The sequence below is a fragment of the Hevea brasiliensis genome, chromosome 13, assembly GCF_030052815.1.
Source record: "Hevea brasiliensis isolate MT/VB/25A 57/8 chromosome 13, ASM3005281v1, whole genome shotgun sequence".
NCBI lineage: Eukaryota > Viridiplantae > Streptophyta > Magnoliopsida > Malpighiales > Euphorbiaceae > Hevea > Hevea brasiliensis.
In genome coordinates, this window is record NC_079505.1 from 35,511,071 (window position 1) to 35,583,159 (window position 72,089).

Below are 72,089 nucleotides of genomic sequence, written 5' to 3' on the forward strand. Positions count from 1 at the left end.
GACCGAAGTGTGTGAGGACATCGTGTGAGTGTTCAGTGTGTGAAGGGACACCTTTACCTCTTCCCAATTCCGGGGGATTTTATTCTTTCCATTTTTTCCTTTTTCCTTTTTTTTTTCAAATGAAGAGCAATCGTAGGGGATAAAACAAGCAAAACAAGCAAAACAAGGTAACGCTTAGTAGGAATAAACAAAAATTAACACGTAAACTATCGCCGGGTGAGCCCACCTAACTATAATTTGATTGGAAAATTAAATCTACTTTTTAGACCTCTAGACCGGGGTTAAATTCGGATATCATTTCCCCAGTGGAGTCGCCAAGCTGTCGCAAGGGGTTTTGCGGTCGCCTGAACGAACCCTCACCGCAGTGGGAAAGAGTGAGGAGTCGCCACCTTAGTTTTGGGGGAAACTAAAGAAAACCATTTGTGAAGATAAATTGAAATAAAACCACTTCAAAATAGAGATCCTAGGCTCGGGGTCCGTAAACGGGTGGGGAAGGTGTTAGGCACCCCAACTCGTCCCTTGATAAGGGTAAGTAGATTTAATTTTGCATTAGTTAGGAGGGCTTGAATGGATATGTTAATCCTTTTGACTAAAGGAACATTTGATTTTTCACTAAATTTGGATCGCCTAGATACATAAGTAAATGAGACAACCTTAGTGAGTTACTGTTGTATGTTAATTTTATTTGAAAGCAATATTTTATTAAAATTTAATTTAAGAATCGGATAAGAACTCTTCTCCGAACTCTTTAATATTTGTTAAAATTCTAAGTTGAGACCGGATAAGAACTCTCCTCCGATCTCTTTTAAATCATTAAAAATTTTGAATTGAGACCGGATAAGAACTCTCCTCCGATCTCTATTTAATGCTTATTAAAATTTTGAGTTGAGACCGGATAAGAACTCTCCTCCGATCTTTATTAAGTATTTATTTAAAATTTTGATTTGAGACCGGATAAGAACTCTCCTCCGATCTCTATTTAATTAAAGTTTTGAGTTGAGAATCGGATAAGAACTCTCTTCCGATCTCTTTTAAATTAACAGGAACCTGAATGGGATCTTTCCGATCTCCCGAATTTTAATTTCAGCTACATGTCATAAGGTCCTAAAGCTAAGGATTCTGGCGTTCTAAGGTGCTGGGGATAAGGCTTCTTTTAACTGATTGATATTTTGTGACTAAATAAGAGAAGCTGGACTAAATTTTGCCGACCTCCCCTAAGGTCACTTTACCAGTACCTATTAATGTCCGATCTATTCTGTTTCATTTACTTTGGTTTTATTCCAGTTTATGGCATCTTGTCGAATTGCCGCTACGCCACCTAATGTTGTAGCTATTTTCCTGACGTGTTATTCAGGCTCTCTCTCTTAAAAGAGACCCTTAAGTTGCAGTTACCTACATTTTACCCAACCACTTACACGCCACTAGGAGCTAGAAAACTTGCATTCAGAAATGACGAAGATTAATAAAATGACGAACTGATCACTAAAGAGATAACTCGAGAGTAACATTCTTTGGAGTTCTTTTGCACAGAATGAACTTGGAGAAAATCGCATATGTAAGAAGAACAAAGAAAGTGTGAAAAGTAAACGTAAACACTTAATAAAACAGCAGTATGAGCTCTTACTTGTAAGGAGCCAAATTTATTGAAATAACTACGAGGTGACAAATAGTGATAAGACAGCGGACTGATGAGCCTGAGGGCTGATGTTCGTCGTGAACTGAAGGATGCTTAGCCAAAATGCAATCAGATTAAGATAAAAACCGAGTGGAATGAAGTTGAGCTTGGATAATGGGAATGAAAACAGAGATGATAAAGGGCTGAAAGTGAGAGTGTGACCAGATAATGAACAAACTGAAAATGTAGAGTTCCAGTATTCAGAATCCTTTTCAAGAAAAAAAAAAAAAAAACTTCAGAAAACTAGTTTCAAAAGTCTTTCTAATCAACACTTCTAAGTAGCAGAATAACAAACTGAATGAAGTTTCACAGTTCTTCCGCTATAATAACTACCTCTCTTTTTTGCCCGTCCCTTGAACAGTTTTTCATGCAGGTATTTATAGGAATCGGGTGCTCCCCGTGAAGGGTCAGGATTTATTTTGAGGGAGATGGAGGGTCAAGATTTTGAAGGACATGATCGGATGCTTGAGAATTAAAGAGAACCAGAATGAACGGCTGAGATTATTCTTCAGAATATTTGTCCTTTTCTTCTTTCAATCTGATGGTCTCAAATCCTCTTGTCCGGAGTGATCTGAGGGCTAAGAGCGAAAGGCGCTGGTCTTGTCGTCTCCTCTCTTGATCCAAGGGCTCCGGGTTCGTCCTAACAAGTGAAATCAACGGTGGAGATTGGGATGTACAGGATCACATGTAATACCGCACCTATCAAGATTGCGGGCGATTCTTAGGCGTGCGGTGGAGATCTCGTCGCCACGCTTTAACTACCTCCTCCGATTCCGACGACGGTTATTTGGGATTTGTCTTATTCTTTTTGCCTTCCGATCCCTCCCCCTTTTCGATCTTCTTGACATGTTCCTATTCCGATCTCTCATGCTGATCTCCCATCTTCCGATCTCTATTCTTCAGATCCCTTAATCAGCCCTGGTCCGGTCGAAGCATTAATTCCTCTCGATTCCCAAGGCCCTCTTCGCTTTCTCGCTAGCAATAAATGCCCGATTTTCCCCTATATATACCCCTGACAGAAGGAACCCCCCTCATTCAATTTTCCTTTCTTGCTTTTTCTTTCTTGTTTTAACTGTTCCGGCAGTAATTCTAGCTACGACTGTGGCTTTTGATCCTTTTCCGATGGACTTCTTTACCCACCGATTGAAAATTTATGATCCCGGTGATCGAATAATTGTGAAAACCTTAACTGATGATGGTGAGAGAACTGAATCGATTGATCGATCTAGGTTGCGGATTTCGATAGTGCCGATCTCGAGTCGCTCAGCTGGAATAATCAGCGAACCGATTTTGGCTGAGTAGATTGCTAATGTTCGGCCGATCCCTGGCGATCGGTCTTCCGAGCTTAGTCGGCTTCTCACCACATTGGGTGTTCCGACAGCGGTTTCCCTCCACATTGGGTGTTCCGACAGCGGGTTGAGCTCCGGCCGCGACACCTCGTGGATCACCATAATGTTGGCTATTGACATAGGCCTCTTTAGATAGGATGTTCCGCTGATCTTTAGAGGTCGGCCTTTTGATGTAATCAGATGTAATCCGATCTTGAGATCCCCAAATGATGTAATCTGTATTCCGATCTCTTGAGATCGCCCAAATGATGTAATCCGATCTTTTGGAAATAAAGATTTTATTTTGTCAATTATTATCTTATTAATTATTTTTCGAGCTCTAATATGATTATCCGATCTGATTCTTTACCTGAATGACACTTATCCGATCTGTAATTCGAAACACCTGGATCTATCGCTCTATAATTAACCGATCTCTTTATGGAATCTTGGGAATATTCGTGAGACGTGTCGTAACAAGTGCGAGTCCCGCTAACCGATGCGTTGCACTGAACCTCGTGAGCATTAAATGCTCTGACGAGTATAAATAGGGGTGGGGATTAGCCATTTGCTCCTGTATGTCATTTTCAATCTCTCGCCACAACCTCAAAGTTCTCTCATTTACTCAAGTTCTTCCGACGCCATCGCACTCCTAAGGGCTTTGATCTTCTTTTTAGTTTAAGTTCTTTATTTCCTTTGAAAATGAGCGGTGCCGAGGGTCAGAGAGCGGCGAGCCCTCCTTCCATTCAGTTCTCGTGGTCGTCTGACGAAGAAGAGGTGGTCGGGCCAAGCGCGCAACCAGAACCTCCTAGGGTCTCCGTTCCAGCTCGGGGGCGGATCGCACCATCAAGGCATGCACCTTCTTCAGGGAGGGAGAATCTTCCCCTGGACGAGCTGCCATCGATCTTGCAAGAATCCGATCTGCAATTGTTTGGCCAGGAGTACAATATTCGTCCTGATTCGTATGAACTTATCCGGTGTCACAGCTATCACCGAGCTGATTACTTCTTTGAATAGAATGACTTAGTTATGGTATATGAGGAACAGTTAAAGGCCGGTCTGCGGTTCCCTTTGGACGATTTCTTCAAGGAGGTCTTAAAATTTCACCGAGTATGCATTGCTCAAGTCCACCCCAACTCGTGGCGGATCTTAGTAGCCTTCCGAGGCCTATGCCGAGCTAAGGGGATCAGACCTACGGCTAAGGTGTTCGCCGAACTGCACAGGCTAACTCGCCGAAAGGACGATGAGCACTGGTTCTTTCAGGCGAAGCCTCATTGTGGGCTCTTTACCGATCTGCCCTCCAGCTTTAAAAATTGGAAGAACCGCTTCTTCATTCTGAGGAGCAAAAATCTGACCTGCTTTGAGGACTTCCCCCGTAGCTGGTGGCACCAAGGGCCCTTGATTCCGAAGCGTATTACCTTGAACCAGGAGGAAAGCCTCATAGTGATGGAACCGAAGAATCAGGCTGCCACTCAAAAGTTCTCCTGTTTAAATGCGGTGACTGCCGAGCTGCACCATTGGACCATACAGCTGATCACCGGCCAAGATCGCGAACTTCCGCTCTCTGACCTCGACATTGGTATTTTCTACATCTCAGATCTCAGGACCTTAGCGATCTCACTGACCTTTTCTTTGTGCAGGTATGGCGGGTGGTGAGGGTTCCAAGAAGCAGAAGAAGGAGAGAGAGATTTCCCGGAAAATAAAGGAGATGAAGCGTTCGGCCCTACTTCAAACACCCGGCCATGAACCTGGAGAGACACGAGGGGACTCGCCTCGACCTTTAGGACCGCCGATCACTGAAGCTATCCGATCTCCTCCTTAACAGGAAGAGCCGCCTCCACCTCCTTCAGTTGCTCCAAGCATAGAAGGGGGTCGTTCTCGACCTCCTACGAGGCCCTCTTCTCGTGGCGCCCAAGTACCGATTACCTCCCTAGAGAACAACCGGACCGTTCGGGAGAACCCCGATTTTGCCAAAGTTTTGGGGTCTTCTATCTGCCTTTGGGAGGATCGAGACAGACTGTCTCCGGACAACCTTGACGATATCCTGACTCGATCCATGAGCCTGAATGTGGAGTGTCTGGTGAACCAGCACATAGTTCGGGAAAAGGCTCATCGCCTGGGTAAGGAGATCGAGAAGAAGAATCAGGAAGTGGCTTCTCTCCGATCCCAACTCCTATCCACTCAGGATTACATATCTCAAGTTGAGGGGCAGGCGAAGTTCTATGAAGACAAGCTAGCCGAACACTCATGTTCGCCGAAAAGGATCGTGCTCTCGGGGAAGTCCAGGCGCTTCGGGCCAACGAAGCTTCTCAAGTCGCTCAACTTATAGAGGAGCTTAAGGCGAAAGACGAAGAAATGGTGACAGGAATAGCAGGTGCTTATGTGAATGCTCACCAGGACCTCTTAGCCGAACTCCAGAAGCATTACCCAGAGGAGGACTTCTCTTGGATGGCCGACCTTGCTCCCGGGGGTGAGGGTGAGGACAGTGAGGAGGAGGGAGAGGGTGAGCGAAATGTAGATCAGGCTGGGGGTGATCTCCCAGCCGAATAACTTGTACAAATTCTGAAATGAAATGAAATGAAATGACTCTTTTGTTCAATGAATGGTTGTGATCGGAACATTTCTAAATTATTAAACACTTGATTGTTTGAGTATCTTGAAAGAACTTGAAAGTGATTATTAACCTAAGTGTGAGAGATCGGAAGACATAGTGAGCATAAGATCAGTAGAGAATCAACATTAATCGGGACCTGATTAAAGTTGGAAATTTGGTGAACCCACTTAAAATCAAGATCATCATTATTTCGGATTGGAATCTTAATTATTCCTGAACTTAAAATGAGAGATCGGCAATAAGACTAGTGACATAAAGATTTAGTATTGACTCAATTTTGTTTGACAGGAGAGATCAGGAATGTAATCGACCGGTCAGGAAATTTGACAATTAGCTTGAGAGATCGGTGAGCGACTTGGCAAGGCCTTAGATGATACGAGGGCTTAGCATTGATTCAATTTTCTGTGAAGAGAGATCGGTAATATGGCAAAGAGAGGTCGGAAATGTAGTTGGCTGGCAAAGGAAAATTTAGTGTCGGATCGGTTTCAAGGTTTATTGATTCGGGATCGCCAAAATATGGTGTCGATTTAACTCCCTAAGGTCACTTTACCAGAACCTATTAATGTCCGATCTATTCTGTTTCGTTTACTTTGGTTTTATTCCACTTTATGGCATCTTGCCGAATTGCCGTTTACGTCAGCCTAATATTGTGGCTATTTTCCTGACGTGTTATTCAGGCTCTCTCTCTTAAAAGAGACCCTTAAGTTGCAGTTACCTACGTTTTACCCAACCACTTACATGCTACTAGGAGCTAGAAAACTTGTATTCAGAAATGACGAAGATTAATAAAATGATGGACTGATCACTAAAGAGATAACTCGAGAGTAACATTCTTTGGGGTTCTTTTGCACAAAATGAACTTGGAGAAAATCGCATATGTAAGAAGAACAAAGAAAGTGCGAAAAGTAAACGTAAACACTTAATAAAATAGCAGAAGATGAGCTCTTACCAGTAGGAGCCAAATTTATTGAAATAACTACGGGTGGCAAATAGTGATAAGACAATGGACTGATCGCCCGAGGGTGATGTTAAATCGTGAATCAAGGGTGCTTAGACAAAATGCAATCAGATTAAGATAAAAACCGAGTGGAATGAAGTTGAGCTTGGAAAATGAAAACAGTGATGATAACTGGCTGAAAGTGAGAGTGTGACCAGATAATGAACAAACTGAAAATGTAGATTACAAGATTACATAATCCTTTTCAAGAAAAAAAACTTCAGAAAACTAGTTTCAAAAGTCTGTCTAATCAACACTTCTAAGTAGCAGAATAACAAACTGAATGAAGATTCACAGTTCTTCCGCTATAATAACTACCTCTCTTTTTTTGCCCGTCCCTTGAACAGTTTTTCATGCAGGTATTTATAGGAATCGGGTGCTCCCCGTGAAGGGTCAGGATTTATTTTGAGGGAGATGGAGGGTTAAGATTTTGAAGGACATGATCGGATGCTTGAGAATTAAAGAGAAACAGAATGAACGGCTGAGATTATTCTTCAGAATATTTGTCCTTTTCTTCTTTCAATTTGACGGTCTCAAATCCTCTTGTCCGGAGCGTCCCGAGGCTAAGAGCGAAAGGCGCTGGTCTTGTCGTCTCCTCTCTTGATCCAAGGGCTCTGGGTTCTTCCTTACAAGTGAAATCAACGGTGGAGATTGGGATGTACAGGACTGTCATGACATACCCTGGCACCTGTCAGCATTGCGGGCGATTCTTAGGCGTGCTGTGGAGATCTCGTCTGCCACGTTTAACTACCTCGGCTTTGACTCTGACGACGGTTATTTGGGATTTGTCTTATTCTTTTTGCCTTCCGATCCCTCCCATGCTCCTATTCTGATCTCTCATGCTGATCCCTCATGTTCCGATCTCTATAATTCCAATCCCTAGAGATCGCCCCAAATGAGGTAATCCGATCTTTTGGAAATAAAAGTCAATTCTCATCTTGTTATTATTGCATTGATTATTTTCCGATCTCTGATGTGTTTATCCGATCTGGTTCCTAACTGAACAACCCTTAACTGATCCACAATTCGAAACATTTATCTTAATATGCCGATCTCTAATTAACCGTTCTCTTTATGGAATTTGAGAGACGTGTCAGAACAGCTGGCGAATCCCGTTAATCGATGCATTGCCTGGGGCATCGTGAGCATTAAATGCTCGAACGAGTATAAATAGGGGCAAAGGGTTAGCCCTATGCTCCTCGTATGTCATTTGATCTCTTGCTCACAACTTCAAAGTTCTCTCGTTTTATCAAGTTCTTCCGACTCCGTTCAAGCTCCGATAAGGGTTTTAATCCTTCATTTAGCTTTAAGTTCTTTGTTTTTCTTAAAAATGAGCGGCGCCAAAGGTCAGAGAGTGGCAAGCCCACCTTCTGTCCATGTTTCATGGTCGTCTGATGAAGAAGAGGTGGTCGGGCCGAGCGCACAACCAGAACCTCTTAGGGTCTCCGCTTTCGGGGCGGATCGCACCATCAAGGCAGGCACCTTCTTCGGGGAGGGAGAATCTTCCTATGGACGAGCTGCCGTCGATCTTGCAAGAATTCGATCTGCAGTCGTTTAGCCAGGAGTACAACATAGAGCCCGATTCATATGAACTTATCCGGTGTCACGGCGATCACCGAGCCGATCACTCCTTTGAAGAGAATGACATGGTGATGGTATACGAGGAACAGTTAAAGGCCGGTCTTCGATTCCCTCTGGACGACTTCTTCAAGGAGGTCCTAAAATTCCACCGAGTGTGCATCGCCCAAATTCACCCTAACTCGTGGCGGATCTTGGTAGCCTTCCGAGGCCTGTGCCGAGCTAAGGGAATCAGACCTACGGCTAAGGTGTTCGCTGAACTGCACAGGCTAACTCGCCGAAAGGACGACGAGCATTGGTTCTTTCAGGCGAAGCCTCATTGCGGGCTCTTCACCGATCTGCCCTCCTCCCTTAAGAATTGGAAGAACCGCTTCTTCATTCTGAGGAGCAAAAATCCGACCTGCTTCGAGGACTTCCCCCGTAGCTAGTGGCACCAGGGGCCTTTGATTCCGAAGCGTATTACCCTGAACAAGGAGGAGAGCCTAATAATGATGGAGCTGAAGAATCAAGCTGCCACTTAAAAGTACTCCTGTTTAGATGCGGTGACTGCCGAGCTGCATCATTGGACGATGGAGTTGATCACGGGCGAAAAGCGTGGGCTTCAGCTCTCTGATCTTGGCATCGGTATTTTCTATTTCTCAGATCTTTGGACCTTAGCGATCTCACTGACCTCTTTTTTGTGTAGGTATGGTGGGTGGTGAAGGTTCCAGGAAGCGGAAGAAGGAGAGAGAGATTTCCCGGAAAATAAAGGAGATGAAGCGTTCGGCACTACTTCAAACACCCGGCCATGAACCTGGGGAGACGCAAGGAGATCTGCCCCGACCTTCGGGGCCGCCGATCACTGAAGCTATCCGATCTCCTCCTCAACAGGAAGAGCCGCCTCCACCTCCTCCAGTTGCTCCAAGCACAGAAGGGGGTCGTTCTCGACCTCCTACGAGGCCCCTTTCTCGTGGCGCCCAAGTACTGATTGCTTCCCTAGAGAACAACCGGACCGTTCGGGAGAACCCTGATTTTGCCAAAGTTTTGGGGTCTTCCATCTGCCTTCGGGAGGATTGGGACAGACTGTCTCCGGACAATCTTGACTACATCCTAACCCGCTCCATGAGTCTGAATGTAGAGTGCCTGGTGAACCAGCACATAGTTCGGGAAAAGGCTTACCGCCTGGGTAAGGAGGCCGAGAAAAAGAGTCAAGAAGTCGAAAGGAAGAGTCAAGAAGTGGCATCCCTCCGATCCCAACTCTCATCCGCTTAAGATTACATATCTCAAATTGAGGGGCGGATGAAGTACTATGAGGATAAGACTACCAGACTCGTGTTCGCCGAAAGGATCGTGCTCTTAGAGAGGTCCAGGCACTCCGGGCCGACGAAGCTGCTCAGGTCGCTCACCTCACTGAGGAGCTTAAGGCAAAAGATGAAGAGATGGTGACAGGAATAGCCGGTGCCTATGTGAACGCTCACAAGGATCTCTTGGCCGAGCTCCAGAAGCGTTACCCAGAGGAGGACTTCTCTTGGATGGCCGACCTGGCTCCCGAAGGCGAGGGTGAGGATAGTGAGGAGGAGGGTGAGGGAGGAGACGGACAAAATGTAGATCAGACTGGGGGTGATCCTCCAGCTGAATGACTTGTACAATTTTTTGAAATGAAATGAAATGCCTCTTTTGTTCAATGGATGATTGTGATCGGAAAATCTCTAAATTGTTTAACACTTGATTGTCTGAGTATATCGAAGTAACTGAAAGAGATTATTAACCTAAGTGTGAGAGATCGGAAAACATAATGAGCATGAGATCGATAGGGAATCAACGTTAATTTTGATTAAAATTGGAAATTTAGTGAACCCACTTAAAATCAAGATCATCATGACATCGGATTGGAGTCTTAATTATTCCTAAACTTAAAATGAGAGATCGGCAATAAGACCAGTGACATAAAGATCTAGTATTGATTCAATTTTGTTTGACAGGAGAGATCGGGAATGTAATCGACCGGTCAGGAAATTTGACAATTGGCTTGAGAGATCGGTAAGCGACTTGGCAAGGCCTTAGATGATACGAGGGCTTAGCATTGATTCAATTTTCTGTGAAGGGAGATCGGTAATGTGGCAAAGAGAGGTCGGAAATGTAGTTGGCTGGTAAAGGAAAATTTAGTGCTGGGGATCGATTTCAAGGTTTATTGATTCTGGGGATCGGCCAAAATATGGTGTCGACATAGTTTAAGCTTCTAAGGCATTCTGCCAAAGAATACATTTCTAGGGTTTTTGCTTTTCTTCATCTTCCATGCTTTTCATTTCTGTTTCTAATACTTGCTGCTGAAATCTTCATCTAGGGTTTTAGAGAAATTTCTTTAAATCTGTCTTTGATTCCAGTTTTATCTTAAGGTTTAATCTATATTCCAGCTTATACCATCTTTGTGCTAGCTAAGTTTTTTAAACTCTTGCATAATATCAAGCATGTTGAGCCTACTGCAGTAATTTTGATTTATGAGAGATTGATGAATTGATGACTGAAATTGGGAATTAACATGATTAGTAACTAATAGCAATGCAATTTTGATGATATATCTACTACCCTATTGGAGTTTGTGGTGTTTCTGATGGAATTGTGATTTCTTACCATTATTGAATTGGGGGAAATTATAGAAATGTGGGGTTAAAGTTTGAATTTGATTTTGAAATTTCACCAGAATCATTTGGGTATAATTATTGTGCTTCATACCAAATTTGGGGTGAAAATACCACTGTTGCTTATTGAACCAAATTTTGCAGAGAAACTGGACTATTTTTAGTTCACATAACAAACCAACCCAGAAAACTCTAAAAATTTACAGGCCTTTTATACCCCATTTCACTAGTTCCTGTGTCAATTTTGGGAGTTGTTTGACATTGTTTGCCTAGTAAACCAAAATTTTACGGCAGACTTGTTCAAATTTAGTTCATATAAGAAATCAATCCAGAAAACTCTGAAGATTTATAGGCTATTTATACCCCATTTCAGTAGTTCCCTTGTCAATTTTGGGGGTCGTTTGATACTGTTCTTTTATCGAACTAAAATTTTGCGACAGACCTAATTAAATTTAGTTTACATAGTAAACCCCCTCAGAAACTCTTGAAATTTTACCAATAGTTAGTCAGTATTGGGTTTCCAGTGTGCACCAAATTTCAGATCAAAATATAGTCGTTTGTGTGGTGAACAAAAATTAGAGCATTTTTTTGGTAAATTGTGTGAGCTGCTAATATCTGTGCTGCATTGATTATGAAATTTGATATTTGAGCTTAATATCATTTCATTAGTTTGTCTTCATTCCAGTTTACTAACTCTTTATTCGGTGTCTATCTCTTATTTTGACCCTAGTGTCACGTCTTATTCCTTGTCGTTCTTGATCATTTTGTTTAAAATTTGTGAGTTTTTGAATTGCCATTGGTATCTTAGTTCCAAAGGAACCAAGCAAGAAGAAGTGAGTGGCAAAAGGCTTGAGGGTGTGAGTGCATTAGAGGGTAAAAGCCATCTATTTGTGTGAAACACCTAGAGAAGGTTAGCCATTTCCTACTAACTTGATTTCTTACAGCTCAAAATCATGTAAAATGAAACTGGTAGTAGTGGGGAGAGAGTCCTAGTTGCTGAAGCTATCTATAGGGACGTCGTGGCTGCACAATTTGAGAGGCTGACCTTGGGCATGAATACATTGAGGGATGACATGAATAGGATTTTGGAAGAGATGAGAAGGGATAGGGAAGAGAGAGCAAAGGGTAGAGATGATGCTAGGGACAGAAGGAAAGAAGTGAGAAATATAGGGGAACCAAGAGTGGAGAACCTTGAGGGTGAAGTGCATGTTGAGGAAGAGTTTAAGGAAGAGATAGAAGAAGAATTTGAGGTTGGGAACTACAACAATGGTGGTAGGGGTTATAGACCACCTAGGGGCAGGGGAGCTAGAGGTAGAGAGGAGGTAGGTTGCCTAGATTTGGGGAGTATAGATATGGTGATTATGGATATGGAGGCCCAGAAGAGAGGGTAGACACTAATGTGTGTATTATTAAGATGAAAATTCCTCCCTTTCATGGGAAGGAGAATCCAGATGCTTACATGGAATGGGAAAGGCAAGTTGAGCTAATTTTTTAGTGTCATAACTATACTGAAGAAAAGAAGGTGAAGCTTGTATCCGTAGAGCTTAAGGAGTATGCTATAGTGTGGTAGGACCAATTGATGGTTAGGAGAAGGACTTTAGGTCTTAGACCTATTGCTTCTTGGGAGGCTATGAAAGAAGCAATGAGGGAGAGATTTGTTCCCCAACACTACTTTAGGGAACTCCACCAAAGGTTGCAAAGGATGACACAAGGTGGGAAGAGTGTAGAGGAGTACTATAAGGCAATGGAGATAGCCTTAGCAAGGGCACAATTAGATGAACCTCCAGAGGCTACTATGGCACGTCTCCTCACTGGTCTTAACATGGAGATTGCACATGTTGTTGAGTAGCACTCTTACACTAATTTAACTGAGTTGGTGCACATAGCCATTAAAGTATAAAAACAATTGAAGATAAAGAGAGCTTTGAAGTATGGTAGTGGTGTCCATTCAGCTCTAAAGGCCCCTTGGAAACCAAATGTAGATAAGACTTCTAAGGGTGAGAAAGAAATTCCTAAGTTTAGAAAAGAAGAGTAGAAGGGGAAAGAAAAGATAGAAAGTTAAGATAAGGAGATGGGGGGTACTGCCACTACTAGGACTAGAGATGTGAAGTGTTTTAAGTGTTTGGGATATGGGCATTATGATTCCCAATGTTCTAACATGAGAGTCATGGTGATTAGGGAAGATGGGGAGGTAGAGTGAGGAAGAAAATGAATCGGAACCTTTGATGTTAGTTGAGGGGAATGAAAATGAAGAGGATGTGAACGTTGAAGAGCCATCCGATGGGTATGACTTTGCATTGGTTACCATGAGGACCTTGAGTGCTCAACCTATTACGGATGGTGATGAGTTGCAAAGGGAAAACATCTTTCATACTAGGTGTGTGGTGAAGGAGAAATTATGTAGCATGATTATAGATGGGGGTAGTTGTTGCAATGTGGCTAGTTCTTTACTTGTGGAGAAATTAGGATTGCCTACCCTTAAGCATCCTAAACCTTATGGGTTACAATGGCTAAATGATTACAACAAAGTGAAGGTAACTAAGTAAGTAGTGGTACCTTTCACTATAGGGAGCTACCATAATGAGGTCTTATGTGATGTAGTGCCCATGATAGCTACACATGTCTTGCTAGGTAGGCCATGGCAGTATGCTAGGTATGTGATTCATGATGGGAGGAAGAATCACTACAATTTGAAGAAAGATAGCCGCACACATGCCTTGGTGCCCTTGTCACCATCACAAGCACATGAAGACCAAATGAGAATATTGAGGGCTGTTGAGGAGAGAAAAGAGAGTTGGAGAGAAAAATTAAGAGAGGCCGAGCACAAGAGTGAAGAAAGTAAAGAAAAGAGTGATGGGAAAGAGAAAAAGAAAGAAGTGAAAGAAAAGAAAGTGAGTGTAATGGAAAAGAGAGAGGGCTCGAGATAAAAGGAGAGAAGAGAGAAAAAGATGAGCTTGTATGTTGGGGGAAGGGAATTGAGAGGAGCTTTGAGGGGTGGGATGCCATTGTGCATTCTCATGTATAGGGAGAATTATTTAAATGTTTCTGACCTTGACCCCAATCTTCCTTCTTCTGTTGTGTCTCTTTTGCAGGAATACCAAGATGTGTTTCCGGATGAGACACCTTCAGATTTACCACCTATTAGGGGTATTGAACACAAACTATATTTCATTCCTGGTGCTCAAATTCCTAATAGACCAGCCTATAGGAGTAGTCCAGCTGAGACTAAGGAGCTTCAAAGATAAGTATATGAGCTTTTGGCTAAGGGACATGTCCATGAGAGCATGAGTCCTTGTGCGGTTCCTTTTTTGCTTGTGCCAAAGAAGGATGGAACATATAGGATGTGCGTGGATTGTAGAGCTGTGAATAAAATAACTGTAAAGTATCGCCACCCTATTCCTAGATTGGATGATTTGTTGGATGAATCGCATGGTACTTTCTTTTTTAGTAAGATTGATTTAAAGAGCAGTTATCATCAAATTAGAATGAGAGTTGGTGATGAATGGAAAACTGCCTTCAAAACAAAACATGGCTTATATGAGTGGCTAGTGATGCCTTTTGGTCTCTCTAATGCCCTTAGTACTTTCATGAGGCTTATGAATCATGTTATGAGAGCTTTTATTAGACAGTTTATTATTGTCTACTTTGATGATATTCTTGTCTATAGCAAAAACATTGATGATCATTTGCATCATTTGAAACTTGTGTTTGATGTGTTGAGAAAAAAAAAATTATATGCAAATGTGAAAAAGTGTTCTTTTTACTTAGAAAGAATTGTGTTTTTGGGATTTGTTGTGAGTAGTAAAGGTGTTGAAGTAGATGATGAAAAGGTTAAGGCAATCAGAGATTGGCCAACACCTAAAAATGCATCTGAAGTTAGGAGCTTTCATGGATTAACAAGTTTTTATAGGAGATTTGTACCTAACTTTAGTACATTGGTTGCTCCATTAAATGAACTTGTCAAAAAGAATGTGACATTTGTTTGGGGGTAAAGAACATGAACATGCATTTGCCATGCTTAAAGAGAAATTGTGTTCTGCACCTTTATTAATTTTGCCTAATTTTGATAAGACATTTGAGATTGAATGTGATGCATCAGGTGTAGGGATTGGAGTTGTTCTCATGCAAGAGAAATGTCCAATTGCTTACTTTAGTGAAAAGTTGCATGGTGCCACATTGAATTATTCTACATATGACAAAGAATTGTATGCATTAGTTAGGGCATTAGAGACATGGCAACATTATCTATGGCCTAAGGAATTTGTCATACATTCTGATCATGAGTCTTTGAAGTATACAAAAGCCAACATAAGTTGAGTAGGAGACATTTTAAATGGGTAGAATTTATAGAGTCTTTTCGTTATGTTGTGAAATATAAGTAGGGCAAAGAGATTGTGGTAGCTGATGCACTCTCCTGCAGGTATAATCTTCTTACTACTCTTGATTCTAAATTATTAGGATTTGAGTATGTTAAAGAATTATATGAGCATGATGATGACATTACTGCCATACTCCATGCATGTGAGAAATCTGCATTCCAAAAGTACTTTAGGCATGATGGATATTTGTTTAAAAAAAATAGATTGTGTGTGCCTAAAAGTTCTTTGAGGGAATTGCTCGTAAATGAGAGTCATAGTGGAGGCCTTATGGGGCATTTTGGTGCTGCCAAAACACTAGATGTCCTTAGGGAGCATTTTTTTAGGCCCCACATGAGAAAAGATGTTGAGAGACTATATGCTATATGTGAGACTTGCAAGAGAGCAAAGTCTATGGTGATGCCTTATGGGCTATACACACCTCTTCTTGTGCCTAAGCATCCTTGGGTTGATTTGTCCATGGACTTTGTCTTGGGATTGCCTAGGTCACAAAGGGGTCATGATTCAATTTTTGTTATTGTGGATAGGTTTTCAAAAATGGCTCATTTTATCCCATGTCACAAAAATGATGATGCTACATATGTTGCTAATCTATTCTTTAAGGAGGTTGTTAGGTTACATGGTATACCTAGAACCATTGTGAGTGATAGGGATATCAAGTTCTTGAGTCATTTTTGGAAGGTTCTTTGGGGAAAATTGGGAATTAAGTTACTTTTCTCTACTACTTGCCATCCCCAAACTGATGGCCAAACGGAAGTAGTGAATAGGACCTTAGTCACACTTTTGAGAGGCTTAGTGAAACAAAATTTAAAGTCTTGGGAGGAATGCATACCATACATAGAATTTGCATATAATAGGGTTGTGCATTCATCTAGTGGATACTCTCCTTTTGAGATTGTTTATGGTTTTAATCCACTTACTCCCTTGGATTTGTTACCATTGCCTATTGATCATGTTGCTTCATTAGATGGTGAGAGAAAGGCTTAAATGGTTAAAAAGATGCATGAACAAGCTAGGTTGCATCTAGAAAAAAAAAAAAAAGAGCAATATGCATTGTTAGTAGTATGCCCTAGAGCATATCATTTAGCATGTATCTTTTACATATTTTTATTAATAAAAGGCATTTTCACTTTTTGGTTTACATAATATATTTATGTGTAATAGAAAATGTCCATTGATATTTTGTTAGAAATATTATTCTTAAGTTGTTAAGAATATGAGTGACAATATTTCTAGCACAAAGTATCATAAATAGGTTCACAATCGAGGATACTTCATAATAAGGACATGACTTATCCAGAAAGATTGTATTCATGTTTGTTACCAAGTTATTTATATGAGATATAAATAAGATGGAATGGTGAGTCTCATGCCATATAACAAACATGATAGGCACTTATAAATGATAAGTAGGCCGAACCAGTGACACTAATGACAAGCACATGGAGTTTACTCTTGTCAATGTTTTCTCATAAATCATATCAGTGCATATAATCTTTAGACCTGAGATAGCACAGTTATCTTGTATATAGGTAGTTTGAGTTTGATACTGCTTTCATACTTGTACTATGTATGGGTATATGGGCATGTGTTGGCTCCTACTAGTTATATATGGAGGTAGGTGTTGATCAAGATGGAATCTATTTCTCTAAGTAAATAGAGATAAAATCCTATGTTCATTTAATTGTTTTTGATGTTTCAAGTTCCTGGCCAGGACAGATAGATTTATTCATAAAAGAGTTTCTGATGAGAAAATCTTTTTAATCAAGAACTGAAATTAAAAGAGAACATATTCATAGCAAATGGAGTTTGACATAAACCATGACTCGAGCTTGAGTTGGGATTTTGTAACAAGAGATTCTAGTGCATGGTAACATATGATTATAGGTTCATTTAAGGTAAACCTTATTACTAATTGGGTGGCCATGGCATGCTATGCTAGGTGTTAACCATGGTCTATGAGGTTCATAAAATGATTTAGAGAAATCATTTATTGTAAGAAAGAGTTCTGATGATATTAAGAGTTGATATCATGTCTCATTGCCAATTAGTGATGAGCCTAGTAAGTCACACACATACACAAGTTATCACCTATTTAAATATGATTTAATTAATTAATTAAAGAGTTTAATTGATTAATTAAATAGGTTTGGTTTGCAATTAAATTGCAAAGTCCCTAGCATGACTTGAAACCAAATCTAGTTTATTGGATGTATAGTATAAGTTAAATTTATATTTAAAGTGTTTAAATATGAATTTAATTAATGATAAATTAATTAATAGAGATTAATTAATTAATTTATATTTGATATAAATTGATTAGAAGAAGAAAAATAATTATTTTGGGTTGAGAACTCAAAATTAAGACACAGGGGCATTTTGGTCATTTCACAGTGTGACACATGGCACCATGAGATGGTGACACGTGGGATTACACATAAGCTTGCCAAATGTTTTTTTAATCATGTAAGATGATTAAAATCAAGATTAAATATAGGTTTGACACTTGGCACAATGTGATTGGGTCACTTAAACCTAGAGCTAATCAAAGGGTGACATGTGGCAAGGGTTTAATGTGTTAACCTAGCTATTTAAGTGTTGTTATGAAAAGAAAAGCAACCAGCAGCCACTCCTCTCCTTTGTCACGCCACTTTGAGGCTTTTCATCTATTCTTCTTCATCTCTCATCAATTCAAAGGGATTAGCCATCAATCTCTTGAATTAAGAACATTAGAAATTGTTTCTAGTGTCCTGTTTATATCTCTAATCTCTTAAAAGGCAGAACTTGAATTTCTAATTAACAGAAAAAGCTTTAGAAGCTGTTCAAGAGCTACCATAGGTGTTATTGGTGTGGACAAGCTAGAGGGACAACATCTGGTGTCCTGAAGAGGAATCTCAAAGGCGCAGACACGCTGCAGTGCATCAAGAGGTTAGTGTAATCGTTCTTGATTTAATCTAGGGTTCTAAAATTAATCTGATTAATTTTAAAATCTTAAATGGCAAATACAGATCCAAAAACATATTAAAAGAGTTTTAATATGTTGTTTATCATTGAAATCAAATAGATAAAAATAAATCTTGCATGATGCATGTGACCCTAGGTGAAAATTTTTGAATTCAATGGTATAAACTTGTGTTTTTCACGCTTCCGTTTCTTCAATTGGTATCAGAGCCACTATATTTGCCATTTAGATTGTTGATTATATAATTTAATTGTGTGTTTGATCATGAGATCAAAAGATTATTGCTGGTTGCAAAGCAAGGTGGCGGCATACTTGAAAAAAGACCATCAATGGTGCGCATGGTTTGGCTACCATGGGTGGTTCAAGGTTTGGCTTTTAATTCTGCAATTGTTGTATGATCTAAGGCCTATTCGTTGACTAATTAAAGTGTTTAATTAGTACTTTTAATCACACAATTAAATTATGATTCAAACCAGAATTTTAAAAATTGTTTGAATGTGATTCAAATCTGAATTTTAAAAGTTATTTGAATGTGATTCAAATCTGAATATTTAAAGTTGTTTGAATCATATTTAAATCTGATTTTTTAAATTCGATTGAATAAAATTCAGATATGATTTTTTTAAAAAAATGTTTGAATGTGATTCAAATATGATTTTTTAAAAAATGTTTGAATGTGATTCAAATCTGAATTTTTAAAGTTGTTTGAATGTGATTCAAATCTGAATTTTTAAATTTGTTTGAATGAGATTCAAATCTGAATTTTTAAATTTATTTGAATCATATTCAAATCTAGATTCTTAAGTTGAATATGAGATATTCAATTTAATCTAAGTATGTATGTTTTATTTAATTGTTAAATAGTGATATGCATGATGGATGATCATGGATTATAAAAGACCAATGTGATTGGATTTATTTCTTTTATGTTTCTTTGGGATTGTAAATTAATTAATTTATTTTAATTTATTTTGGGCATGTATTATTAAGTTGGTAATAATTTTTGGGTTGTAATTTCATTTATTTAAGTTCTTGTAAATTCGCCATGGTATGCCAAGGATTACTATGTAATATTGGATTGCAAGAAGTTCAAGGAGGTCAAGAGCATTGGTGGGACCAGTGGGAGGAATTCAAGATCAAGTGTTGATTATGTACTCCTTCAGCAACTCTTGTAAAATGAATGAATGAATGAAATACACCTAGGAATGCCCTGATTCAATTCTTGGTGGCTCAGAATTGAATCCCTTAGAAAGTCCATGATCATACCACATTTATTGCTTATCCATGAATACATGAGATGTATGGGAATGTATGCTATTATATGATATATGCATGCTAATTGGATAATGTGCAAAGTGAGACCTTAATAGTAATTAGAATGACCATAAAATCTTCCAAACAAATGATTAAGTTGGAAATGCTATAATTAAAGTAATTATAACATAGGCCCTCCATTGGGGCAATTATTTTAAGAAATTTTAAATAGTTGCATGAGATGTAATTAATTTAAGAGATTTTCTTAAGAATAATTGTTAAGCATGAGATGTTGTAAATATGTAAATGGTTTAGTGGCCAATATTGGATGTACCTGAGGACATTAAAATTATTTGCATAATTACTGACTCAATGGGATCAACTTAACTAATGCAAGATAAGTCAATAATGGATGTACCTGAGATTTTGAGCATTAGGGGCAAGGTAAAGGATTGAACCTCACATGAGATGTGATGGGCAAGGAGTTGCTCACTTATAGTTTATTGTAATTCTAATAATGGATGTACCTGAGGATGATCAATAGAATTATAAGAATTCAATCACCCACTAGAAATCTATCCAACTAGGATTTCCGTTTTCTACTTTGGAAGTGTAGGATTCGCTAAGTTAGTGGGAGGAGCAATTTGATTAAAAGACCATAATTATTTTGGTTAATTACATGATACATTTACTAATTAATCTGGTTATTTTCTGCAGTTAATTTTCTGATAAAAATGAGCACAAAACAACCACCACCATCTAATATCCTTGCAAGCATACTTGATCCCAATAGGTTGACAGGACCTAATCTGTCTGATTGGCTAAGAAATTTGAAACTTGTCCTGAACCTTGAACATATAGGATATGTTCTAGATTCAAATGTTCCTGGTCCCTTACCTCCAGAGGCCACACAAGAGAAACATGAAACTTTGGACAAATGGAAGGAGCATGATATGAGAGCTAAGTGTTACATGCTTGCTTCCATGAGTAATGAGTTACAGAAGCAACATGAGAACATGCAGAGTGCGAGTGAGATCCTCCTTCACCTACAAGAGTTATATGGTGAGCACAGCAGGAATGCTAGGTATGAGATATCTAGACAGCTATTCCGTATGAGGATGTCTGAGGGACAGAATGTTGGGGATCATGTCCACAAGATGATTTGGCTGATTGAGCAGTTGGAACATCTTGACTTCAACATGGATTTCCAACTATATACGGATTTGATCCTTCAGTCCCTTCCTGAGTCTTTTGGGAATTTTGTGACAAATTTCCATATGACTAAATAGGAATGCACCTTAGCTGGTTTACTCAACATGCTGGTTATTGCCTAAAAGAATATGCCAGGCAATAAAGGAAAAGAGGTAGCTTTGGTTGCATCTTCTTCTGCTGGAAAGTCCAACAAGAAGAAGGGCAATAAGAAAAAGAAACCTCAGATTCCTGGTCCTTCCAAGAAAATAGCTAAACAGAAAAGGAAGACTAAAGCTGATGGAGGCAAAGGAAAGTGTTTCCACTGCCAAAAGGATGGGCATTGGAAAAGGAACTGCCCAGAGTATCTTGCTTCTCTGAAGGACAAGAAGGATACACCTTCGGAAGGTATGTCCATATCTTATTATTTAGATTCTGATGATACTCATAGTTCATCTACAGCTTGGGTTTTAGATACCGGTGCCAGTTCTCATATTTCTAATGATATGCAAGAACTAGCAAACAGTAGCAGCTTGCGTTCTCAATATATTAGAGTCCGGATTGGCAATGGTTCAACTGTTGAAGCTTTAGCCATAGGATCTAAATCTTTTTACATGTTTGGACATGTTTTGTGTTTGGATAATATTTTATATGTACCTAATGCTTTTAAGAACATCATTTCTATATCTAATTTGACTAGAAATGGCTATGAATTTCAGTTCACAGATGATGTTTGCAATATTTATTTTGGAAATAAATATGTTGGTTCGGGTTATATGAATGATGGTCTTTATTATTTGGATAATAATGACAACACAAATTGAATCCAAGTGATCTAAAAGAATGCAATGCCATGGTGAAAACCAACTCAAGTTCAAAATATATTTGGCACTTAAGGTTATGTCATATTGCAGAAGATAGGATTGCAAAACTGGAGAAAATGGGGATTTTATCCTCATTGGGCTCTGAGCCTACTCTAACTTGTGAATCTTGCCTTCAGGGCAAAATGACTAGATCACCCTTTGTTGGAAAAGGGCTAAGAGCTGAAAATATTTTGGAGCTAATACATAGTGATGTATGTGGTCCATTTAAAGAAATGGCTAGAGGGGGCTTTCATTATTTTATTACCTTTACTGATGATAAATCAAGATTTGGGTATTTGTATTTGATGAAATACAAACATGAATCCTTTGAAAAGTTTAAGGAATTTAAATCTGAAGTAGAAAATCAAACAGGAAAGAGTATTAAAGCTCTTCGATCAGATCATGGAGGTGAATATTTGAGTACTGAATTTGACGAATACTTGAGAGAGCATGGCATTGTTTCTCAACTGACTCCTCCAGGAATGCCACAGCTGAATGGTGTATCTGAAAGGAGAAATCGTACCCTATTGGATATGGTACGTAGTATGATGAGCTATACTGATATGCCAATCTTCTTTTGGGGATTTGCATTAGAATCAGCTTTGTATATTCTGAATAGGATTCCATCAAAATCAGTTTCTTCCTCACCTTATGAGATATGGCATGGAAGAAAACCAAGTCTTAACCATGTTAAGATTTGGGGCTGTCTAGCTTATATCAAAAAGCTGAACACTGATAAATTGGAGACCAGATCAGAAAAAGGTCAACTTGTTGCATATCCAAAAGATAGTTTTGGATATTATTTTTATTTACCTACTTCACAAAAGGTTGTGATAAGTAGAGATGCCATAATTCTTGAACAACAGTTTGTTCAAGAAGGAGGCAAAGGAAGGCAAATTGAGTTAGAATTGGAGAATTCTGACCAACTAACAGATCAGATGGATATAGATTCATCTAGTCAACCTATACCCGTTGATGAAACATCTACAGCTATTCCTCGTAGAACAACCAGGGTATCTCACCCACCAGTGAGATATGGTTTTCTTCATGAAGAAGAACAAGAATTGTCTACTCATGAAGAAATAGATCATGGAGATGATCCACTTACCTATGAAGAAGCTATATCAGATATAGACTCTTCAAAATGGATTGATGCTATGAAATCCGAAATTGATTCCATGTATAAGAATCAAGTTTGGGATCTTGTTGACCCACCTGAAGGTATTGTACCTATAGGGAACAAATGGGTTTTCAAGAAGAAAATTGGTTCTGATGGAAAGGTAGAGACCTATAAGGCAAGGCTAGTAGCAAAAGGGTTTCGCCAAAGGCAAGGAATCGACTATGAGGAGACTTTCTTGCCTGTTTCCATGCTTAAATCAATTAGGATTTTATTAGCAATAGCTGCATACTATGATTATGAGATTTGGCAGATGGATGTCAAAACAGCTTTTCTCAATGGATACATTGAAGAAAACATTTTCATGGAACAACCTAGGTGTTTTGAATCCCAAGATGGTTCCAAGGTATGTAAGCTAAAGTGATCTATTTATGGGTTGAAATAAGCTTCGAGGAGTTGGAACATCCATTTTGATGAAGCCATTAAATCCTTTGGTTTTATCAAAAATGAGGATGAGCCATGTGTATATCAGAAGGTTAGTGACAGTGCTATCACTTTCCTTGTCTTATATGTGGATGACATACTGTTGATGGGTAATGACACAGGTATGTTGACGACTATAAAGGTATGGTTGTCAAATACATTCTCCATGAAAGACTTAGGGGAGGTAACCTATATTCTTGGGATTTGCATTTATAGAGATAGAGCAAAAAGAATAATTGGTTTATCCCAAAGTCTATACTTGGAAAAGGTGTTAAAGAGGTTTAACATGCTTGATTCCAAGAGAGGATTGTTACCAGTGAGACATGGTATCCATCTTTCTAAAGAGATGTCTCCAAAGACACCTGAAGAAAGAGATAAGATGGCCAGGATTCCATATGCTTCGGCTATTGGAAGTTTAATGTATGCAATGTTGTGTACTAGGTCGGATATCGCATATGCTGTTAGTTTGACTAGCAGGTATCAATCCAATCCAGGTTTGGAACACTGGATAGCTGTCCAGAATATCCTTAAGTACTTGAGAAGAACTAAGGATTTATTCTTGATTTATGGAGGTGGAGACTTGCAATTGGATGGTTATACTGATTCCGATTTCCAATCAGATATCGATGATAGAAAGTCTACCCCTGGATATGTGTTCATTTGTAATGGGGGTGCAGTCAGTTGGAAGAGTTCCAAATAGAGCACGACTGCAGATTCCACTACAGAGGCAGAGTATATTGTTGCATCAGATGCTGCAAAGGAAGCTGTTTGGATAAAGAAGTTCATTACAGAACTTATAGTAGTTCCTTTCATTGAGTCAGCAGTTCCACTACACTGACACAATAATGGAGCAGCCATACAGGCTAAGGAACCAAGGTCTCACCAGAAATCCAAACACATAGAAAGGCGCTACCACATTATCAGAGAAATAGTTGGGCGAGGCGATGTAGCCATGCAGAAAATAGCATCAGCTGAAAATCCAGCTGATCCATTCACTAAGCCTATGTCACAGACTCAGTTAGACCGACATCTTGAGAAGATAGGTCTAAGATATTGTAATGAATGGCTCTAGTGCTAGTGGGAGATTGTTAGTAGTATGCCCTAGAGCTTATCATTTAGTACGTATCTTGTACATATTTTTATTAATAAAAGGCATTTCCACTTTTTCGTTTACATAATATATTTATGTGTAATAGAAAAGGTCCATTGATATTTTGTTAGAAATATTATTCTTAAGTTGTTAAGAATATGAGTGACAATATTTCTAGCACAAAGTATCATAAATAGGTTCACAATCGAGGATACTTCATAATAAGGACATGACTTATCTAGAAAGATTGTATTCATGTTTGTTCCCAAGTTATTTATATGAGATATAAATAAGATGGAATGGTGAGTCTCATGCCATATAACAAACATGATAGGCACTTATAAATGATAAGTAGGCCGAACCAGTGACACTTATGACAAGCACATGGAGTTTACTCTTGTCAATATTTTGTCATAAATCATATCAGTGCATATAATCTTTAGACCTGAAATAGCACGGTTATCTTGTATATAGGTAGTTTGACTTTGATACTGCTTTCATACTTGTACTATGTATGGGTATATGGGCATGTGTTGGCTCCTACTAGTTATATATGGAGGTAGGTGTTGATCAAGATGGAATCTGTTTCTCTAAGTAAATAGAGATAAAATCCTATGTTCATTTAATTGTTCTTCATGTTTCAAGTTCCTGGCCAGGACAGATAGATTTATTCAGAAAAGAGTTTCTGATGAGAAAATTTTTTAATCAAGAACTGGAATTAAAAGAGAACATAATATTCATAGCAAATGGAGTTTGACATAAACCATGACTCCAGCTTGAGTTGGGATTTTGTAACAGAGAGATTCTAGTGCATGGTAACATATAATTATAGGTTCATTTAAGGTAAACCTTATTACTAATTGGGTGGCCATGGCATGCTATGCTAGGTGTTAACCATGGTCTATGAGGTTCATAAAATGATTTAGAGAAATCATTTATGGTAAGAAAGAGTTCTGATGATATTAAGAGTTGATATCATGTCTCATTGCCAATTAGTGATGAGCCTAGTAAGTCACACACATACACAAGTTATCACCTATTTAAATATGATTTAATTAAGTAACTAAAGAGTTTAATTGATTAATTAAATAGGTTTGGTTTGCAATTAAATTGCAAAGTCCCTAGCATGACTTGAAACCAAATCTAGATTATTGGATGTATAGTATAAGTTAAATTTATATTTAAAGTATTTAAATATGAATTTAATTAATGAGAAATTAATTAATAGAGATTAATTAATTAATTTATATTTGATATAAATTGATTAGAAGAAGAAAAATAATTATTTTGGGTTAAGAACTCAAAATTAACACAGAGGGGCATTTTGGTCATTTCACAGTGTGACACGTGACACCATGAGATGGTGACACATGGGATTGCACATAAGCTTGCCAAATGTTTTTTAATCATGTAAGATGATTAAAATCAAGATTAAATATAGGTTTGACACTTGGCACAATGTGATTGGGTCACTTAAACCTAGAGCTAATCAAAGGGTGACATGTGGCAAGGGTTTAATGTGTTAACCTAGCTATTTAAGTGTTGTTATGAAAAGAAAAGCAACTAGCAGCCACTCCTCTCCTTTGTCACGCCACTTTGAGGCTTTTCATCTATTCTTCTTCATCTCTCATCAATTCAAAGAGATTAGCCATCAATCTCTTGAATTAAGAACATTAGAAATTGTTTCTAGTGTCCTGTTTACATCTCTAATCTCTTAAAAGGCAGAACTTGAATTTCTAATTAATAGAAAAAGCTTTAGAAGCTGTTCAAGGGCTGCCATAGGTGTTCTTGGTGTGGACAAGCTAGAGGGACAACATCTGGTGTCCTGAAGACGAATCTCAAAGGCGCAGACACGCTGTAGTGCATCAAGAGGTTAGTGTAATCGTTCTTGATTTAATCTAGGGTTCTAAAATTAATCTGATCAATTTTAAAATCTTGAATGGAAAATACAGATCCAAAAACATATTAAAAGAGTTTTAATATGTTGTTTATCATTGAAATCAAATAGATAAAAATAAATCTTGCATGATGCATGTGACCCTAGGTGAAAATTTTTGAATTCAATGGTATAAACTTGTATTTTTCACGCTTCCGTTCCTTCATGCATCTCATGCTAATAAGGGGTGAAAGCCTATGATTTTTGAACAAGGTGACTTGGTATGGATCCATTTTAGAAAGGAAAGGTTACCTAACCAAAGGAAATCTAAGTTGCATCCTAGAAGTGATGGCCGTTTTCAAATGCTTGAAAGAATTAACAATAATGCTTATAAGATAGAATTGCCTAGTGATTATGGTGTTAGTAATACTTTTAATGTAACTTATCTTACTCCTTTCCTTGGTGCAAAAACAAATTCAAAGACAAATTCTTTTCAAGTGGGAGAGGATGATGAGGATCATCATGGAGCACCACCACCCTTCAAAGGGGCAATCACTAGGGCGAGAGCTAAACAACTTCAAAGCATGCTCATGGACCATAAAAGGGTTTTTGACTTAGAAGGGGAGCTGTATAAGGAAGGCCTAGCTTGCTTGCTCCAAGAATCTAAGTGGATCACTATGTGCCAAGTTGGAGCTTCCATTGCCACATCACTAGCCACATCACCGACCACGTCACCAGCCACTTTGGACATGCTTTATGCCACCTTGGAGTCCACTTGGTAGCCACCTAGGTGTTTGTAGGGTTCACACCATGTGGAGGGAGCTCATTGGTTCATTTGAATTAAAAAGAGCTACTTTTTAACCAAGTGGGCCCCAATATTCTGCCACAAAGAGGGACTAATTACTGCCACCTTCTGCCCTTTTGTAATTAATGTTGTTGCCATCTTTTGCCTTTATAATTAATACACTTACTATTCTTATTAGGATAGCCAACATGGCACAATTATTTGTAACTTTTGCCTTAACATTTTTAGCTTATGTTTCTGTAACCCTAGGTTTATAAGGAAGAGAATACCATCTTCTTCCTTTAGTTTTTATTTCTGCTGTACATGAGAGCCTCCCTTAGAGAGAGTTTGAGTTTTCTTTCTTGCTAGTTTCTAGAAGAACTAGAACTTAAGCAACTTGATCACTTGCCTATTTTACTTGATGATCAATGTAATCTCCCACAAGTTGGGTTATTGTGTTGACACTTGATCTGTTCCTCTTTGAAATATATATTCTGGTGCTTCTTTTTCCATAGAGGTTGCATCTTATTTTGTTGAAAGAAAACTTGTTTTGGCGTTGATGATTCTTGGGTTCCATTAGAGGTCTGCATCCTTAGGCAATGTTGATTTGGATGCCTATCACAATGATTGCAGATTCCACTATAGAGGCTAAGTATATTGCTACATTTGATGCTACAAATAAAGCTGTTTGGATAAAAAAGTTCATTACAGTCTCACCAAAAGTCCAAAAACAAGAAAGGCGTTATCATATTATCAGAGAAATAGTTTATAGAGGCGATATAGCCATACAGAAGACAGCTTTAGTTGAGAACCAAGCTGATCCATTCACTAAAGCCATGACACAAAATTAGTTAGATTGATATTTTGAGAAGATGGGTTTAAGATTTTGTAATAACCTCTAGTGCAAGTGGGAGATTGTTAGTAGTATGCCTTAGAGCATATCTTGAAATTTTTATCTTGTAAATGTTTATGCCCTTTAATGGCATATATCTTTTTGTTTTAATTTTAAATGGTTTAAATTTAATTGAAAATATATCCTTTAGTAACTTGTTAGATGTTTCATTCCTAAAGTGTTAAGAACATAAGTGACGAAATATTTTGGTACAAGTACTACAAATTATGGTTTACAGTTTTGGATACTTCAAAGGATAAGATTTATCCATATAAACTGTCATTTTATTTGCTCCTATCGATTAGTCTGAGATACTAATAATATGGAATTGTGAGTCTCGAAACATATAATGAACAAAATGGGCACCTGTTAAATAAGTAGGCCAAACCAATGACGTAAGATGATATGTATATGGAGTTTACTCTCGTCAATACATATCATCCAGAACATAATAGTGCATATAATTTCTTAACCTGAGATGACACTGTTATCTTATATATAGGTGGTGTGAGTTTGAAACTGCTTTCATGCTTATACTAAGTATGAGTATACAAGCATGTGTTGACTCTGACTAGTTATATATGGAGATAGGCATTTAGTCAAGATGGGATCCATTACCCTAAGTAAATAGGGATAAAATCCTATGTCCATTTAAATTGTTCTTGATAAGTTAAGTTCCTGACCGGGACAAATAGACTTAGTTAAAAAAATGTTTTTGATTGGAAAGTCTTATTAATCAAGAATTAGAATTAAAATGGGGACATATGATACTAAGCAATAAGAGTTTGACATAAACCATGACTCTAGTTAGAATCGAGATTTTGTAATGAAGAGATTTTAGTGCATGGTATGATCAATGTTCATGAAATAAGAATTAATTCATAACTAATTGGATAGTCATGGTACACTATACTAGGTGTCAACCATGATTTATGAGAACTAAAAGTGAAAAGGAAATTTCACTTTAAGTATGGAATAGTTCCAATGATATTAAAGAGTTAATATTATTCTCATTACCAATTAGTAATAAACCTAGGAAGTCACACACAGAAGGAACAACATGATCAAAGTAAAATTAATTTGATTAATTAATTAAATGGTTTGGTTAATTAATCAATTCATATTTTTTTTAGTTTGTAACTAGATTGCAAAGTCCCTAGCATGACTTGAATCTAAATTCATCAATGAAAGTATTCAAGTTAATATTTAAATTGTTTAAATATAAACTTGATTAATTTTCATAAGTTAATAAATTAATTTGGTTAAATTGACTTGAGCCAAAGGAGAAAAAGTGGTAGTTAATTAGTTTTTTTTTATAATACTAATTAATTAAAATTTTAATTTCCCAATTAACTTTACTTGACAAGTGGCCTAATAAGAATTAGAAAACACATTTAATTATAGAATTAGATGTGGACACTTATTAAGTTAATTATAATTAGGGAAACTAAAATATTTAAGAGTAAGAAAAGAGAAAAATGGTATTCTTCTTCTTCTTCTTCTTGGCCAAATGTCTCTTTCTCTCCCCTAAGAAAAATTTCTCCATCATCTTCCTTATGATCTTAATTCAAAAGGAATTTGAAGTTGTAGCTCTTGAATTAAAGATTGAGAAATTATTTCTCTACACTTCCATAAGGTTAAACCTAGAAAACCCTAAACTCCACCTTTGTGCAAAGCTTGGCCGAATTAAGAGGAAGCATAAAAGGGAGTTTTTGAGTTGAAAGGAAGCTTTGGTCACCTTGTTTGTCTGGACAAACTAGAGGATCAACACTTGGTGATCTACACTACTTGGATTAGGCTTTTGAATTTGATTCTACACCTTTGCGGTAAATTTCGTAATCTCTATCTTGTTAATTTTAAGGCTTTAGTTTTCTAATAGCAATTAGGTTTGTTAGCAATTGAAATATAGTTTGTCATGACCAAAATATGTGTTTTGCAATAATATAAATGGCTTATATATTGCATAAAATACTAGGTATGAAAAATTTATAAATTACTAATTTTGCACCCTTAGGTGTATTTTTCTATCATTTTAACCAAAATAACATATTTTTGGGATGAGATTCCAAAAGATTTTATTTATTTGGAATATGAGATATTTAAAATGTGATTGTTATTCAAATGTTGAATGTATATTTATGCATGATGGGTGATCATGGACTTAGAAGACCTATGTGATTGGTTTAATCCTTTTAATTTTATGGGAATGCAATAATTATTTTTATTATGTATATACAATGGTTGTATTATATTTTTGTTATAATTATTTTAGGTTGTAATTCATTTGTTTGGATTTGCATGATCATTTCTTTTGTAATTTCGCCTTAGTATGCCAAGGATATTTAATGTAATTGGCATTGGTGGAAGTTATAAGAAAAAAAGAAGGCCACATCATTGATGGAGATCGGTGGGAGTACAAGACTTCAAGAGTTAAAGATTTTCATGATTGGTTGTAATATATGGATGATAACCTTGGATGCCTTAAAATCTAATCCTTGTTGCTAGGATTAGATTCCCATAGAAAAGTCCATGATCATGCCTTTTACATTACTGTTAATGAATGTATGTATGAGATATGTGTGTTCATGAATGTATATGAGATATGCATGAAAATGGTTAATGTGTAAAGTGAGAACTTATTATAAATAAGTTGGCCAAGAAATCTTCCAATTAAATGATTACGTTAGTGATGGTGTAATTTTGTAAATCACATCATGATTCGCCATTAAGGCAATTATTTAGGAAGTTTTAAATACTTACATTGTTGGCTATGGTAACATAGGAATGAAGTATTTGGTTTAAGAGATCTTCTTAAAGTAATTGTTAAACATAAGATGTTGTATGTAAATACTTTAGTGACCAATAATAGATGTACCTGAGATCATTAAGGTTCAAATTTATAGGCTTACTAACTTAGTGGGCCTAACTTAACTAATGCAAGATAAACCAAGAATGGATGTGCCTAAGGTTTTGAGCATTAGGAGCCAAATAATTGATTAAGCCTCACATAAGTTATGAAGAGTAAAGTGTCAGTCACTTATAGATTGTTATGAATCCAAGCTTAGATGCACTTGAGAATGATTAGCAATTTATAAGAATTCAATCACCCAATAGAAATCTATTCCAACTAAGATTTTTGTTTTCTACTTTGAAAGTGTAGGATTTGCTAAATTGGTGGGAGAACCAATTTGATTAAAAGACCATGATCATTTTGGTTAAATACTTGATACAATATACTAATTGGAATCCTATTATTTGTTGCAGTTAAATTTGATAAAATGACATTAAAACCAATCAACGTTCTTATTGGTATACTTGATATCAATAAGCTCATTGGTCTTAACTTTTCATATTGGATAAAAATATCAAGATTATCTTGAATTTAAAATGTATTGCATACCTGTTGGACTCAAAAGCTTCTGGTCCCTTACCTGAAGGGGCATCTCAAGAGGAACAAAACACTTTAGCTAAATGGAAAGATGATGACATCCAAGCAAAGTGTTACATGCTTGCTTCAATGACTAATGAGTTGTAGAAGCAGCATGAGAAGATGCATACAACATCTGAAATCCTAGATCACCCATAAGAGTTGTATGGTGAACATAGTAGGAATGTTAAATATGAGATATCTAAGCAGCTATTCAGGATGAAGATGACTGAAGGGAAGGATATGGAAGCCTATGTGCATAGGATGATTAGGCTCATTGATTAGCTTGAGGCACTTGAGTTCACAATGGACTTCTCACTTCAAACAGATTTGATCTTACAATCCCTTCCTTAGTTATTTGGATTGCTTACTACAAACTTCCATATGACCAAGATTGAATGCACACTTGCTAGGTTTTTAAATTTACTAGTCATTACACAAAATAATATGCCTGGTAATAAGGGAAAGGAAGTTGCTCTAGTTGCTTCTTCCTCTGGAAAGTCCAAAAAGAAGAAAGGCAATAAAAAGAAGAAAACTACCACCCTAGGTTCTTCTGATAGAAATACCAAAAGCTAATCTAAGAAGAAGGAAAAGGCTAAAACTGTTGCTGATAACGGAAAGTGTTTCCATTGTCAGAAGTGTAGACACCATATTTTGGTCAATCTTCAAATTCATAGTTCGAATAGTTGCAATTATGTCGATCACCCTAATAGGCGTTTGACCAATCTCAATTAGTTATCTGACCCCAGGTCATTTTCTTTGAGCTAGTAACCTCCCAGATAAACAATAAACTTCAAAGTGCGCTCAAACCAAGTGTTTTCTGATATCTCCGACTCGTTTTGATTAATTTTTAGACCATCTGATTTTGTATTTTGTTTTATGATCTCCTCACATTCAAGATTCCAAATTCTGAGACGTCTTGTGATCAGTTTGTTAGTAGTATGCCCTAAAGCATATCATTTATTATGTATCTTGTACATGTTTGATTAATAAAAGGCATTTTCACTTTTCCATTTACATAATATATTTATGTGTAATAGAAAAGGTCCATTGATATTTTGTTAGAAATTCTATTCTTAAGTTGTTAATAATATGATTGACAGTATTTCTAGCACAAAGTATCATAAATAGGTTCACAATCGAGGATACTTCACAATAAGGACATGACTTATCCAGAAAGATTGTAATCATGTTTGTTCCCAAGTTATTTATATGAGAAGTAAAGAAGATGGAATGGTGAGTCTCATGCCAAATAACAAACATGATAGGCACTTATACATGATAAGTAGGTCGAACCAGTGACATTTATGACAAGCACATGGAGTTTACTATTGTCAATGCATTGTCATAAATCATATCAGTGCATATAATCTTTAGACCTGAGATAGCACAATTATCTTGTGTATAGGTGGTTTGAGTTTGATATTACTTTCATACTTGTACTGTGTATGGGTATATGGGCATGTGTTGGCTCCTACTAGTTATATATGGAGGTAGGTGTTGATCAAGATAGAATCTGTTCCTCTAAGTAAATAGGGATAAAATCCTATGTTCATTTAATTATTCTTGATGTTTCAAGTTCCTGGCCAGGACAGATAGATTTAATCATAAAACAGTTTCTAATGAGAAAATCTTTTTAATTAAGAACTGGAATTAAAAGAGAATATAATATTCATAGCAAATGGGGTTTGACATAAACTAGGACTGAATTGGGATTTTGTAACAGAGAGATTCTAGTACATGGTAACATATGATTATAGATTCATTTAAAGTAAACCTTATTACTAATTGGGTGGCCATGGCATGCTATGTTAGGTGTTAAGCATGGTTTATGAGGTGTATAAAATGATTTAGAGAAATCATTTATGGTAAAAAAGAGTTCTGATGATATTAAGAGTTGACATCATGACTCATAGCCAATTAGTGATGAGCCTAGTAAGTCACACGCATACACAAGTAATTACCAAATTAAATATGATTTAATTAATTAATAAATAGGTTTAGTTTGCAATTAGATTGTAAAGTCCCTAGCATGGCTTGAAATCAAATCTAGGTTATTGGATGTATAGTATAAGTTAAATTTATATTTAAAGTGTTTAAATATGAATTTAATTAATGAGAAATTAATTAATAAAGATTAATTAATTAAGTTATATTTGATATAAATTGATTAGAAGAAGAGAAATAATTATTTTGAGTTGAGAACTCAAAATTAAGACACAGGGGTATTTTGGTCATTTTATAGGGTAACATATGGCACCATGAGATGGTGACACATGGCACTACACATAAACTTGCCAAATGTCTTTTAATAATGTAAGATGATCAAAGTCAAGATTAAATATAGATTTGACACTTGGCACAATGTGATTGGGTTAATTAAACCTAGAACCAATCAGAAGGTGACATGCGGCAAGGGTTTTAAGTGATGACCTAGCTATATATGTAACACCCTCACTATAGCAATTATGTACATTCTACTGTTCAGGTGACCAGTGTCGGTCTGGACAGGTAGAACGTCTGGAAAAATATTTAGACTAAAGTGAGGAGTCATAAATAACTCAAATAATAATAAGAAAAATTTAGAAAAAATTTTTGAAATAAAATACAACCAAGTTAAATGAGCCGGTACCCTAGCGATGCGTAACATAGAGGGAAGTTGCGGTCTTCATAGCTAGAAGCCCTAAACTGGGGAAAAAATTCATGAAACAATTTTTGGGACTCCAGAGAAGAGTCATTGAGGTTTCTATGACATTAGAATGCCAAGAAAAGGCTTAAAATAATTTTCGATCGGTACAGATGATTTTGGCTTAATAAGATAAACAGAGGGCATTTTGGTCATTTCGTCTTTAGAGATGATTTTTGACCAACTTGTCTAGTTAAATAAATAATTATTATGACATAAAATATGAATAAATATTACTACAAATTAAATTGAAAATGAGTAGAAAAGAAAATGAGTTAAAATGGACTTATGACATCACTATGATGTCATTAAGAACTCTCCACCCAATCACATTGTGACACATACTTAAAAACATTATTAAAAGAGATAAAAATGAGAAAAATGAGAACCAATTCTGCTCATCCTCTTCCTCAACCAGCCGCACCACCATGGCCATGAAACTCCTCCATTTCTTCTTTCCTTCTAGCTTGAATTTCTCTCTATTCTTACCCCAAAACCCTTAGGTCCCTTCGCTAAAAATTACACCCACACCTTGTAAAAGTGTTTGGCAGCTAAGAAAGAGTTAGAAAGTGAAGGGAAATTTGAAGTTAGCTAAGGGAAAATTCTGCACACCAAGGCTAGTGCACTAAAACCTTTTTCCTTTCTTTCTTAACTAGTTGAAGCATGCTAAATTAAGTATAAATTTAATGAAATTAAAAGAAAATTTGGAGTATGTGGGGACTGAAATTTTTAGCATCCTTGGTGACCATAAGGTCTTGATTATTTTGATTGACTTTACTTTGTTTAGTGATGATGATTAAGGATACTAAGTGTATTAGAAGTTGAATAAAGTGTGTTGCATAAATTGAAATTGTTGGAGTTAGGGTTTGAGTTAAATTTTGTTACCTTGATGATATGGCTTGAGATTGATCTTGTTGAGGCTAATTGTTGATCATTTGAAGTGTTATGAGTGATAAATTGTAGTTGGGAGTAAGGAGGATGAAATATTGGAAGTGATGTTTCATGTGTAGGAAATTTGGACCAATGAGTCCAGGGTTTTATTCGACCTATAACTGAAGTTGTGTGACTCCAATTAGTATGACGCCAATTGGAGGTGAAACTAGACTCAAAAAAGCCCATTTTTCATGAAGAAACCATGCTCAAATTCTATCCAAATCTTGACCAATTTACTGTCCCAATCCAGAAATCCAAACACTGAACCCAGAAAATTAACCAAATAAACATGTTCATTTGGCCATAACTTCCTCTAGATAGGTCAAAATGACCTGATTTTTGCGTCATTGGAAAGATTAGATATAGGACTACAACTTTCATTATGAACACTAAGCCCAAAAATGCCTCTAACCAAATGAAATTGCTAGCCCAAGTGAGGTTACTAAACTGACCAGAACCATTCTGCCCAGAATTTCCTGGACTAAAGCCCACCGGACCAGTTTTGGCAAAATGGCCATAACTTAGTCTATAAAAATCCAAATGCAATGAAACCATGGAAAAAGTTTTATAAGACATAGGCCTACAATGTTGGTCTTTGACCAAAACCCAAAACCCAAAGGAATTAGGTCAAATGCTTAAAAGAACTTAGTACATCCAAACCCTGAAATTTACCCAATTTCATCTGACCCCGGATTAGTGTTTATAGAATATCTTCCACTAGAAAACTCCATTTAGTATGCGCTATACCTTTTCAGAAACCTACAACACAAGGCTCTAACTTTGTTTTAGAAACCTTCTTCAAATTATGAATGTAAGAATCTTAAAAATCTACTTGCAATCACTAACCTGAACTGGAACCTTGAAGACACTGGGTACCTGAGTCCAGGCCAATGATTTGGTTATAACTAATTATACAAAATTAGGAAAATTGTGATTCAAAATTTTGAGTAACCATAAGATATAGGGCAACAAATCCTATGAAGAACACTAGACCAAAAAGTGACTGCAACTTATTCAATAAAATTTGTAAAGTTCAATTACAAAATCTACCTAGTCAAGGAACTAGAATTAGGAAGTGAACCAGTTATAGTTATTTGACCATAACTTGAGTTCTAAAAGCCCAATTGACATGATTTAAAAAGGAAATTAAAGAAGACACATAAAGGAATAACTTTGATGAAGAGAAGTTTGTCAAATTATCACTGTAGCTTAGGCTAATGGAATAGTAAACATAAGACATAAAAAAACTGAAAATTTGAAATAAAGCCTAGGAGGCTAGGAATTGAGTTTGGCAATCAATGCCAACAAAAATAAAATGCAAAATGTGGTATTTTTGTGAACTTAGGCTCCACAAATTTTTTATAAATCAAAAAGTCAACCTTTGAATGGAAATAGTCAACTGAATAGTAACTTTTAGGACATAAGTAAAAGATTAGTTAGAACTTGTTGATAAATAGAGCTTTAGGATTTTAGTCTATCATAGTTATTAAAGAGCTAGAATTTTCTGTAGAAATATGATATTATGGACTAGAAGCTCTATATTGAATTAGAAGTGTGTTAATTATTAAATTATTTAAATTAAAGAATGAGTTTAGAATCATACCATATTGATGGTAAATAGAAGTTCTAATAGTCAATTAGTGACCATTTGGTTGAGTATAATAAGGAATTGAAGTGAATGATAGCTTCAGATTTGAGATTGGAGGTGCTGCCTTGAGTGCCCTATAGGTCTGGATGTGAGTCTAGTATGTTTGGGTAGCTATAACTTGGGTTGTGTAGGTTCAATTGGTACAAGGCCAATTGGACATGAAACTAGACACATAATGACACAACTTTGGTGGAAGAACCCTATTCAGAAACTAAACTTAGGATGCCTTAAAAAATTGACCAAATCCGAGTAGCACCAATTCTGCTTGGGCAAAATAATCCAATGAACAGTATTCATGCATTTAGTCATAACTCAGTGTAGAAAGGTCCAATTGACCTGAACTTTTTCCAATAGAAAGCTGAGACATAGCCCTACAACTTTCATAAAGAAAACAAACCCAAATTTGACCATAACATGTCCAAAAACTGACCTGCAGTCATTGTACAAAAACTACAGAATTGATTCTGCCCAGAAATTCTAGGAAAATTACAATCCGGCCAGTTATGGTGTTTAGGCCATAACTTGAGCTACAAAACTCCAAATGGAGTGATTCAAAAAGTGAAATGTAACTAGGCACAATAAGGAACAACTTTGGTAAAGAACATTTGGCCAAATTCTCACTATAGAATGGTCTAATGGAATAGTGAACTCTAGTACCCAAAACTGAAATTTCTGATTTATTCACCATTGGTTATGTCACACCCTACTCCTCCGTAAGATGTAACATGATCCTGTAGTACACCTAATGAATTACCGTACTTCGCCTACCGATAACCCATTAAATATAATACAAGGGATTTTAAACCTTTTCTTATTTCTTTTTACAGTGGTGAGCACTTTTGACAGGTGTAAAAAATTTTTTTTAACTGAAGTGAAACCAAACAACAAATCTCAGTATCAACAATTTCTGTAAAAATTTTGGCAGAGTGCCATCTGTATTTTGAATAAAATAGTTCTTCAAAAACTTGAAAAAAGAACTTCCAATATATTTCTCAATCCCAAACTCCAATAAATTTGTTCAACACAATAAATTTCTCAACATTATCAATTCAGTTCAACAATCAATTTACAGTGCTTCCAAAAGTTGAGATAAGATAAATATACCACAATATTTTTACAAGCCAAAATAATTTACAATTTTAGTTTACAACTGCTCAAGACCATGTACAATATATACATACAGTGCAAATACATTACAACAAAAATTACAAAAGATGGTTTACTCAATATACCCGATGAAATCTCAAAATGTAGCACAAGTAGCCTACTCTGCTACTCTGTCCGTCTATCTACCTGCGACAACAATGAAAAAGTTATCGCTGAGTAAAATTTACTCAGTGGTGCACAATAACAATTTAAAATGCGGTATATAAAACTTTTATTAACAATTTACAATTCAAATAATTCACAATTTCATGTCACGATTTTCAAAGCTCATATAACACAAATTTGATCAAACAATTGAATAACACAGTGTTACCAATCAATAACACAACTTAGGTCATGTGTAACACCCCTATATTAGGTTATGCGTTCTACTGTTCCGATGACCAGTGTCTGTCCGGACAATGAGGATGCCTAGAACTACATTTAAATATTAGTGAGGAGACATAAAATAATGAAATAAAAGAAAGGAAAATACAAGAAAAATAAAGGAAAAATAATAGCAATGAAATAAAACTGCGTTAAACGAGCCAGCATCACAGCGATGGGTGATCGCACGGGGAAGTTACGGCGCAGGCAATAGCCGACCCCAGGACTGCAGAGAACCCTCGTAATTTAATTTTGAGACATAATTAAAGACTTATTGAAGTATAAATACCATTAGAAATATCAAAGAAAAATTAATTAATTAGTACAAAGAAAAACGAGAAATCGAGAAACCGACAAAAATCGGTGTTACCGAAAAATCGGGAATACAACACTAAGAGGGGTATTTTGGTCATTTGACATCCAAAGTCAACTTTTGACCTAAATGTCCATTAAAAATAAGTAGTGTTGAATTTTGAAAATGTCATGAAAATAAGAAAATTTACATATAATGTAAATAGTGAAAAATTGGGGCATAACCGTAATTAGGGGAAGATTTGCATTTTTTAAATGATAAGTAAGAGTTAGTGGAGCACTATGGACAGATTAAAAACACTAAGGGACAGGTGTATCACCATTTCATTTCCTTCTTCCTCTCAAATCTTCAAGTGGCCGAATCCTTTTCTTTTCTCAAATTCATCCATGACCGTCCATGGCCAAGCTCTCTCTCACCATAATCCAAGCCAATTTTCTTCCATTATCCTTCACTAAAGTTGTTCTATACAACTTGGGCAACAATTTGGGAGCAAGAAAGGAAAGTTTTGGTGGAGTTTTGAAGATGTCCAAAAGAGGTAAATGTGTATTTTTCAATCTTGCTTCATTAAACTGTGAGTGGATGTTGTAGGGAGTTATTTTATGGAAGAAATTTTGAAGTTTGATGGAGTAATGGTGGTACACCATTTCGGCAGCCATGGAAACTCACTATTTGTAACTTGCTTTACTTGTTAATGGTAGTTTAAGATGTTGGTATAAGTATTTATGTGTATAGAAATAATTTGGATAATGTATACTAAGTGTATGTGTGATAGTGCACTTGGTTTTGGAAGCTTGGAAGCAATTTGAAGGAGACGTGTAATTTAGAAACTTTTATAGTGTAGTTGAAATGTGTTGTTTCATGGTTTGGTTTATTGAATTATGTTGTTTATGGTGGCAGCATGTATATGTATATAATAGATTGGAATTGGATATGTAAATGGGGTATGTTCATGTGGTTAAATTGTGTAAATGGATTTTTGAAAATTCTGAGTTATAATATGTATGTTGAGAATGGTTACAAGCTGTCCAAAATGACCAAAATGTGTTGTTAAGTGCGTTAATGGTATGGTACAAACCAGAATTGACATGAAAGAGTTAGCTTGGTAAGTATAGAATGTGTAATTGTTGTGTGATGAAGAATGTGTAGCAAGGCAGTGTATGTTTTAGCTTAGAACCTTAAGTGAGTGACTCCAATTGGTATGAGACCAATTGGAGGTGAAACTAGGCACAAAAAGTGTCAACTTTCATGAAGGAAGCTTACCTAAATTCTGTCCACAAAGTGACATGAGAATTGACTAAATCCAGAATAGGTAAGTGCAGGCCAGAATTTTTGACCATATGAACAGTAGTCATTAGGAGGACCATAACTCACTCAAAATTCCATAACTCACTCAAAATAGGTCCAATTGTCTTGGAATTTTTACCATGAATCATTTAGACATAGATCTACAATTCTTATGAAGACACCAAAGCCCAAAAATGGCCAGAACCAAGCCAAATAGCTTGCACAAGTTTAGGTACCAAAATTGGCCGAACCAAAAGTGACCTAAAAGTGACGTAAGCCTACCATTTTAGTGCATTCTGTCCAGCATTGGTAAATTGACCATATGTTGGTCTACACAACTCAGAATGACCTGAAATTTTACCCCACATGTAATAAGACATAAACCTATAGGTTTTTAGTTTGGACTAAAACCTAAAACCGAGGGAACTGGGTCGTCCGATTAGGTCAAAATAGTATACTGAAATCCGATAAATTGTAATAAAATGCAATACACTTGAAAATGAAATTGGTAACATATACCAACACTAAAGGGCTATAAAATGTGACATATTGGTAACATTAGAATTGACTCACTTAGAGTACATCAAGGGTCAACATTATAGGTTGACTAATGAAATGAATTGAAGGGAATAGTATGAAGAAAATTTAGATATTGGATTTTATTGTTAGAAACAATTTAACTGAGTACTGAAACACTTTAAATTGTGTGTTTCAGTTGAAAAGGATATTGAGAAGCATAAGGAACATTGAGTCAAGGCCTAGGAGAGACTCAAATCAGGTTTGTGCACAACTAGCTTTTAACTGATTTTGTTATGAATATTTTATTTGATTAAATGACGTATTTTTCTTATGTATTATGTTTAACAAGCATTGGATTTAATTCAATGATTATTAAAATTGTTATAATATGTATGAATTTAGCTTTGTGAAATGGTATTTCCACAAGTATTAAGCATTGTTGTGGATTGAATAAATTATGTTTTGGAAAATTGTGATAGAACATGTTTTGAATTGTGATGGGCAATTTGCATGGAAAACTGCAAATTTATGATTTGAATTGTGATGAGCATAAAAAAATTATTGGATATTGGAATTGACTTTGAATCGAATTGTATTATGATTTATGCTCACTAAAAGGATTGTGATATTGTTTAATATCTCACTATAGATGCTTGACTAGGTTATTACCCGTCTCTCTCATTTGTTGAGAAGACAATGGAGTTAGTTGTATTTTGATTACCATGGTACCTACATAGGCATAGATTCTCCTCTTATTAGAGGTTAGATCTAAGTTTTTTTTTTTTTTTTTATGTTATGGCCCTTGTGGAAGATTCATTATTGTGGTGTGTACTGTGGATTATGATTCAACCTCCCCGACCATAGGAAGTTAGAATCTGATTCGACCTCCCCGACCATAGGGAGTTAGAATCACCCCGAAGATGGCCCTTTCATATTAGTCTTGCATAGTTAGTGAGATAAAGAATGATTTTTGAGATAAAAAATAGCTTTTGAGATAAAGATTGATTTTTTAGATAAAGATTGGTTTTTGAGATAAAGAATGACTTCTGAGATAAAGAATAGTCAGTGACATAAAGAATAGTTTTTGAATAGTAAAGAATTGTGATTTCAATTATGATTTATGTATAATTGATTTTTTTTGGAATTACCTTAAATGTTTGGTTGTGATTTGATAAATTGAATTTCGTGATCAAAGTCATTTCGTACAAATGATTTATGTTATTGGCAATGAATAATTTGATTTTTGGAATTTGATGAGTATCCTGATTTCCAAATTATTTGCTGTAATTTTGCTAAGGTATATTGAACTATGTTTTAAGATATAGTTGTGCACCATCGAAGTTCACCACTCAAGAATAGCTTTGTATCTTGTCACACAGAAAAGAGCATAGAGCAATTGAGTAAGCTTCTTTGAAGAGACATTCAGATCACCTGTGTATACCCATGTACACAGGTTTTGATGTATGCATGTAATAATATGTATGTAAATTATTTGAGCAGTTGTATAAAAACTCTTGTAAAATATTTTGGTATGTAATTAAATGTAAATTATTGTGATATAAATATTGAGTATTGTAATCAATGAAATGTTCTTTATGATGAGATTGGTTTGAAAATGAATTGATTTGATTATTGAGATTTGAATTATGAGTTGAAATGAAGTTATTGGAGTTGTATTTGAGAAAATATATTGGGAGTGTTTTCCTTTTCAGGTTTGAAGAATTGTTTTCTCAAAACACAGCCTGCATCTTGCCGAAATTTTAAAAAAATTTTATAACACCAGATTTTGATTGATGACTTAAATTTCACGAAAATTGTTTTAAAATCCCTTGTAGTATATCTCATGAGTTATTGATAGGCGAAGTACGATAATTCATTAGGTGTACTACAAGATCATGTTACATCTTACGAGGGAGTAGGGTGTGATATGTTTTGTGGTATCAGAGCAATGGTTTTAAAGCAATTTTTGAACTGTGAATTTGAAATCTTTTTGCCGGTGACTACAACTGCTCAAATTTTTTATACATATAGTACATTTACATCATAAATATGAACTAATGGAGAGAAATCTCCTTGTGTTGGTTGTACAAGAATAGAAAATTCTGTGAAAAGATATGGAAGAGAAGAATGAGACAATAGAACAGTCTGTGATGGCAGAAGTACAAGTTGAGGCCCCAGCTCCTCAGAGTGTCAAAGGCCCGACTGTACCAGTTTTACCTGTACAAATTACTGCACAAATGGCCACTTTCTTTCAACAAATGGCTGATATTTTGTCAGCTCAAACTCAAGTACAGACCCAACCCCACAAGGGCAATATGAAATAGAGAAGAGGGAGAGACCTATGGGTCAGAGCTCGAACAGTAATTTGGGGAAGAGAAAAGAATTTAAGGAACCCCGAGCTCAGAGATGTGACAGAGGCGGATCATCAGGGCAAAGAACACCAAGATCTAGTTGTCACGCCTTACCCCTCTGGAAGGAATAACATAACCCCGTAGAATACATAATTAACTACCGAACTTCACCTGCCGGTAACTCATTAAGTACCCTACGAGGGATTTTACAACAATTTTCTTACTTTTATGAGTGGTGAGCATTTTCTAATAGGTATTAAAATCATTTATTCAAAGTTGAAAACTAGTTAAGATTTTTTGCCCATTTTATTTTTCCGTAAATTTTATAAAAATTTTGGGAGAGTGCCGTCTGTATTTTGAGAAAATAGTTCTTCAAATACCTGTAAAAAACACTTCTAATAATTTATCTCAACAATTTCAACAACTCCACAACAATCCTAACCAATTTCTCAAGTTTGAAAATTCAATAATCATCATTTCTCAATTTTCTAAAATTCAGTAATCATCAAAATACTATCAATCAATTTCATTCAAATTAAAATAAAATATTTCCATTCATATTTCATTAAGGATAAAACAATTTATATACATCATACTAAAAATTTACGTTAGGAAAATCCAAACTAAAATTTATTACAAACTTTATACAAGCTTTATACAAGCTGCTCAAGACCAATTTTATATGTCCATACATTTACATGCATTACATACATCAAAATAAATATTTACAGTCAGGGTATAAATTATACTCGATAGCTTCAAAGGTGTAGCTCTTCCGTCTCAAGAACTCACTCACGCTTCTTCTAGTCTCTATATCTGCGACAGCAATAACAGCCATCGCTGAGTACTAGGACTCAGTGGTGCACAACATACTAAAATAATCTTTATGTAGAGTATAAATCATATTTATTCAAAAATTGGACTGAACATGAGAATTAAATACAAAACATGAATTATGAGATTTTAATCCAAAAAATTTCATTTTGATATAACCCACAGTTATATCACACCATTTGAAACAAATATAATCTCAATAGCCAGAGGCTAAGGAGAAGTCACATCACAAAGCTAGCTAGCTCAAATATATGGATATCCATTCAATATCTTCTTCTACTGGCACACACCTCAACACTTCAGCCAGAGAAGGAATCAAAATTCGAAACTGATTACCCCCACTAGTCATGCTAGTGAGGTGTTCAAATATATGGTCATGACACTGTGGTTTCAAAACTTATCTTAACAATTTACTAAACATTGCCATTTCAAGTATACACAAATAACTTTGAACAATTTAAATCAAAAGCATCATAAATACTTCATCATAGTAATGTCACAATTCAATATTTCAAATTATTTAAAATAATATGCAGAAGATAATTTACAAAAATTATACGTTGTGCACAAACCTTAAGCGAGTCGCCTCTTGGCCTTGTCTCGATTCTTCGGGTTCTTTCCCAGTGCTCTTTTCCACTGAAACACACTGTTTCACAGTGTTTCAGTATCATAAATTAGCATAAATCCAAAAATAAATTTAAATTCACTTTTACCTAGCTCTAATGTGCTAAACTTGACGTTCTTTAAATTTTGTGTTTCGAGGTTACTATTCACTATACTATTCAAGTCAATTTATTGACTTTCTAAGGCTTAATAGGTATGGGAATTCCAACTTCACCCACATACCACATTTTGGTCACTAAATTTGTTGGTTTTTGTTGTTTACTCAAATTCTAAGTCTTTTAGGCAAATTTGCAAATTTTCAGTTTTGGTGTCTTAAGTTGCACTGTTCCATTGGTCATTTTTATGTTAGAATTTGGCAGAACCTCCTTCATAGAAAATGTTCCCTATTCTCTTAAATTAATTCTCCTTTTTGAATCACTCCATTTGGAGTTTTGTAGCTCATGTTATAGCCATTTGAATCATGGCTGCCGGATTGGACTTAACCCAGATTTCTGGGCACCAAACTGGTTCTGGCAGTTTTAGGTCACCAATTTTGGGTGACCAAATGACTTGGTTAATGGCATAATTTGGGTTTGTGTTCTCCATGAAAGTTTTAGGTCTATACCTCAACTGTCCACTAGTAAAAGTTCAGGTCATTTAGACCTAACTAGCCCAAGTTATGGCCAAATAAAGTCATTTTTGTACAGGTCAGATTGGGAAAATCCGGATTTGGTCAATTTGTTCACTAGGTTTTGGTCACTTTTTGGGCATGATTCCTAAATAAAAATTGTGTCATTTTGTGTCTGTTTTCATTCTCAATTGGTCTTATACCAATTGGACTTGTAAATTTTTAGTTTTGGTCCCTCAAAGGGACCTTAGCCCTGCTACCTGTAGCATGACCACATTCAATCCGAATTTAAACTCAATTCCAACACTTCCAACACAATTCATTTGGTCACAAATGACCATTTCTCACCTCAAACTAGGTCAAACACATCATTTCACAATTTCTCACATTTTTAACTCCTAAACCCTAAGTGTCTAAAACCCTAGTTCACCAATTCATTGCATTTAGCTAATTCAAAGCATTTAACCATAATCATTCAACTCCTTGATGTTCATATTCCCCTCTAATTCAATCAAACCATACAAATCATACCCCCACACATGCTGGCCGAAAATCCCTCTCTTCCTAATCATGCAATTTTTTCTAATTTCTTCATATAATCTCATTCATCTCTACCCTAAATCCATCATGTATACTAAAAAGAAAGGTTGGATTAGCTTACCTTAAGTGAGCAGAATTTATATCTCCAATTCTTCAAACTTTGTTTGATTTATTTATTCCCAATCTTCTTATCAAAGCTCAAACACAAGTTTTAGTAAAGGGATGTAGGGATTTCATGACAAAATTTAGGGTTTAAGAGAGCTTTAGGTGGGCTTCAATGGAGGTTTCATGAAGGAAATGAAAGAGATGGGAGAGAGAGAGTGGACGGCTTGAAGATAGGAAGGAAGACCAAATTTTTTTCTTTTCTTAATTTGCTTTTTAATTGTTAGAAATTATCCCAAAATTTCACATTTTAAAAATAAAAATTTATTGCATTAAGCTTATGTCACCACATGATGTCATAACTTTTTCAACTTTTCTTTTTTTATTTTTTTTTATTTTTCTATTAGTTCTTTAATTTAATTCCCGACTCCGAAATTTTCTTTTCTCCGATTTTATTTGATAGTTAGGTCAGGAGTCAGCTCTCGGGGTCAATTGACCAAATTGCCCTTCGCCGGTTCAACCCGGTTTGTAAATAATTCAATATTTCTTGATCAACACCTACCTCCGTATATAACTAGTAGGAGCCAACACTTGCCCATATACCCATACATAGTACAAGTATGAAAGTAGTATCAAACTTAAACTACCTATATACAAGATAACTGTGCTATCTCAGGTCTAAAGATTATATTGCATTGATATAATTTATGACAAAACATTGGCAAGAGTAAACTCCATGTGCTTATTATAAGCGTCACTGGTTCGGCCTACTTATCATTTATAAGTGCCTATCATGTTTGTTATATGGCATGAGACTCACCATTCCATCTTATTTATATCTCATATAAATAACTTGGGAACAAATATGAATACAATCTTTCTGGATAAGTCATGTCCTTATTATGAAGTATCCTCGATTGTGAACCTATTTATGATACTTTGTGCTAGAAATATTATCACTCATATTCTTAACAACTTAAGAATAATATTTCTAACAAAATATCAATGGACCTTTTCTATTACACATAAATATATTATGTAAATGGAAAAGTGGAAATGCCTTTTATTAATAAAAATATGTACAAGATACATACTAAATGATATGCTCTAGGGCATACTACTAACAGAGATTTCCCTTCGTTAGTTCATATTTATGATGTAATGCATTGTATGTAACAAATATGGGCATTGAGCAGTTGTACTTAACAAGGAAAGACACAAATTCATAAGCTAAAACATACTTCAAAAATTTTGCTTTGATACCACTAAAACATGTCACACCTTACCCCTCTAGAAGGCATAACATGATCCCGTAGAATACCTAATGAACTACCGAACTTCACCTACTGATAACTCATTAAGTACCCTACAAGGGATTTAACAACAATTTTCTTACTTTTATAAGTGGTGAGCATTTTCTAATAGGTATTAAAATCATTTATTCAAAGTTGAAAACTAGTTAAGATTTTTGGCCCATTTTATTTTTCCGTAAATTTTATAAAAATTTCGACAGAGTGCCGTCTGTATTTTGAGAAAACAGTTCTTCAAATACCTATAAAAAGCACTTCTAATAATTTATCTCAATAATTTCAACAACTCCACAACAATCCCAACTAATTTCTCAAGTTTCAAAATTCAACAATCATCATTTCTCAATTTCCAAAAATTCAGTAATCATCAAAATACTATCAATCAATTTCATTGAAATTAAAATAAAATATTTCCATTCATATTTCATTAAGGATAAAACAATTTATATACATCATACTAAAAATTTACGTTAGGAAAATCCAAACTAAAATTTATTACAAACTTTATACAAGCTGCTCAAGACCAATTTTACATGTCCATACATTTACTTGCATTACATACATCAAAATAAATATTTATAGTTAGGGTATAAATTATACACGATAGCTTCAAAGCAGGTAGCTCCTCTGTCCTCAGTAGCTCACTCTGCTGCTCTTCTAGTCTCTATATTTGCGACAACAATAACAACCATTGCTGAATACTAGGACTCAGTGGTGCACAACATACTAAAATAATCTTTATGCAGAGTTTAAATCATATTTATTCAAAAATTGGACTGAACATGAGAATTAAATACAAAACATGAATTATGAGATTTTAATCCAAACAATTTCATTTTGAAGTGTCAAAACAAATTTCATAAAACCCACAGTTATATCATGCCATTTGAAACAAATATAATCTCAATAGCCGGAGGCTAAGGCGAAGTCACATCACAAGGCTAGCTAGCTCAAATATATGGATATCCATTCAATTTCTTCTTCTACTGGCACACACCTCAACACTTCAGCCAGAGAAGGAATCAAAATTCGAAACTGATTACCCCCACTAATCATGCTAGTGAGGTGTTAAAATATATGGTCATGACACTATGGTTTCAAAACTTATCTTAACAATTTACTAAACATTTCCATTTCAAATATACACAAATAACTTTGAACAATTTAAATCAAAAGCATCATAAATACTTCAACATAGTAATGTCACAATTCAATATTTCAAATTATTTAAAATAATATGGAGAAGCTAATTTACAAAAATTATACGTTGTGCACAAACCTTAAGCGAGTCGCCTCTTGGCCTTGACTCAATTCATCGGGTTCTTCCCGGTGTTCTTTTCCACTGAAACACACAGTTTCACAGTGTTTCAATATCATAACTTAGCATAAATCCAAAAATAAGTTTAAATTCAATTTTACCTAGCTCTAATGTGCTAAATTTGACATTCTTTAAATTTTGTGCTTCGGGGTTACTATTCACTACACTATTCAAGTCAGTTTGTTGACTTTCTAAGGCATAATAGGTATGGGAATTCCAACTTCACCCACATACCACATTTTGGTCACTAAATTTGTTGGTTTTGGTTGTTTACTCAAATTTTAAGTCTTTTAGGCAAATTTGCAAATTTTCAGTTTTGGTGTCTTAAGTTGCACTGTTCCATTGGTCATTTTTATGTTAGAATTTTGCAGAACTTCCTTCATAGAAAATGTTCCCTATTCTCTTAAATTAATTCTTCTTTTTGAATCACTCCATTTAGAGTTTTGTAGCTCATGTTATAGCCATTTGAATGATGGCTGCCAGATTAGACTTAAACCAGATTTTTGGGCACCAAACTGGTTTTGGCAATTTTAGGTCATCAAATTTGGGTGGCCAAATGACTTAGTTAATGGCATAATTTGGATTTGTGTTCTTCATAAAAGTTTTAGGTCTATACCTCAACTGTCCACTGGTAAAATTTCAGGTCATTTAGACCTGCCTAGCCCAAGTTATGGCCAAATGAACAAACACTATTCATTTGGTCATTTTTGTACAGGTCAGACTAAGAAAATCCAGATTCGATCAATTTGTTCACCAGGTTCTGGTCACTTTTTGGGCATGATTCCCAGATGAAAATTGTGTCATTTTGTGTCTATTTTCATTCCCAATTGGTCTCATACCAATTGGACTTGTAAATTTTCAGTTTTGGTCCCTCAAAGGGACCTTGCTCCTGCTGCCTGCAGCATGACCGCATTCAATTCGAATTTAAACTCAATTCCAACACTTCCAATACACTTCATTTGGCCACAAATGACCATTTCTCATCTCAAACTAGGTCAAACACATCATTTCACAATTTCTCACATCTTTTACTCCTAAACCCTAAGTGTCCAAAACCCTAGTTCACCAATTCATTGCATTTAGCTAATTCAAAGCATTTAACCATAATCATTCAACTCCTTGATGTTCATATTCCCCTCTAATTCAATCAAACCATGCAAATCATGCCCCCACACATGCTGGCTGAAATTCCCTCTCTTCCTAATCATACAATTTTTTCCAATTTCTTCATATAATCTCATTCATTTCTACCCTAAATCCATCATGTATACTAAAAAGAAATGTTGGATTAGCTTACCTTAAGTGAGCAGAATTTATATCTCCAATTCTTCAAACTTTGCTTGATTTATTTACTCCCAATCTTCTTATCAAAGCTCAAACACAAGTTTTAGTTAAGGGATGTAGGGATTTCATGACAAAATTTAGGGTTTAAGAGAGCTTTAGGTGGGCTTCAATGGAGGTTTCATGAAGGAAATGAAAGAGATGGGAGAGAGAGAGTGGACGGCTTAAAGATAGGTTGGAAGGCCAAATTTTTTTCTTTTCTTAATTTGCTTTTTAATTGTTAGAAATTATCCCAAAATTTCAAATTTTAAAAATAAAAATTTATTGCATCATGCTTATGTCACCACTTGATATCATAACTTTTTCAACTTTTCTCTTTTTTTATTTTTTTTTTATTTTTCTATTAGTTCTTTAATTTAATTCCCGACTCCGAAATTTTCTTTTCTCCGATTTTATTTGACAGTTAAGTCAGGAGTCAGCTCTCGGGGTCAATTGACCAAATTTTCCCTCGCCAGTTCAACCCGGTTTGTAAATAATTCAATATTTCTTTCGGCTCTCTGACCTAATTATTTGACTGGCTTAACAATTATTTTTCGTGATTTTCTCTTTTCCACTGTGTTTGTAATAGTCTTAAGGACCGTGGCGTCACATTTTACGGTTCGAAATTTGAGTTTAAATTGACTTCGCAGTTCTTCCCGAGAAGGTCACCCATCGCTGTGACTCTCGACTCGTTTAACTTCTTATGTTTTATTTCTCTTATTTATACCTAACTAATTGGCAATTGCTAATTATTTGTATTTATGGCTTATCTAGTTGTCTTAAGTGTGGTTCTAATCCTCTTAATTGTCTGGACCGACTCCGGTCACTGGAACAGTGGAATATACCAGGCTATACAAATAGGGGTGTTACACTAGTCGTCGAACAACCAGAAGTTCCTATTCTGCCCGTTTCTGCCATGTTTGTGGTAAGCTACGTAGAGGTATTTATCATAAGGCCTCTGGAGCCTGCTACAATTGTGGAAAGCTTGGACACTTTGTTAGAGATTGTACTAGAGCACCTCGATCTGCTCTCCGGAGTTCACAGATAGTCAGTCAAAGTCGAGATAGAAACAGAGTTGGTACTCCTCACCACCATAACACAGTGAATCAACCCGAATATAGTAGCGCACTAGTCAGAGTGTCCACTATGCGCCAAGGAGAAAGAACAGAAACTTCGGATGTAGCTGCTGGTAAGTTCTTAATTTTTGAAAGAAACAATTAGTTATTATTTGATCCTAGCACTACTTAGTTGTGTGCTAGTGTTAGAACTATATGTTTTGTTGCTATTCCTTTACATGGGAATGAATTTTGATGTATTAGTGACTAGTCCTTTAGGATAAAAACTATAATAACAAGTATGATTGACATTAATTTTGGAAGAATTGTTAGCTAAAAGTATTTTCTAACACACCATAAATTATAAAGTTAATTGGCGAGCATACTTAATGTAAGGCAAGAGGACCTAAAAGTAAGTTACAGTAATAGAATTGCTCTAGATGAGGGCAAAGATGTTACTGTTAGTAATTGTTAAGGGATATAGTAATCAGAATAGGTTTAGGATATTAGTGGATTCGAGAAAGATAAGATGTTAGAAAACCTAGTCCATGAGGTTATAACGTAGTGACTATGTAATGTTCTTGATGTTTGTATTGTAAGCTGCAGATTACAGTACCGACATAGGATTATTGTGTAGAGCTACATGCTTCCTCGTGGTACAATAAAATAAGAATATTTGTAAGCAACCTATAAATTGATATAGTTACGCCCGAATAGAGTGCTATTACTGGAAATAAATGTGAAATTTTAGTTAGAAATTTGAAACTTCAGAACTAGCCTATCGAAAGACTACACTTGTAAGGTAGCTGGAGTCAGTAACTCGGTTACAATAATGTAAACTACCTGTACCACAGTAATTACTATAAGTTTAGAGATATTAATATGACTTATCATCCTCAGACGGATGGACAGTCAAAACAAGTAATTCAGGTAAATTCTGAAACACATTGAGTTTCTGTAAATAATGAAATGAAATGATAATAATAACCTGTAAAATGTAATAAGCCCTCGAAAATATACTAAGAACTTGTGTCCTTGAATCTGAGGGGAGATGGGACAGATACCTCCCACTAACAGAATTTATATACAATAATAAGTGTCAAGCTAGCATACAAATAGCACCCTATGAAACATTGTAAGGGAACGGATAACTATGGATTTTGTGATGAGACTTCCGAGGACACAAAATAGTCATGATGCAGTATGGGTCATAGTTGATAGATTAACCAAGTCTGCTTACCTTTTGCCAATCCGGATGGACTGTAGTTTGAGAGATTGGCCAGATTATACATAAATGAGATTGTAAAACTGCATGGAGTGCCAGTATCGATTGTATCAGACAAAGATCCTAGGTTCACTTCTAGATTCTAGGGTAGTCTTCAGAGAGCCCTAGGAACTAGATTGAACTTCAAAGACGCAAGATTCCACCCACGCATGCATGGCCACCCGAGAGGGTAATCAGATATTGGTGGATATGCTATGGGCTTGTGTGATTGAGTTTGAAGGTAGTTGGAATATACACTTGCCTTTGATTGAGTTTGCATATAACAACAGCTACCAATTAAGCATTGGAATGCCTCCATATGAAGCTTTATATGGCAGAAAGTGCAGAACTCTCCTATGTTGGGATGAAGTAGGTAAAAGGAAGATGATTGGGCTAGAAATTGTTCAACAGACAGAGAAAAAGATTAGACTGATCAGAGATCGACTCAAGGCTGCATCAGACCGTCAGAAGTCCTATATTGATCTGAAGAGAAGAGATATTGAATATGCAGTGGGGAATAAGATATTCCTTAAAGTTTCTCCTTGGAAAAGGATTATGAGATTTGGCAGAAAGGGGAAACTAAGTCCTCATTTTATCGGACCATACGAGGTTCTGGAGAGAGTGGGTCCTTTGGCATATCGGTTGGCATTACCTCCAGAGCTAGAAAGGATACACAGTGTCTTCCATGTGTCCATGTTAAGGAGGTACAGATCTGATCCATCTCATGTTCTATCAGCTAAAGAGATTGAGGTAAATCCAGACGTCTCATATGAGGAAGAACCCGTAGAAATTCTGGCATATGAGATGAAGTAGCTGAGAAATAAACAGATACACCTGGTTAAAGTTCTGTGGAGCCATCATTTAGGCCAAGAAGCTACTTGGGAATGTGAAGAGGACATGAGGAGACAGCACCCATAGCTATTCAGAGACTGATGCCAGGTAAAATTTCGAGACAAAATTTTTTTTAGGGGGGGGGGGGGGAGAATTGTAACACCCCTATAGTCGATAATGCGTTCTACTATTCCGGTGACCAGTGTCTGTCCAGACAGCTAGGATGCCTAGAACTACATTTAAATGTTAGTGAGAAGACATAAAATAATGAAATACAAGAAAGGAAAATACAAGAAAAACAAAGGAAAAATAATAGTAATGAAATGAAACTAAGTTAAACGACCCAGCACCACAGCGATGGGTGACCGCACGGGGAAGTTACAGCGTAGGCAATAGCCGACCCCAGGACTGCAGAGAACCCTCGTAATTTAATTTTGAGACATAATTAAAGACTTATTGAAGTATAAATATCATTAGAAATATCAAAGAAAAATTAATTAATTAGTACAAAAAAAATGAGAAATTGAGAAACCGACAAAAATCGGTGCAATCGAAAAATCGGGAATACAACCCGAAGAGGGGCATTTGGTCATTTGACACCTAAAGTCAACTTTTGACCTAAATTTTCATTAAAAATAAGTAGTGTTGAATTTTGAAAATGTCATGAAAATAAGAAAATTTACATATAATGCAAATAGTGAAAAATTGGGGCATAACCGCAATTAGGGGAAGATTTGCATTTTTTAAATGATAAGTAGGAGTTAGTGGAGCACTATGGACAGATTAAAAACACTAAGGGACAGGTGTATCACCATTTCATTTCCTTCTTCCTCTCAAATCTTCAAGTGGCCGAATCCTTTTCTTCTCTCAAATTCATCCATGGCCGTCCATGGCCAAGCTCTCTCTCACCATGATCCAAGTCAATTTTCTTCCATTATCCTTCACTAAAGTTGTTCTATACAGCTTGGGCAACATTTTGGGAGCAAGAAAGGAAGGTTTTGGTGGAGTTTTGAAGAAGTCCAAAAGAGGTAAATGTGTATTTTTCGATCTTGCTTCATTAAACTTTGAGTGGATGTTGTAGGGAGTTATTTTGTGGAAGAAATTTTGAAGTTTGATGGAGTAATGGTGGTACACCATTTCAGGAGCCATGGAAACTCACTATTTGTAACTTGTTTTTACTTGTTAATGGTAGTTTAAGATGTTGGTATAAGTGTTTATGTGTATAGAAATAATTTGGATAATGTATACTAAGTGTATGTGTGATAATGCACTTGGTTTTGGAAGCTTGGAAGCAATTTGAAAGAGATGTGTAATTCAGCAACTTTTAAAGTGTAGTTGAAATGTGTTGTTTCATGGTTCGGTTTATTGAATTATGTTGTTTATGGTGGCAGCATGTATATGTGTATAATATATTGGAATTGGATATGTAAACCCATGTTCATGTGGTTAAATTGTGTAAATGGACTTTGGAAAATTCTGAGTTATAATGTGTATGTTGAGAATGGTTACAAGCTATCCAAAATGAGCAAAATGTGTTGTTAAGTGCATTAATGGTATGGTACAAACCAGAATTGACAAGAAAGAGTTAGCTTAGTAAGTATAGAATGTGTAATTGGTGTGTGATGAAGAATGTGTAGCAGGGCAATGTATGTTTTAGCTTAGAACCTTAAGTGTATGACTCCAATTGGTATGAGACAAATTGGAGGTGAAACTAGGCACAAAAAGTGTCAACTTTCATGAAGGAAGCTTACCTAAATTTTGTCCACAAAGTGACATGAGAATTGACCAAATCCGAAATAGGTAAGTGCAGGCCAGAATTTTTGACCATATGAACAATAGTAATTAGGAAGACCATAACTCACTCAAAATAGGTCCAATTGACCTGAAATTTTTACCATGAATAGTTTAGACATAGATATACAATTCTTATGAAGACACCAAAGCCCAAAAATGTCCAGAATGAAGCCAAATAGCTTACACAAGTTCATGTACCAAAACTGGCCGAACCAAAAGTGACCTAAAAATGACCTAAGCCTACCATTTTAGTGCATTCTGTCTAGCATTGGTAAATTGACCATATCTTGGTCTACACAACTCAGAATGACCTGAAATTTTGCTCCGCTTGCAATAAGACATAGACCTATAAGTTTGTAGTTTGGACCAAAACCCAAAAATAGAGGAAACAGGGTCGTCCAGCTAGGTTAAAATAGTATACCGAAATCCGGTAAATTGCAATAAAATGCAATACACTTGAAAATGAAATTGGTAACATATACCAACACTAAAGGGCTATAAAATGTGACATATTGGTAACATTAGAATTGACTCACTTAGAGTACATCAAGGGTCAACATTATAGGTTGACTAATGAAATGAATTGAAGGGAATAGTATCAAGAAAATTTAGATATTGGATTTTATTGTTAGAAACAATTTAATTGAGTACTAAAACACTTTAAATTGTGTGTTTCAGTTGAAAAGGATATTGAGAAGCATAAGGAACATTGAGTCAAGGCTTAGGGGCGACTCAAATCAAGTTTGTGCACAACTAGCTTTTAACTGATTTTATTCTGAATATTTCATATGATTAAATGACGTATTTTTCTTATGTATTATGTTTAACAAGCATTGGATTTAATTCAATGATTATTAAAATTGTTATAGTTTGTATGAATTTAGCTTTGTGAAATGGTATTTCCACAAGTATTAAGCATTGTTGTGGATTGAATAAATTATATTTTGGAAAATTGTGATAGAACATGTTTTGAATTGTGATGGGCAATTTGCATGGAAAAATGTAAATTTATGATTTGAATTGTGATGAGCATAAAAAAATTATTAGATATTGGAATTGACTTTGAATCGAATTGTATTGTGATTTATGCTCACTAAAATGATTGTGATATTGTTTTATATCTCGCAATAAATGTTTGACTAGATTATTACCCATCTCTCTCATTTGTTGAGAAGACAATGGAGTTAGTTGTGTTTTGATTACCATGGTACCTGCACAGGCTTAGATTCTCCTCTTATTAGAGGTTAGATCTAAGTTTCTTTTATGTTATGGCCCTTGTGGAAGATTCATTACTGTTGTGTGTACTGTGCACGATGATTCGACCTCCCCGACCATAAGGAGTTAGAATCATCCCGAAGATAGCCCTTTCGGATTAGTCTTGCATAGTTAGTGAGATAAAGAATGGTTTTTGAGATAAAGAATGGCTTTTGAGATAAAGATTGGTTTTTGAGATAAAGAATGGCTTTTGAGATAAAGAATAGTTAGTGAGATAAAGAATGGTTTTTGAATAGTAAAGAATTGTGATTTCAATTATGATTTATGCATAATTGATTTTGTTAGAATTACCTTAAATGTTTGGTTGTGATTTGATAAATTGAATTTCGTGATCAAAGTCATTTCATACAAATGATTTATGTTATTGGCAATGAATAATTTGATTTTTGGAATTTAATGAGTATCCTGATTTCTAAATTATTTGCTGTAATTTTGCTAAGGTATATTGAACTATGTTTTAGGTTATAGTTGTGCACCACTGAGTTCACTACTAAGCGATAGCTTTGTATGCTGTCACAGGTGAAAAGAGCATAAAGCAATTGAGTAAGCTTCTTTGAAGAGACATTCAGATCAGCTCCAGGTATACCCATGTACCCAGGTTTTGATGTATGCATGTAATAATATATATGTAAATTATTTGAGCAATTGTATAAAAACTCTTGTAAAATATTTTGGTATGTAATTAAATGTAAATTATTATGATATAAATGTTGAGTCTTGTAATCAATGAAATGTTCTTTATGATGAGATTGGTTTAAAAATGAATTGATTTGATTATTGAGATTTGAATTGTGAGTTGAAATGAAGTTATTGGAGTTGTATTTGAGAAAACATATTGGGAGTGTTTTCCTTTTCAGGTTTGAAGAACTGTTTTCTCAAAACACAGCCGGCACCTTGCCGAAATTTTAAAAAAATTTTATAATACCAGATTTTGATTGATGATTTAAATTTCACGAAAATTGTTTTAAAATCCCTTGTAGTATATCTAATGGGTTATTGGTAGGCGAAGTACGGTAATTCATTAGGTGTACTACGGGATCATGTTACATCTTACGGGAGAGTAGGGTGTGACATCATGACACAAATTTTCCAAACATGCCGTGTTGTGCTCCACGATAAGGCATACTCACCCCACTAATCGAAATCAATAAGGGAGGTGGCTAGCTAGCTAATGAGAACTCATCCATACTCACCTCAGACTGACAAGTCAAAGATGAAGCAATATAGTCATACTCACCCCATAAATGGAGGAGGAAAATAGTCATACTCACCCCATAAATGAAGGAGGAAAATAGTAATATTGTCATGCCAAGTGTGAATCAAAACAATTCCAAATCACAATATTTAAATATTTCATACAAATCACAAATCATATTTTAACTCGAAATTTCCATTTGAAAAGTAGGCAACACAATAATTCTCAAATAAAATTCCCAATGCCCAAACAATAAAAAATTATTCATAACTCATTTCTCCAAATAAATTTTCTGGTAAAAGCAGTGAATATAAAAAGTATTATGCACAGACCTTTAATAAATGCCTCTTGCCCTGACTCAGTGTTCCTTATACTTCTCAATATTCTTTTCAACTGAAACACACAATTTAAAGTGTTTCAGTACTCAATGAATTTGTTTCTAACAATAAAATCCAATATTTAAATTTTCTTGGTACTATTCCCTTCAATTCATTTCATTAGTCAACCTATAATGTTGACCCTTGATGTACTCTAAGTGAGTCAATTCTAATGTTACCAATATGTCACATTTTATAGCCCTTTAGTATTGGTATATGTTACCAATTTCATTTCCAAGTGTATTGCATTTTATTGCAATTTACCAGATTTCGGTGTACTATTTTAACCTAGCTGGACGACCTAGTTCCCTCAGTTTTCGAATTTCAGTCCAAACTACAAACTTGTAGGTCTATGTCTTATTGCATGCGGAGCAAAATTTCAGGTTATTCTGAGTTGTGTGGACCAAGATATGGTCAATTTACCAATGCTGGACAGAATGCACTAAAATGGTAAGCTTAAGTCATTTTTAGGTCATTTTCATTTCGGCCAGTTTTAATACCTGAACTTGTGCAAGCTATTTGGCTTGGTTCTGGCCATTTTTAGGCTTTGGTGTCTTCGTAAGAATTGTAGATCTATGTCTAAACTATTCATGGTAAAAATTTTAGGTCAATTGGACCTGTTTTGAGTGAGTTATGGTCATGCTAATGACTACTGTTCATATAGTCAAAAATTCTGGCCTGCACTTACCTATTCCGGATTTAGTCAATTCTTATGTCACTTTGTGGACAGATTTTAGGTAGGCTTCCTTCATGAAAGTTGGCACATTTTGTGCCTAGTTTCACCTCCAATTGGTTTCATACCAATTGAAGTCACACACTTAAGTTTCTAAGCTAAAACATACACTGTCCTGTTACACATTATTCAACACTTATCAATTACACATTCAATACTTATCAAGTTTACCTTTCATGCCAATTCTGTTTTGGTACCATAACATTAACATACTTAACAACACATTTTGGTCATTTTGGACAGCTTGTAACCATTCTCAATAAACACACTATAACACAGAATTTTTCTAAAGTCCATTTACACAATTTATCCACATGAACATACCTCATTTACATATCCAATTCCAAACTATTATACACATATACACGTTGCCACAACAAACACCATAATTCAACAAACCATTCCATGAAATTACACATTTCCAACCACTCTTTAAAATTGCCAATTCACCTCATGGAAATATCTCCTTCAAATTTGCTTTCAAGCTTCCAAAACCAAGTGCACTATCACACATACACTTAGTATACATTATCTAAAGTATTTCTATACACATAAACACCTATACCAACATCTTAAACAACCATTTACAAGTGAAAACAAACAAAAAATAGTAAGTTTCCATGGCTGCCGAAATGGTATACCACCATTACTCCATCAAACTTTAAAATTTCTTCCACAAAACAACTCCCTACAACATTCACTCAAAGTTTAATGAAGCAAGATTGAAAAATACACATTTACCTCTTTTGGACTTCTTCAAAACTTCACCAAAAATTATCTTTCTTGCTCCCTTATTGCTGCCCAAGGTGTGTAGGTAAGGCTTAGTGAAGGAACCTAGTGAAAAATATGGCTAAATCATGGTTGCATGGAGCTTGGTTAAGCTTCGCCATTAAGTCCCATGGAGTTTTGAGAGGAAAATGGGTTCGGCTGATTTTTTGTGAAGGTTGAAGATGATCAACTTCTGCCCACTAAAACTTATTTTATGTCTCTCATAATGTAGTTAGTAAAGCACTAAACTTTGGTTAATGATTTAATAATCCAAAGTTTCCAATTTTGCAATTTTGTCACCATTCTTCCACTATTTACATTATGTACCACAATTTATTTTTTTTATGATATTTTCAAAGTTTAATATCATTTATTTTTAATGGACATTTAGGTCAAAAGACAACTCGGGATGTCAATTTACCAAAATGCCCCTATTCGGGTTGTATTCCCGATTTTTCGGTAACACAGAGTTTTGTCGTTTTCTCGATTTCTCATTTTTCTTTGTACTAATTAATTAATTTTTCTTTGATATTTCTAATGACATCTATACTTCAATAAGTCTTTAATTATGTCTAGAAACTAAATTTCGAGGGTTTCCTGCAGTCTTAGGATCGGCTATTGCCTGCGCCGTAACTTCCCCGCGCGGTCACCCATCGTTGTGGTGCTGGCTCGTTTAACTTAGTTTCATTTCATTTCTATTATTTTTCCTTTGTTTTTCTCGTATTTTCCTTTCTTGTATTTCATTATTTTATGTCTCCATACTAATATTTAAATATAATTTCAAGCATCCTAGCTATCCGGACAGACACTAGTCACTAGAACAGTAGAACGCACTACCGAACATAGGGGTGTTACAAGTTAGGAGTATGGATTGGCAACTAATGCCAACACTTTTGGGAACCAAAATGTGGTAAATTTATGTGATTAGGACTTATGTAGCTATTATGCATTAGAGAGTCAATAATTTGACCTAAATAGTAAAATAAATAGTAACCTTATATGTAAAGCATGAAAATTCAATCAATAATTTGGTAATGTGCCCTAGTATACCTAGTAAGATTGGTTTTGATAGGTTGGCATGCCAATAGGGTTCAGTTAGCAGTACTGCACATGGTATTATGCTATTATATGATTTTATGGCTTTTAGCCATTCTGATATTGTGGTGATACTTGGCCTTGTGCCTAATAAATATTACAGCTTATTAGCTGTTCTGTTGCACACCGGGATATACATATGTGACCGATGGTGTGACGACCTGAGGTACTTGGTACCCAATGCCAGTGTAACACCCCTAAGTTCGGTAGTGCGTTCTACTGTTCCGGTGACCAGTGCTGTCCGGACAGCTAGGATGCCTAGAACCGTACTTCGATATGAGTGAGGAGACATAAAATAATGAAATACAAGAAAAGAAAGTACAAGAAAAACAAAGGAAAAATGATAGCAAAGAAATGTAACCAAGTTAAGCGAGCTGATAACCCTAGCGATGGGTGACCGCACTGGGAAGTCACGGCGTGGACCGTTGATCGCCTGGATCATGGAACCCTGGAAAACATTTTTGGGACATAAATAGACCCTTGTTGAAGAATAAATATCATTAGAAATATCAAAGAAAAATTAAATAAATAGTACAAAGAAAAGTGAGAAATCGAAAAAGCAGAAAACCCAGAATACATCTAAAAATCGGGAACATAACCCGAACAGGGGCATTATGGTCATTTGACATCTCGAATTGTCTTTTGACCTAAATGTCCATTAAAAATAAATCATATTTTAAGCTAAACTTTCACTTAATCCCACATTAAACACTTGAAGCATATTCATAAATATTTCTCAACATTTCATTTATCAACATACATTGTAACACCCCTAAGTTCGGTAGTGCGTTCTACTGTTCCGGTGACCAGTGCTGTCCGGACAGCTAGGATGCCTAGAACCGTACTTCGATATGAGTGAGGAGACATAAAATAATGAAATACAAGAAAAGAAAGTACAAGAAAAACAAAGGAAAAATGATAGCAAAGAAATGTAACCAAGTTAAGCGAGCCGATAACCCTAGCGATGGGTGACCGCACTGGGAAGTCACGGCGTGGACCGTTGATCTGCCTGGATCATGGGAACCCTGGAAAACATTTTTGGGACATAAATAGACCCTTGTTGAAGAATAAATATCATTAGAAATATCAAAGAAAAATTAAATAAATAGTACAAAGAAAAGTGAGAAATCGAAAAACAGACAAAACCCGGTAATACCGAAAAATCGGGAACATAACCCGAACAGCGGCATTATGGTCATTTGACATCCCGAATTGTCTTTTGACCTAAATGTCCATTAAAAATAAATAATATTACACTTAGAAAATGAAATGAAAAATTAATTTGGTGGTACCTAAAATAAATAGCTAAAATCAAGGGTTTAATGTGGGATTAAGTGAAAGTTTAGCTTAAAATATGATTTAATTTTTTAGTGGACCACTAAGGGAATTAATTAAACACATAGTGGGACATGTGTACACTTAATATGCAGCTGAAACTCCATCTTCTCCACATGAATTCAACATTGCCGTGAATGAAGGTGAGAGGAAACTCCATAGCCATTTTTCATGCAAGCTTTCTTAACTCTCCATTTTCAACTCCAACCTCTTAGGTTTCTTCATTAAACTTTGTCTACACATCACAAGGAAGATATTGATACCAATTTTGAGAAGTTTGGTGAAGGTTTAGCAAGTTACAATCAAAGGTAAGTTTACATTTTTTGAGAATTCCTTTGTTAAGTTTTGTGTGCATGTTATGGGTGTTGGTTTGGTGAAGGAAAATTTTGAGTTTGAAGAGTTATTGTTGTTTTCATTTTGGACAGCCATGAGTCACGTTTTTGATGAGATATTTGTGCATATAATTGATGAGAAATAATGTTGATCATGGTGATTTAGTAACCTAGTGAATTATTTCATGTTTATATGGTGATTTATGCACTTGGATGGGAATTGGTAACTTGGACGGCACTTTGATGTTGAAGAAGATTTATGCAGCTTGGGAACACTTGAGTAATTGTATGTATTGAAGGAAGTGTGGGCAGAATATTGACCTAGAAGGATTGATGATATGTATGTAGATTGATATTGAAAAGTGTATGTAAGATTTGTAATGGTTAGGTGTGTATGTAATGGTACTTAGAAATTGTAAATGTGAATTATACTTGGTGTGTTGAGGGCAATGGTAATCTGCCCAAAATAATGTTAATGTAAAGTAGAAAATGCTTTTGGTAATGTACCAAAACAGATTGGTAGGGTATGGAAGTAAACTTTGCAAGGTAAATATGTGTTTGAAGTGGGATGTGAAAGGCATAGTGAGGGCAGTGTACATTTTAGCCTATAAGCTTAAATGTGTAACCTCAATTGGTATGAGACCAATTGGAGGTGAAACTAGGCACAAAATGTGCCAACTTTCATTAGAAAACATACCAAAATTCTGCTTGCAAGGTGACCTAAAAAAATGACCAATTCGGATTAGGTGCAATTAGGACCTGAAAAATGACCAATTGGGCAGCAGTGAGTGTTTAGGCCATAACTCACTCAAACCAGGTCCAATTGACCTGAAATTTTGACCAAGAATAGTTAAGACCCATACCTACAAGTCTTATGAAGACACCAAAACCCAGAAATGACCAGAAGCAAGTCAAAAAGCTTGCACAAGTTCGGGTCCAAAAACTGGCCGAACCAAAGTTGACCAAATTGACCAAAAATTGACCTAATTTGATACCAATTGACCAGCAATAGTATAATGACCATAACTTGGTCTACTTAACTCGGATTGACCTGAAATTTTGCCCCGCGTGCAATAAGACCTAGATCTACAAGTTTGTAGTTTTGACCAAAACCCGAAAACCGAGGGAACTAGGCCGTCCGGCTAGGTCAAACCAGTATCCCGGAATCCAGCAAGTTGCATTAAAATGCACTAAACAAGGAAACGAGTTTGGCAAAACGTACCAAACCTAAAACCCTATCGAATGTGACATATTAACGACACTAAAACCTAATTTACCTAAAACGCAACGAGGGTCGGTATATTAGGTGATTAAGTGAATAATTGAGTTCAGTGCATTATTTACCAAACACCATCGATAGAGACAATTTAATTTGGTACTGAAACACTTCGAATTGTGTTTCTCAGTTAACAAGGACTCAACAAAAGGGAAAGAAATACTGAGTCAGGACCAGGAGACAAATATCAGAGGTTTGTGCACAACAATTGTTTCTTTTGAATTATTTTCAATTGAAATAAATATTGACTATTTGTATATTATTGTTTTAAATTGTGGAAATGTGTTTGATGGACACTTATTGATTTAAAAACATTGTGAATGGTTTGAAACTGTGAAAAATTGTTTGAATGATATTGATGGATACTTATTGATTGAAAAGCACTGTAAATGGTTTTTGTGGAAATTGAAGTGAATTACGAATTGTGTTGCCATTTTGTGAATGAAATTATAACTTTGGAAATTTATTGGATTCTTACGGATCATTTGAATAAAATGTTTAGAATTGTTTTGATTCACGATTGGCATGACACTGTTACTATGTTCCTCCTCCATTAATGGGGTGAGTGTGATTATTCCTCCCTCTTTGACTTATCAGTCTGGGGTGAGTATGATTATGTTCCTCCCTCTTTGACTTCCCAGTCTGAGGTGAGTATAGATGAGTACTCATTAGATAGCTAGCTTCCTCCCTCATTAATTTCGATTATTGGGGTGAGTATGTCTTGTCGTGGTGTACAACACGGCATATATGGAAAAAAATTGTGTCATGGCCTAAATTGTGTTATTGATTGGCAACATTGTATTATTCAGTTATTTGATCGAATTGTGTTATTGATTTGCAAAACGATATTATTCAGTTATTTGATCGAATTGTGTTATTGATTTGCAAAACGATATTATTCAGTTATTCGATCGAATTGTGTTATTGATTTGCAAAACGATATTATTCAGCTATTTGATCAAATTGTGATATTGATCGGCAACACTGTGTTATTAAGTATTTTGATCAAATTGTGTATGAATTGGCAATACGGTATTCTTAAACTATTTGACTAAATTGTGTTATTATGAATTTTGATAAATTGTGAATTGGAGTTTAAATTCCTTATGACATTCATTGTCTTGAATTTAACTATGGTTTTATGTATCCACTATTTATATGGTTTATGAATTGTGATTTAAAGTTGTATTTGGTTAATGTTGTGCACCACTGAGACATTGTCTCAAATGATAGCTTTTATTACCGTCGCAGTAGACGTATTGTGTAAGCAGACTAGGCTGCTAGTACCTCCAGCGAGAGATTTTTCGGGTATAACGAGTATACCGCTTTTTGCATTTTGTACTGTAATGTATGACACTGTATGTACATTTTATTTTTGGTTTTGAGCAGTTGTAAATTCAAATTGTACCTTGAAGTTGTAAAATAATTATGAGCTGTTTTGACTTGTAAAAGCTGTATTATATTTCCTTATCTCAATCTTTGAAAAATCACTGCAGAATTGAGTTGAGAAATATATTGTGTTGAGAAAAATGTGGAGTTGGGATTTGGAAAAATATTGAAGTGTACTTTGTACAGGTTTTCTGAAGAACTGTTTTGTCCAAAATACAGATGGCACTTTGCCAAAATTTTTACAGGAATTCCAAATAAACCAAATGAGTTAGTTGTTTCACTTCAGTTCACAAAAGTTTTTAATACCTGTAAATAGTGCTCACCACTGTAAAAGAAGTAAGAAAAGTTTTTAAAATCCCTTGTAGTGTATTTAATGGGTTATCAGTAGACGGAGTTGGTAATTCATTAGGTATACTACGGGATCATGTTATGCCTTACAGAGGGGTAGGGTGTGACAGCCAGTTTACCCGTTTATCCAGTCCAGTCATCCAGTATAGGTTACTTAGGCAACAAAAAATGGAAGTTGATAAATTTAATGAAATAATGGATACAATAAGTACCAAAGAAATAAGACTACAAATAATTACCAAAAAGTTGTCAACATGAGACATCAATATGTACACTACATGTTTACTTCTTTTTAGTTCTTTTTATTTTATTATTGGCACCACTAAGCATTATTGCTTAGCGCATCTCTTTTTACCACGCGTATGTTCTGGAGAGACTGATAAAGAGCCCAGCAGACCACAGACTGGGTGAGGTCACAGATCTGCATAGAGTCAGAGTCACCTCTCATCTGCAGTGCATCAGTGGTAGGACCTTTAAGTTCCTTTCGAAATTTTGTTTTTGTATTTTGTAATGGGTAGTAGTTTATGGTTTGTAAATTATGAACTCATGTAAATAGTAAATTTATGTAATCATATGTTAATGCACCTATTTTGTAAAATTTTGTTAATTAATATAATTTGAGAATATCTTCATGAAATTAAATTTGATTTTGGATTTGAATGAAATTGTGGATTCATGTTGCAAACTTGAGATAGTTGTGAATGTTGAGAATTGTTGAGACCATGTTGATGGTTATTGGAGTTTGAGAATGATTGAAAATGTATAGGAAGTGTTTTTCACAAGTTCTGAAGAACTGTTTTCTCCATTTTTAGCCGGTACTCTGCCGGATTTTCTATAAAATTTTTGAAACCTCAAATGAATTTATAATTTCAATAAATGACTTAAATGAGTTAAATTTCACAAATTGCACTTCATAATCATGAAAAAAAAAAATTAAGGAAGGACAAAAATAATTGAGATAAAATATGGTATTCCGGTACACTGTGTGGCATATCTTGCTCGGCTATACTGCAGACGGGTAAGGGGTGTCACAATATAAGGAATAGGATGAAAAGAAAAAAATACAAGCTGCCATTCATCTGTTTTGTGCTGCCACCCTTGGCTGCCTCTCCTTCTCTTCTTCTTCATCTTTCATCAATTCATAGAGATTAGACAACAATCTTTTGAATTAAAAATACTAGAAATCGTTTCTAGTTTCCTGTTTACATCTGTAATCTCTTAAAAGGCAAAACTTGATTTTCTAATTGATTGGGAAAGCTTTAGAAGCTGTTCAAGAGCTGTCATTGGTGTTCCTAGTGTGGACAAGCTAGAGGGACAACATCTAGTGTCCTAGGCACAACCCAAAGGTGCCAAACACACTGCAGTGCATTAAAAAGATTAGTGCACTTATTCTTGATCTAATCTAGGGTTCTAATGAATTAATCTGTTAATTCTAAAATCCTAAATAGCAAATGTAGATCCAAAAACATATTAAAAGAGTTTTAATATGTTGTTTATTATTGAAATCAAATAGATAAAAATGAATCTTGCATGATGCATGTGACCCTAGGTGAAAAGTTTTTGAATTCAATGATATAAACTTATGTTTTTTATGCTTTCGCTCCTTCAATTGGTATCAGAGCCACTATATTTGCTATTTAGATTGTTGATTATATGATTTAATTGTGTGGTTTGATCATGAGATGATAGATCCATTGTTGGTTGCAAAGGAAAAGTGGCGGCATGGTGATGAACACCAATGGTGCGCACACTTTGTGGTCTCCAATGGTGCGCGCAAGGTTTGGTTTTTTGAATCTACAATTGTTGTATGATCTAAGGTTCAACCTATGACTAATTAAAGTGTTTAATTAGATGTTTTAATCACACAATTAAATTTTGATTCAGATCTGAATTTTAAAAGTTGTTTGAATGTGATTTAGATCTGAATTTTTAAAGTTGTTTGAATGTGATTCAAATCTGAATTTTAAAAGTTATTTGAATGTAATTCAAATATGAATTTTTAAATTTATTTGAATGTGATTCAAATATAAATTTTTAAATTTGTTTGAATATTTGAATCATATTCAAATCTAGATTTTTAAGTTGAATATGAGATATTTAATTTAATTTAAGTATGTATTTTTATTTAATTGTTAAATAGTGATATGCATGATGGATGATCATGGACTATAAAAGACCAATGTAATTGGTTTATTTCTTTTATGTTTCTTTGGGTTGTAAATTAATTAATTTATTTTAATTTATTTTGGGTATGTATTATAAAGGTTGTAATATTTTTTGGGTTGTAATTTCATTTATTTGGTTCTTGTAAATTTGCCTTGGTATGCCAAGGATTACTATGTAATTGGATTGAAAGAAGATCAAGGAGGTCAAGAGCATTAGTGGGACCAGTGGGAGGAATTCAAGATCAAGTATTGATTATGTACTTGTCGACACCATATTTTGGCCGATCTCCCGAAATCAATAAACTTTGAAACCGATCCCCAACCCCAAGCCTCCACGTCGTTCAATTCATTTCCGATCTCTCTTCATAAGGATCAAATCGACGCCAAGCCTCTTTGCCAGCTAATCACACTTCTGATCTCTCTTTACTAGAAATTAAACCAGTACCAAGTCTCAATCCTATCTGATCTCTCAAATCAATTACTAAGTTTTTTGGCCAGTCAATCACATTTTTGATCTCTCTTGTCAAACGAAATTGAACCAACATTAGGTCTTCATGCCATCTGATCCCCCATTCATAAATATTGTAGATAGTTGTTCAATAAAGTTAAGGTTTTAATCCGGCTTAATGGTGCTTCCGATCTTAAGTGTTCAAATCAGGTTTCCAGTTTTAATAATCTTAAGTTTTGTTCAGCGTTTGTTCTCGGTTTAGGTCGATCTCATGTTTACAAAGTTTTACCGATCACTCATACATAGGTTAATAATTGCTTTCAAGTTGTTCTAATATGTTCAGACAATCAGGCGCTCATGCAACTTAGATACTTTTCGATCTCATCCAGTCATTGAACTAAAAAAGAACTTCATTTCATTTCAAATTAAAAAATTTTACAAGTCATTCGGCTGGAGGATCACCCCCAGCCTGTTCTACATTTTGTTCACTTCCTCTCTCACATTCAGCCTCCTCGCTATCCTCTTCGTTTTGGGGAGCCAGATCCACCATCCAGGAAAAGTCCTCCTCGGGATAATGCTTCTTGAGTTCGGTTAAAAGGTCCCCATGGGCATTCACATAAGCACCGGCCTCCCTTGTCACTGCCTCTTCTTCTTTTGCTTTGAGTTCGTCAGTGAGGCGAGCGACATCAACGGCTCGGAGCGCCCGAATCTCTTCAAGAACATGAGCTTGCTCGGCCAGTTTATCCTCATAGAATTTCATCCTCCCCTCAATTTCAGCTATATAGTTTTGCGCATATGAAAGTTGGGATCAGAACGAAGCTGCTTCATGACCCACCTTCTCGATCTCCTGCCTCATACGGTGAGCTTTCTCCCGAACAATGTGTTGGTTCACTAAACTCTCCACGCTCAGGCTCATAGTCCGGATAAGGATGTCATCGAGACTGTTCGGGGACAGCCTATCCCGAGCCTCCTGAAGGCGGATTGAGGCCCCCAAAACCTTAGCCAAGCCCGGATTCTCTCGAACCGTGCAGTTCTTCTCCAGTGAGTGGATTAGGACTTGAGCGCCTCGGGAAAGGGTCCTCACAGGAGGTTAGGAGGGACCCCCTTTCGCACTCGAAGTAATGAGTGGAGGTGGTGGCGGCTCTTCATGTCACGGAGGAGACCGAACGACTTCTACTTCAGGGATCGGCGGTCCTGAGGGTCGGGACGAGTCTCCCTATGTCTCCCCCGGATCGTGCCTTGGTGTCTGAGAGGCCTCAGCATACTTCATCTTCTGCACCTTCCTGGAGACCTCCCTCTTCCTCTTTCGACTCTCCTTGGAAGCCTCGCTGCCCGCCATGCCTGCACAGAGAAAAAGTCAGTGAGTTCGCTAAGGCCCAAAGATCAGAGATATAGAAAGTACCGAGTCTAAGGTCAGAGAGCTGAAGCCCAAGTTCTTTGCCGGTAATTAGCTGCATGGTCCAATGATGCAGTTCGACCGTCACTGCATCTAAACAAGAGAACTTCTGTGTGGCCGCCTGATCTTTCAGTTCCATCACCATTATGCCCTCTTCCCTATTCAGGGTGATGCGCTTCGGAATTAACAGGCCCTGATGTAGCCTGCTACGAGGGAAACCCTCAAAACCACTCGGAACCTTGCTCCTCAGAATGAAAAAGCGATTCTTCCAATTCTTCAGGGAGGAGGGCAGGTCGGTAAAAAGCCCACAATGTGGCTTCTCCTGAAAGAACCAATACTCATTGTCCTTTTGATGAGTTAGCCTGTGTAGCTCGGCGAACACCTTCGCCGTTGGTCTGAGCCCCTTAGCTCGGCAGAGGCCTCTGAAGGTTACTGGGATTCGCCATGAGTTTCAGTGAACTTGGGCTATGCATACTTGATGGAACTTCAAAACATCCCTGAAGTAGTTATCAAGAGGGAAAAGCAGCTCGGCTTTTAATTGCTCTTCGTATACGATAATCATGTCATTTTCTTCGAAGAAGTGATCGGCTCGGAGATCGCCATGACACTTGATAAGTTTGTATGAATCGCCTCGAATGTTATACTCTTCACTAAACGACTGCAGGTCGGTTTCTTGAAGGATTGACAGCAGCTCATCCACAGGAAGGTTTTCTCTCCCTGAAGAATGCGTTCGTCTTGAGGGTCTCGCTTAACCATGGGCTGGAACGGAGATGTAGGAGGTTCAGATCGCCCACTCGGTCTGACCACCTCAACTTCATCTGACGACCATGAAACATGAACGGAAGGGGGGCTCACCGATCTCTGACCCTCAGCATCGCTCATTTTCAAAGAAAAGAGAAAATTTAAACTAAAAGAAAGATCAAAACCCTTACCGGAGTGTGATCGGTATCGGAAGAACTTGAAAAAAAAAAATGAGAGGATTTTGGAATTGCTCGCGAGAGGCTGAAAATGACATAAGGGAGCAACTGGCGGACCCATCCCCTATTTATACCCGTCTGAGCATTTAATGCTCACGGTGTCCCAAGCAGCGCATCGGTTAGCGGGATTCGCTAGCTTTTTCTGACACGTCTCATGAATATTCCAAAAATTCCATAATTGAATAAGGAGAGATCAGCTGGTTAAAAGACCGGCAGATTAAGGTGTTTGTTTGGAATTACAGATCGGCTAAAGGCTATTCATTTAGGAATCGGATCGGATGAACACATTAGAGATTGGAAAATAACCAATGTAACAATAATAAAATGGTAATTGTCAAAATAAAATTTTATTTCCAAAAGGTCAGATTACATCATCTAGGCGATCTCAAGAGATCGGATTACATTAAAGGTCAGATTACATCATTTGGGCGATCTCTAGAGATCGGATTACATTAAAGGTTAGATTACATCATTTGGGCGATCTCTAGAGATCGGCTATACATCCTATCTAGTAAAGGCCTATGTCAAAGCCTAGTCTTATGGCTGAATCAAAAGATGTGTTTGATCAGGAGACCAGCCGTCGACATCAGATAGATGTACAACTCAGATGGGGAGACTATGACTCTCATGAGAATGAGAGAGATCGTCATCAATGTTATCGCTCGAAACCGAGCCGCTGTCGGGACACCCAATGTGGTGAGAAGCCAAATGAACTTCGAAAGGCAGTCACCAAAGATCGGAGGGAAATTAGCAGTCTTCTCGCCCGAAATCAGTTCGCCGATTACATCGGTCGACCGATTCGAGGTCAACACGATCGATATTTTCAATTTGGGTCGGTAAATTAGTCCAGTTCTCTCACTGTCATCAGAGGTGGCCATAGTGATTTTCTGATCACCGGGGTCATAAATTTTCAGTTGATAAATAAGGTGAACAGCCAGAAAAAGATCAAAAGCAGCTATCATGGCCGGGATTGTTGCTGGAGCGGCTAAAACAGGAAAAGTGAGAAGGAAAGAGGAGAAAATCAAATGCGGAGGGGTTTCCTATTGGAGGTATATATATAGAGGTCTGAGCATTTATTGCTAGCAGAAAACGAAGTGAACGCCTCGGAAATCGAAGGAATAAATGCTTTGACTGAACCGGACCAGATGAAAGAGAAGACCGGAGTGGGAGAGATCGGAAGAGGGGGCCCGGCATGAAAGATCAGAAAAATAGCATATTGGAAAGGTCGGAAGGAATGGGAGATCGGAAAGCAAAGAGAATAAGACAACTTCCAATAACTGTCATCATAATCAGAGCCGAGGTAGTTAAAGCATTGCATACGAGATCAAATCTCCACCGCACGCCTCATATGCAGAATCGTCCACATTACTGACAAGTGCCAGAGTATGTCATGACAGTTGTGTACATTCCGATCTCTGCCGTTGATCTTACTTGTAAGGACAAGCCCAGAGCCCTTGGATCAAAAAGAAGACGACAAGACCAGCGCCTTTTATTCTCGGCCCTTAAATCTTCCTTGGTAAGAAGATTATGAACCGTCAGATTAGAAAAGAGAAAGGACAAATATTCCGGATAGGATCTCAGACATTTATTTTGATTCTCTTCAATTCTCAAGCGTTAGATCATGTCCTTTAAAATCCAGACCTTCCGTCTCCCTCAAAGAGAATCCTGACCCTTCATTGGAAGCACCCGTTCCCTATAAATACCTGCATGAAAACTGTTGAAGGGAGGACGAAGAAAAAAGGGTGGTGATTATAGTGGAAAGGCTCTGAAAATTGATTCAATTTTTCTACTTTGCTATTTTTAAGCTAGAAAGACTTTAGAAACCAGTTTTCTAAAGTATTTTCTTTAAATAAGTGTTGGACACTGGAACTCTTGATTTTCAGTTTTTTCATTGCTCTGCGATACCCTTTCTTAAGTTTCAGTCCTGTTTTCATCACCTTTATATCCACTTTTATTTTCTGAGCTCAATCTCATTCATTATCATTCCGGCTCGATTACATGCTAACTAGGCATTCGTCATTTCAAGGCAAGCATTAGTCCCCAGACTATTAGCCCGCAACTCTGCAACATTCGCGACTCCATAGTTAGTTCAATAGGTTCAACTTCCTGCAGGTGAGTGTCTGAATCATTGCCTTATCCAGTGTTTGTCTTTATTTATTTTTTACGCTCGTAATTTTCGTCAAAGTTTGTCTTATGTTAGAAGGTCCCACGTGGGTGGTTATTCTCGAAGTCTGTCTTTGATATATCAGTTCATGTTATTTATTTGTTCTTGATCTTTTATTATTTCCTAATGTAGGTGTTCCGGTTACGGGTAACGTATAGGTAATTTGATAAAATGATGGGTAGCAGTATCTTAACATAAGAGTTTTTAAATAATCGTTCAGAAAATAAATCAGAGAATTATGAAGACCACTTGACTAGCTCGAGAAGATGACTGGGTAAGGTGGAGAGTCGAAGTAAAATTGAATTTCAGACTAGCAAATGGAATAGAGCAAACGTTGCTTGTCGAAAGGTACTGGTAAGCCGATCACATAGGAGATCGGTAAAATTCATTCCGGTATCCCTTATCTAGTCACAAGGTACCAACGAGTTAAAAGAAGCCTAATCCGGGTTCCCAGTATCTTCGGATGCCAGAACCCTTAGCCTAAGGTCCTTGCGCAATACGATCAAAATTAAATTTCAAGAGGTCGGGGGGAGATTTCTTATCTGATCCCCATCAAAACCAAATAGGAGATCGGAGGAGAGTTCTTATCCGGTCTTCAGTTAAGATTTTTTATAATCATTTAAAGAGATCGGAGGAGAATTCTTATCCGATTCTTAATTCAAATTTTAAACATTAAAAAGAGATCGGAGGAGAGTTCTTATCCGATTCTCAATTCAAATTTTAAATATTAAAAAGAGATCGGATGAGAGTTCTTATCTTATTCTCAATCCAAATTTTAAATGATAAAAAGAGATCAGAGGAGAGTTCTTATCCGATTCTCAAATCAAA